Here is a 72,089-nt window from a genome sequence, read left to right as displayed (position 1 = left end):
ATGATGGGACTGTGATTGCTGTTAGCAATCACACTCCTATCATGCCAAGTCAGCCAGTACATGCTTAAACCTAGCTAGCTGCCCCCTTGTGTATTGATGCTGCCAGCAGTATGGGGTCTGCACATCACTTACAGCCACCCTGTACCAGCATGTACTGGTTGACTTGGCATGATAGGAGTGTGATTGCTAACAGTAATCACAGTCCCATCATGCCTAGGTACCAGCATTTACTGGTTGCCTGGGTATGATAGGAGTGTGATTGCTGTTAGCAATCACACTCCTATCATGCCAAGTCATAGGTGTTACCTACTTTTATAAAAAATGTGAGTTTTTATTATTATTTTTAAAGGTGGGGGGTTATTTTCGGTTTTGGCTAAGTGAACCGTGAATGTTTTGGTCCAGAATTTTCATTTTGGTGCATCCCTAGAATAAATTGAATTATTTCATTTTTAATTATCCTGAATTTGCAGTCACAAACCTTTCTAGGCCCAGAAATCAGTAAGAGGAAAAGTTAAGGTTTTGTGTCATTTACTTTATTTTAATCTGCATATTTTATTAAAGGCCATATAAAAATGAGTGCGGCCCTCGCACGTATACAATTCTGATGAAGTGGCCCACTGCAGAAAAAACTTGGACACCCCTGTGCTATACTATTCAGTAGAATAAATTTAAAATCACGAACATTAAGGAGAAGAGTGCCTCTGCTCTTGTGAGCTTACAATCTAGTTGGTTGAGGGGGAAGTGAAACAGTAGCAGAGGAATGCTTGGATGAGGATAAGTTGGCCGAGTCAGGATGCGCTGTAGAAGTTGTTTGTCGTTCAGATGGTTTAGACAGAATATTGGCTGAGAGGGTTACGAGGAAAGGTCTTGGGAAATAAGAATACCCAAAAAAGGAAATGTGTAACATTTAACCAATACAATGTCAGCAATAAAATAAACATCAATACAATAACTTAAAGTGTCCGTTTGTCATGAAGTCGTCGAGTGGGGAGAAGAACCAGTCCGTTAAATGTGAGTAAGTTCTTACAATGTAGTCTGTCATGTGTGTACATCCTGACCACAGTAAATAATTGTTTAGTCTATTACCCATCAGTAGTGTAGATTATGTCCATTGAATAAGATGTCGTTGCTGAAGCAACTGTGTCATGTACCATGAGATGTTTTGGAAAGTTGCTTTAACAGCTTTGTGTAGTCGGTGGAAGGGGATTAATGTATTCAAGCCATTGTGTTATAAAACTGTGTGTTTTTATGCGGTCAGCCAGTACATTCTAAACAGATAAAATAATTTGGTGTGGAAAAGTGACAGTGGTGATTTGGGTTCTATCCAATAGTGGAAGATTGTTTTCAGTGCAATCACCCCAAAGATGTGTTGTAACTGCCCCTGTCTTTTGTTGGTGAGATTTCCGAATGTAGCATATTCAAGGTTCAAATTTATTGTAAAGAAAGTCCATGGATAATATTAGCCTCCTGACTTTAATAAAGTCATGATTCATTCTGCACAACGAGATGGTGAAACTGCCAGCTAGCTTCTCAGTACTTTGCTAAAGTGCAGCTCTTGATGGAGACAGCTCCTCGTTATTGATTTGAATGTGCTTTGTTGTGTCTGTCAGCTGTACTGAACCATCAGGGGGATGTATGTATGTAAGTGTGAAAATGTGTGTGAATACGTATGTGAGCCAACCAAGGTGACTTTTACACTAATTTAATGGTCTCATCCGTCTACTTGTGAAGACAGGTGTGTGTGTGTTCCTTTGTAATTTTATGTTTTGTATGGGATGTTTTGTCTTGGATTATTTTTATTTCTCTCCACTAAATATGTGTACAAAAATAAGTTGGATCACAAATTTATAATGTATAATTGTCTCTAAAATAGTTAATGGCACCAGCACAAATGGTTTTACCTTTTCACTTTTCCTGGAATTGCATTTAGTTTTCATCTGGAAATGTTCTGCACGCAATGTCCCTGTGGATAAAATCAGGAGATTATATTGTACAAGTGAAATGTTATTCTGCATAATCATTTAATGGGAAATAGTTTGTGACATTAATAACTCAATATGGGATAGAGGGTTTTGCCCAAGATGCTAACACACTTCATTAGCCGTTTTGAAAAGAACTTTGCCACTATATTTGTAGCTGTTATAAGAGCACACTGGAAAATGACAGCCCTAACGAAACGCATGTACACACTGACGCTTGGAAACCACAAGAAGAATTCGAAGTATTCTACCATGCAGAAAACAGTCGAATATGTACTTAAAGGTCCTATCCAGCCAAAAATGCCAGACAAAGACCTACAATTCATAAATATGCATTCAGTGCCGGCCTCACCATAAGTGAGCTAAGCTGTAGAAGTCACTCATGCTAATGGGTACACTACCTGTGTCATATACCCCCAACATTTCAGGAGTCGAAAGTGGGCCACCTTTGTTGGGGAGGTGGTTAGAGGCAGGGTGGGACTAGAGGTCTAGTGGAGCAGAACACCACGATATGATGTCATATGCCACTGCACAACTTCACTATGTCCCAACGCATCCATGTGAAAACTGCAAAGGAGGTCTAAGCTGCAACAGCACAGTTGCAATCAATTTCACATTTAAGCTGGTCAGGAGAGATTCTGTGTTCTCCCCAACCGGTCCTAAATTGCCCCAAAAAAGCAGGGCACTGCGGTTCTACAGTGCTGCTTCAGAACCTCTACTGGTACAGACCTCTGTTATGTCCACTAATGGGTTAGCAATGAAAGGTATATTTTTTCTGCCTGGAGTTTACTCCCTATGGAAGTATAGATACATCCTCAAAAACAGGGCTCAGATTAACCTTCAGATATATGTACTGTACATCATCTCCCACAAGCTGCACATCATCACATGATGGGGCTTTCCCTTTCTGGTAGGTGTCAATTGTGACACTTGCTGGAAGGACTCAGGAGTGAAGATGACACCCAGAGCTATAATTACTCCCTCTGCATACTTATCTCAATGAAGTAAAGACCTTGATTGAAATATGATTTAACAATAACAGCTGAACTGGCAGTTATTTTTCATTCTTTAATATTAGCCCCTGCTGCCGATATATATATAAATATTAGCCCCTGCTGCCGATATACATATATATATATATATAAATATTAGTCCCTGCTGACAATATATATATATAAATTTTAGACCCTGTTGCCAATATATTTTATAGTGGAAAAATTGGACCATACCCAAGCATTTCCTTGGGCCCCGCTCCACACTCCCTAGCATGCAATCACTCCCTCCGCTACCACCCGAAAAAGAAAAAATATTTGCCACACTGACTGCAGATCAGGGGAAGACTGTGAGAGTCAGTACAGTCTTCCCTCCTTCTGACTGTACCGTGACATTGAGAGGTCCTCTCCCCCGTAATCATCCCCAGAGTCCCTTTGTCCTTTAAACCATACCTCTCTTTTACTTACTCCCTGTAGTTCAGGTATAGAGCAAATAAACAACACATGGAAACAGCACGTGCAACTAAATAAGACATAATAACACTTGATTACATTTAGTGCGCTACATAACATACAGAATATTTTTACATAACACTAATAATTATAATGTTTTATGTATTTGTATGATTTCAAAAGAAGGCCCTACTTGTCATAAAAAACAATACCTTATTTGTGTGGATACGTCACCTATGGAAAAGAGGGATAGTAGTTTAACAAACATGGAAAAAATATAATTGCTCAGGACTTTAAAGTAGGAAATGCCTTTACTCCTGAAGAGGTTTGAATAAGAAAAATGATTAATAAGCTGAGTCTGTAGTAGGGTGACCACATGTCCTGGAATCAGTGGCGCTGGCAGGGGGAGCCAAGGGAGCACTGATTGGCGCGGAGGCAGGACCTCTAGCGGTGCCGGCATTTTATGTTGAGTGCCGGAATATGATGTCATATGCTGGTGCTCAGCAGTGAAGCAGCATGCACCATGGGAGAGCAGCGAGACAGAGGTCTCACGCTCCCACCACAGGACCTCTATGTCACGAACCGAGGACACAGGTTGATAAGGAGCCCAGGTGCAGGGGATACGAGGGGCTCTGTCTGTACCCCACGATGATTTATGGTCTGGGGTTGTTACAGACAGGCGCAGGAATAAACCACAGACAACAGATCTGGATCAAGAGTTGTATGGAATGAGGTGGTACAACAATATATATATAAAGAGTCATGCGACTTGGCAGGAAGCCCACTTGCGGGGCACACGGCAGATAAGTCCTCTTACGGGGCACACGGCAGATAAGCCCACTTGCGGGGCACACGGCAGATAAGCCCACTTGCGGGGCACACGGCAGATAAGCCCACTTGCGGGGCACACGGCAGATAAGCCCACTTGCGGGGCACACGGCAGATAAGCCCACTTGCGGGGCACACGACTTGAAGCCCTCTTCCGGGGCACACGGCAGGTTGCCCACTTGCAGGGCACACGGCAGGTTGCCCACTTGCAGGGCACTCAACCAGGGTAGTCCGCTAGTGGGCAGTCATCCTGGGAGTCGCGATGCAGGGCACTCCTCTTGGGAGTCCACTTAGTGGGGCGCAGGCCGCAACTCAGGAACACGGCAGGTACTGGAACAAGGCAGGTACTGGAACAAGGCAGGTACTGGAACAAGGCAGGTACTGGAACAAGGCACATGGCAGATAAGCCCACTTGCGGGGCACACGGCTTGTAGCCCTCTTCCAGGGCACACGGCAGGTTGCCCACTTGCAGGGCACACGGCAGGTTGCCCACTTGCAGGGCACTCAACCAGGGTAGTCCGCTAGTGGGCAGTCATCCTGGGAGTCGCGATGCAGGGCACTCCTATTGGGAGTCCACTTAGTGGGGCGCAGGCCGCAACTCAGGAACACGGCAGGTACTGGAACACGGCAGGTACTGGAACAAGGCAGGTACTGGAACAAGGCAGGTACTGGAACAAGGCAGGTACTGGAACAAGGCAGGTACTGGAACAAGGCAGGTACTGACAGGTTCTGAAACAAGGCAGGTACAGGAACAAGGCAGGTACAGGAACAAGGCAGGTACTGGAACAAGGCAGGTACTGGAACAAGGCAGGTACTGGAACAAGGCAGGTACTGGAACAAGGCAGGTACAGGAACAAGGCAGGTACAGGAACAAGGCAGGTACAGGAACAAGGCAGGTACAGGAACAAGGCAGGTACTGGAACAAGGCAGGTACTGGAACAAGGCAGGAACCAAACAGGTAGTCCTCCAACTTCAATGTCAAGGCCCAGACTGCAGGGCTGGGCAGGTTTATCAAGGCTGACTTGATCAGGTAAGCCACTGCAGCTGGGCCTGATAATTGGTCTGAGAGGTCCTGAATGGCCAGGGCGGCCACTAGTGGTCGGCAAATGAAAATGGAAAAACAAAGTTTGAACAAGTCCAGCTAGCGCATGGTGAAACGTGACATACCCCCACTGCAAGGAGCAGCCTCCGGATGCTTGCGGACCTGTGGTCTCTTTGTGTCTGGGTCTTCGTGTTCACCACCGATTCCCGTACTGCAGGTATCCCCGCGAACTCCTTGTATTGGCCTTGACATTCTGTCACGAACCGAGGACACAGGTTGATAAGGAGCCCAGGTGCAGGGGATACGAGGGGCTCTGTCTGTACCCCACGATGATTTATGGTCTGGGGTTGTTACAGACAGGCGCAGGAATAAACCACAGACAACAGATCTGGATCAAGAGTTGTATGGAATGAGGTGGTACAACAATATATATATAAAGAGTCACGCGACTTGGCAGGAAGCCCACTTGCGGGGCACACGGCAGATAAGTCCTCTTACGGGGCACACGGCAGATAAGCCCACTTGCGGGGCACACGGCAGATAAGCCCACTTGCGGGGCACACGGCAGATAAGCCCACTTGCGGGGCACACGGCAGATAAGCCCACTTGCGGGGCACACGGCAGATAAGCCCACTTGCGGGGCACACGGCAGATAAGCCCACTTGCGGGGCACACGGCAGATAAGCCCACTTGCGGGGCACACGACTTGAAGCCCTCTTCCGGGGCACACGGCAGGTTGCCCACTTGCAGGGCACTCAACCAGGGTAGTCCGCTAGTGGGCAGTCATCCTGGGAGTCGCGATGCAGGGCACTCCTCTTGGGAGTCCACTTAGTGGGGCGCAGGCCGCAACTCAGGAACACGGCAGGTACTGGAACAAGGCAGGTACTGGAACAAGGCACATGGCAGATAAGCCCACTTGCGGGGCACACGGCTTGTAGCCCTCTTCCAGGGCACACGGCAGGTTGCCCACTTGCAGGGCACACGGCAGGTTGCCCACTTGCAGGGCACACGGCAGGTTGCCCACTTGCAGGGCACTCAACCAGGGTAGTCCGCTAGTGGGCAGTCATCCTGGGAGTCGCGATGCAGGGCACTCCTATTGGGAGTCCACTTAGTGGGGCGCAGGCCGCAACTCAGGAACACGGCAGGTACTGGAACACGGCAGGTACTGGAACAAGGCAGGTACTGGAACAAGGCAGGTACTGGAACAAGGCAGGTACTGGAACAAGGCAGGTACTGGAACAAGGCAGGTACTGGAACAAGGCAGGTACAGGAACAAGGCAGGTACAGGAACAAGGCAGGTACAGGAACAAGGCAGGTACAGGAACAAGGCAGGTACAGGAACAAGGCAGGTACAGGAACAAGGCAGGTACTGGAACAAGGCAGGTACTGGAACAAGGCAGGTACTGGAACAAGGCAGGTACTGGAACAAGGCAGGTACTGGAACAAGGCAGGTACAGGAACAAGGCAGGTACAGGAACAAGGCAGGAACCAAACAGGTAGTCCTCCAACTTCAATGTCAAGGCCCAGACTGCAGGGCTGGGCAGGTTTATCAAGGCTGACTTGATCAGGTAAGCCACTGCAGCTGGGCCTGATAATTGGTCTGAGAGGTCCTGAATGGCCAGGGCGGCCACTAGTGGTCGGCAAATGAAAATGGAAAAACAAAGTTTGAACAAGTCCAGCTAGCGCATGGTGAAACGTGACACTCTACAAGGTCAGTGAACTACAAAGGGGGGAGAGGGTGAGAAAGGGGGTAGTAAGAATATTCAAATAGAATGAGAATGAATGAGAGAATGAATGTGTGGATGAATTGTCTGAATGAATGAGAGTATGAAGTAATGTGTGGATGAATTGTGTGAATGAGTGAGAGAATTAATGAATTTGTGAGAATGCATTTATGAATATGAATATGTATAAATGATTTGTTCCTGAATAGCAGAAATAAAATGTGGTCACCCTAGTCTGTAGTAGTTAAAAGGGATAATAGAAAATAATCTTTTTTTTTTTACTAAAATGACAAGTGGTGTTAAAAAAGGCGAGTGAATGAAAGTGTTAAAACATATCTGGGAGATTTAGGATTTAAGAAAGATATGAAATAGCAAAATAAACATAGAATGTGGTGGTGTAGAAAAGGGGATTACCAAGATTGAGAAAAAGAGGAGAGAGGCTAAAACAAGTTGAGGCAGGTGAATGAAGGGGTTCTGTCACTGTTTATACTGTGTCTATTTGTATTGTGAGCTGATATCATATAACCACACAGTCTTAGGGATGGAAATACCACACAAGGTTGTATTGCTGTAGAAGTTATAGTCCTTTTTATTAAAAGGTCTGGCAAACAAAAGAAAAGCCTTGCTCTCTGAGCACTAACAATTGAAGCTGACCATAGTTGGACGGCTTACCCGCTGCCAATAAAACCAAAATGTAGCACAGACCTTTTCTTAAGAAATACGCCTGTAGAATCTTCTGGAGGGAAATGCAGTCTTACTTACTGCCTGGATTCCCCCCACTGAATCCCTCACAGGGAACTTTCTAGCTGCTCATTGCCAGCACCTGCTGGAAGTAAACTGTGGAGTGGAGCACTGGCCCTCCCTTCTCTCCAGAATGCTCCACCCCAGGGACCCAAACTAAACCACATAATGTCCCTCTATTCTGTCTGCCACAAAATATTCTCCTTGGGGTTATCAAACACCGCACTGCAATATGTTCCATGAAACATAGATGCCAGACACCACCATGCCCCATGCCAAGTTTGTGTTTGACAGAGACTTCTTCAGGTATAAAAATATATTTACATTGCAGCAGCAAACTCACTAGTATCTATAGACATGTAAAGACAGGGTGTCTCTATGAAGTGGCTAGAGTGTCTGAAGCCACGATTGTTTCAGTGGGCAGCCCAAAATCGAGTCTGGGTGTGAAGCAGGGCCGGTCTGGGTTCAAGATGAAATGCTGCCCCCCCACAACCACGCCAACCAAAACAGGACACACATTTATTATGTTATGATTAATAAATTCACTTTCTCATGCTTTCACACTCTGTCGGGTTTAGTAGTTGGTGGCCCAATATGCAAGGCTCGAGACGTGGATGAATCAAAAGCGAGGTACCGATAGGGATGAGACGTAAACGAAGTCAGGATAAGCAGAGGTCGGTTCAGGCAGCGAAGGTTCAGACACGATAAGGAAAGCGAAGGGTCAATATCCAATGAAACAATGATAAGGGAGCACTGACGTATATACGTAGAGAGCACAGTATATCTGAGCAATGAATGAACTAAACGGCACAGATTTATAGGAAGGAGGAAGGGATACTCCAGATGTCCAGATTAACCTGATTCTATACACCTGGGAATATTGTGACTGTGCCTTTAAGAAAAGGAGTTGTATGCGCGCGCGCCACTAGAGGGCGTGCGAGAGACGGAACATGTTCTCCGTTTCTGTTGGGACGGCCCTGCAGTTGTGTTCCGGCCGTCCTGAAGATCACCAGGCCGGGAAGAAGACCGCGGCATCGTCAACGGCGAGGAGTGAGCAGTTTTGCCACGTCGGACCCCTCTTCGTACGTCGCCATATCGGCGGTGTGGGTCAGAAGGAGGACGCGGCGTGGGACCAAGGTGAGTACTGCGGCGGGGACCTGACAGTGCCCCCATCCTAGGATGCCGCCTCCGGAGGCATGTGGTACCCGGTTTGTCCGGATGACGGAGATGAAAACGATGGATCAGTTTTGGAGCATGGACATCGGTGGCGGATTCCCACGTTCTTTCTTCTGGTCCGTATCCCTTCCATTGTATGAGATATCGTAAGGATCTTCGTCTGATACGTGAGTCCAGAATCTCCTGCACCTCATATTCGGGTTCCCCTGTTATGATGACCGGAGCCGGAGGCGTGGAGCCCCTAGAAGGATAGGGATCGGGAACAGCCGGTTTCAAGAGCGATACGTGGAAGGAAGGATGTATCTTGTACCAATCAGGAAGATCTAGTCGGACCACCACTGGAGAGACGAGTTTCTTTATTGTGAAAGGACCGATGTACTTGGGACCCAATTTTCTGGGTGGACAAGACAGTTTCAGATGCTTAGTGGATAACCACACCTGTTGGCCTATCTTGTACTCGGGTGGTGTTTGTCGTTTCCGATCGGCATATCGTTTATACGACAGTTGGCTTTCACGTAGTGTTTCGTGTGCCCGTTGCAGGTGGCGAGACAGTTGACGTAATCGCTCTGTTACGTCAGGAACAGAAGTGAGCGGTGGAAGGCCAGGGAGGCTATTGGGATGGTATCCATAGTTGAGAAAAAAGGGGGAGGCACGCGTGGAGTCATGTCGTCTGGTATTGTAGGCAAACTCCGCCGTGGTGAGCAGTTCTTTCCAATCGGATTGGAGGTACGTACAGTAGCAACGAAGGTATGTCTCCACGGTCTGGTTTGTTCGCTCTGTTTGACCGTTCGACTGGGGATGGAAAGCAGTGGAAAGGTCTACAGAGATGTTCAACGAGTGACAGAAACGGGAGGTGAATTGCGTGCATCGATCGGAGAGTATGGATTCGGGTATGCCATGGAGTCGGAATACGGAGTCAAGGAAGAGGGTGGCTGTTCTTTTGGCAGTAGGGAGCCCTTTGGTTGGGATGAAGTGGGCCATTTTTGTCAACCGATCGACCACAACCATGATTGTGTTGTATCCTTGTGAGTCTGAGAGGTCTACGATGAAATCAACCGTGAGATGGGTCCACGGTTGGGATGGAATAGGTAAGGGTTGTAACAGTCCCGCCATTCTGGAGGTAGCAGTCTTGGCACGGTTACAGATGGCGCAGGAAGTGACATATCTCCTTATATCGTGGGAAAGAGAGGGCCACCAGAAATGGCGTTGAATGTTATAGAGGGTTTTTCTTTGTCCGCCGTGCCCTGCTGTGAGGGCATCGTGACAATGTTGCAGCACAAGAGGACGTATGGGTTCAGGAACATAGATTTTCCCATGTGACAGGGGATATCCTTCTGGTGAGGTTGGGAGATCAAGGGAGGAAGCAGCTTTTTGGATATCCTGCAAGAAGTGGGTCGTGACACCCATGAAGTGATGTGTTTGCAGTATTGTCTCCTCTTGTTTGGGTTTTGCCTCTTCTGGGGCATGCATCCTGGAGAGGGCATCTGCTTTTTGATTCTTTGAACCAGGACGACACGTGACATGAAACGTGAAGCGGGAGAAAAACAGAGCCCAACGTGCTTGACGGGGATTGAGACGTTTGGCGGTTCTGAGGTACTCTAGATTCTTGTGGTCTGTATACACCGTGACGGGGTGGTTGGCACCTTCAAGAAGATGCCTCCATTCTTCGAAGGCTCTTTTGATGGCTAGTAGCTCCTTATCACCTACGTCGTAGTTGGATTCGGCATCGGTTAATCTTCGTGAATAAAAGGCCACGGGATGTAGGAGTCCTGTGTCGCAGTCCCTTTGTGATAGCACGGCCCCGGTTGCTATGTTGGATGCATCCACTTCGAGGAAGAAGGGTCTTTTGGGATCTGGCAAATGGAGTATGGGAGCCGAGGTGAAACGATGTTTCAGGGTGTTGAACGCCTTTTGGGCGGCTGATGACCAACACCATGTGACATCCTTTTTTGTGAGGTAAGTCAAGGGTTGGATTGTCTGTGAGAAGTTCCGGATGAATTTCCGGTAGAAATTAGCAAACCCCACAAAGCGCTGTACTTGCTTTTTATTTTGTGGTATCGGCCATGAGAGGATTGCCTCTACCTTGCGGGGATCCATTTCAACCTTGCCAGGTCTGATTATGAAACCCAAAAACTCCACACAATCCGTTTCAAAAATGCACTTTTCGATCTTTGCGTATAGGTTATGTTGTTGTAACCTTTTCAAGACCTCTGTCATATGGAGACGGTGGGTATGTAGGTCCGGGGAGAAGATGAGGATGTCGTCCAAATACACCACTACGTACTGATCGAGGAGATCTCTGAAGATGTCGTTAAGGAAATGCTGGAAGGAAGCAGGGGCATTACATAGTCCATAAGGCATGACCAAATATTCATAGTGCCCATATCGGGATCGGAACGCAGTCTTCCACTCATCGTCTTGGCGCATTCTAAGCAGATTATAGGCACCTCTGAGGTCTAGCTTGGTGTAGACGGTTGCGGTTTGGAGGCGTTCCAGGAGTTCAGGAATGAGTGGCAGGGGATATTTATTTTTTATGGTAATATGATTCATCTCTCTGTAATCCACACATGGACGTATGCTGCCATCCTTCTTCCCCACGAAAAAGATGCCGGCTCCTGCTGGGGACGTATAGGATCTGATGAACCCTTTCTTTAGATTTTCTTGAATGTATTCCTTTAAGATGTGTAATTCCTTTTCTGCCAATGGGTATATTTTGCCATATGGTATGGGTGCTCCAGGCAGGAGATCTATGGGACAATCGTATGGTCTATGAGGTGGCAGGGTCTCTACCCCTTTTTTGCCGAACACATCTTTATATTGTTCATACGCTTTGGGTAGCATGATCTCTTGTCCTTTTTTCATATTCATTTCCAATATGGAATCTATGAAACCATTCGGTGATTGTCCTCTATGATAGTTACAGACGGATGAGGAGAAGGTTAAGGTGCCTGTTGACCAGGTAATGGTAGGGTCATGGAGGCGCAACCAGGGTATCCCAAGGATAACAGGGAATAGCGGTGAGGGAACCAGATCAAATGAGAGCAGTTCGGTGTGCTTCCCTATGGAGACTTGGATAGGTGCGGTTTGTTTAGTGAGGGGACCCATTTGCAAAAATGACCCATCTACGACTTGTATGCGCAAAGGATTTATTTTATCATGCACAGGGATGGACAAGGCATTGGCTATGTGGACGTCGAGGAAACATCCGCTGGACCCGGAGTCGATCATAGCTTGACATTCATAGGCGTTCTTATTCCACTGCAAGGAAAGAGGAACAGATAAGGGAGGCGATATGGCGGTCAGAGTAGATGGCATGATAGCAAGGTCATCTGGCTTACCCCTGTTTCTTGCCTTTCTAGGGCAGGATTCAACTGTGTGTCGACAGTTACCGCAGTAGAGACAAAGATTCTCTTGCCTTCTGCGCTGTAATTCTGCTGGCGGCAGCTTGCCTTGAACCAGACCGATTTGCATTGGTTCTTCAGTCTGGACTGGAGAACGAGAAGCAGAAGGAGAGTAAGTAGCCGAGGAATATCTCGGTGGTGCAGCAGGTGTTGCGGCTTTTTCTTGGCGTCGTTCCCTAAGACGTCGGTCTAGCTGGATCGCTTGTTGGATAAAAGACTCCAATGATTGCGGAATTCCAAAATGAGCAAAGTCATCTTTCAAGGGTTCAGACAACCCTAAACAAAACTGGTTGATCAATCCATGTTCATTCCAGCGTGTGTCAACAGCATACCGTTTGAAGTCGGTGATATAGTCTTCTACGGGTCGACGACCCTGGCGTAAAGCCCTGATAGCAGACTGAGCGGTTTCTTATCGATGCGGGTCATCATACATGGAGGACATGACTGTAACAAAGGAATGCCAGGTCGAGACACATGGATCATTACTGCGTAGGAGGTCGTGGGCCCATTCTTGTGGAGGCCCAGATAGGAGGGCAATCACAGTGCGAACTTTTACAGCATCGGAATGATATGTGCGAGGTTTCAGTTCAAACAGGACTTCACATGCCATGATAAAAGTCCGATATTTGGTTCTGTCACCCGTGAAACGTTCTGGCAGGGGCACCTGTGGTTCTGGGTTGGTTGTCAGTTCCTCGAGTGGGTTTACAACCCGCACAACCGGGGATGGTTGTGGGAATCCAGGTGTAGGGGCCGCAGCTTGGGCCTGCAGATCATGGACGGCTTGGGTGAGGGTGGATACCAGTCGTGTCAGGTTATCCAGTACGTCAGCCAGCTCAGCGAGCTCCATGGTATGGCTCAGATATTCTGTCGGGTTTAGTAGTCGGGGCCCAATATGCAAGGCTGGAGACGTGGATGAATCAAAAGCGAGGTACCGATAGGGATGAGACGTAAACGAAGTCAGGATAAGCAGAGGTCGGTTCAGGCAGCGAAGGTTCAGACACGATAAGGAAACAATGATAAGGGAGCACTGACGTATATACGTAGAGAGCACAGTATATCTGAGCAATGAATGAACTAAACGGCACAGATTTATAGGAAGGAGGAAGGGATACTCCCTCTGATGTCCAGATTAACCTGATTCTATACACCTGGGAATATTGTGACTGTGCCTTTAAGAAAAGGAGTTGTATGCGCGCGCGCCACTAGAGGGCGTGCGAGAGACGGAACATGTTCTCCGTTTCTGTTGGGACGGCCCTGCAGTTGTGTTCCGGCCGTCCTGAAGATCACCAGGCCGGGAAGAAGACCGCGGCATCGTCAACGGCGAGGAGTGAGCAGTTCTGCCACGTCGGACCCCTCTTCGTACGTCGCCATATCGGCGGTGTGGGTCAGAAGGAGGACGCGGCGTGGGACCAAGGTGAGTACTGCGGCGGGGACCTGACACACTCATTCCCACTCTCTCAATGTCTTCCTTTCCCCCAGCTCCACTTTTCTTGCTTCCTATTCTGTCTTCTTTGTCTGCTTGCCAGCCCAGTAACTGCCATACATACTGTCACATATTTCTACACTTATTGTCACGCTCATGTCAACATAGGTACCATATACTTACCAACGCACACACTTACACCTCACATACATACACATCAATGCTCACACGCAAACCCTTACATACCCATGGTTACACACTTACATATTCATGTTCACATGCACTTACACATACACACTCTTGCTCACCTGCACTTACACATCCATGCTCACACACACACACACACACACACGCTCACAAACATACACTATCATGCTCTCATACAAACACTTACACATCCATGGTCACACTCAATTATTCAGACACATCCATACTCATGTACTGCATTTCCTGATTCTGAGCTTTTTCCTAAGACATTTAGTTCATCGTTAAAATTTCTCTAAGCGGGGGGTTATTAAAAACAGATTTAATCAGTTATTACTTTTCCTTTAAGTATCAACAGAACATTGACTTTTTACTACTATGATATATACATTGGTATGAAAAAAGGGGTTTAATCACATAAAATATTTATTAAAAGAAACTTTAAAACTGTGCAGCGTAGGAGGGTAACATATCAACACTGGTAAACGATGGTCAAATATCCATCCAAAGAAAATAAGTGGATAAAATGATCTCATCCTTTCTGAACAAGCTGTGCTCTGTTTGACCTAGAGAGAAACAGTTCTCTCTCTTTCATTCATATAAGTGTTATATTAACAGATTTAAGCTATGCTTTAAAGAAGTTCCCCTAACAGCCAAAAAAATGTGCAGCTCAATGGAAAAGGGTTTATAATGGTGCCCAGTGTACATGTTTTACAGCAAAACTGCCCAATGAATGTATATGACTTTAGTATAGCTTCTATCAAATTATTGAACCCTTTAAGTGAAAGAAGACCTTTTTTTATCATCGTGTTACCCTTACTGATTTTGATGGCTATAGCCATTTTTAGGAACCGCCAGGCATTTACTGTTTCTGCTCTAAGGAGGCTTGATGGTACACACTTGGTGCTTTGATATTATGCTGTTGTTGACCACCCATTACATTGCATTACATTTATTTATATAGCACCAGCAGATTCAGTAGCGCTTTACAATCAGAGTCGGTAGAATACATTTAAAATCCCAAACAATAACAAACTAGTACAAAAGGAGAAGAGGGCTCTGCTCGTCCAAGCTTACAATCTAGTTGGTGGTTCAGGGGAGGTAAAACACCAGGAGATGCCTTCTTGGATGAGAATGAGTTGGTCGAGTCAGGATAATCTGTTGAGGTTGTTGATTGTTCAGAAGGCTTAGACAGGATGCTGGCTCAGAGTGTCATGAGCACCGCTTCTCCGGTTCTCTGGGTCAAGACCCGAATCCTCCGGGTCGCAGGAGAGGGGTCTTGACATGCCCCACTCCCCGCCCATTTTCCCTGTAAATGGGGGTGTTTCCCGCTGCCATCAGTGGGACCGCCCCAAACATCAGCAGGACCGCCCCTCATAACAGCAGGACCGACTCTGACATCAGTGAGAACGCCCACCGATGCTAGGAGTTTGAATTTGCATACTTGAAACTATGAAGCCAGTGGAGTGATTGGTAAAGAGGGGCAGCAGATGAGGAATGGTGATAAAGAGAAATTAATCTAGCACCCCTAATTTGTTTCATTTATTACCTCTTTCTGCATGTCGAGTAGGCTTGATGTCTAAAACACCTGCTCTCCCAGTCACTAATATAGCGCTAGTACATACATTATACATACACACACTTATATACCTTTTTAAATAACACATACTCATGTGTGGATATCGCTGTAAGAAAGCTTGTTGAACTTTTTGTACGTCAAATTGTTTTATTATGCGTTACTTGTTACATCTTGTTTACCTGCTGTACACCGCTGGGGAATATGACAGCACTATATAAAATAATAAATAATAATGTCTATGTATGTTTATACTTGTATGTGCATTATACCTTTGTGTATCTCCGTATAATAGTGTAGCAACACAAGGAGAGAAGCTGCTTCCATGACACATGTAAAGATTTATTTGCCTGATGACTGCTTGCTTTTGTGTGGACATTCAGTTACCTGTCATGTAGGTTTGAAAAAACTTGGTTTGAATGACTGACCACCCGCACCGCACCGCCCCCCCCCCTCAAAGGATGAATTCTGCTATGATTTGCTATGGGTGAATACAAAGGAACTGTGAAAAAGCCAATGTAGTAATTGGTCCATATTGAGCGGTCAATGGCTTGCTAGCACATGGTGTATGTATATATAATGATACTAAAGCGAGCCCCACCTAACCTTCATCTGTTACTAAGCAGAGCTTCTACAGCACAAATGTTTTGGGAATCTATCCCTTTATCAATGATCCAATATTATTATAGCTCTCTTTAGACAGTAGCAGTCTAGCAATGGTAGATTGTACCAATAGCACCTAGTAGATGAGTTCCTTACAACCTGTTGTTAGTACTCTATTTATTTGGACTATGTACAAATTAGTTGTGTTAAAGTAAATGCTAAATTTTCAAATAAATATGTAAATTATATGAACCTTTTTATATAAATGAAATGAAAATTGTGTCATTACATAATGACATGAGCCCTAGGAATTGTGTTGACAGACACTAAAATGAACTTCTACACACCACTCTTTGGAAAAAGTTTAAAGTTTAACACCAAGCTAAGAGAAAAAAGTAGGAGGTTGGATTTGTGGTTTAAGGCAATGTAGCCAAACCTGAGTTCAATCCAAGAAAATAACTTCATCATAGGAATGAACAAAACTTTATAAACAGAAGGAAGCAGGAATTAAGCAGAAGCCTCAGAAGCCTCTGCAGCAGGAACATCACACCATGCTTTCATTAGTGCTTCTTCTCATTAGTTCCACTACCTTCTATGGATCATGCCAACTATTATCTGGGAGAGGTAGGTAGCAACTATGAATTAATTTAAATAGTGGTGTGAATGAAGTGGGTAAAATTGTATACCTTAAAATATAATATAAAAATCATAAATAAAAATGGATACACATATCCTTAGGATATGTTTTAATTAGGTAAAAGTTATGTTCCTTTTATGTAATTTTACATAGCATTTTAAACAATAACTGGGTTGTTTTTTTGTACGAAAGGGCATTTATGGGTACACAACTTAAAATTTCTATGTGCACCCCTAACTCTTGTTGTGTACTGTATAGTTTTTATTTTAGTAGACATCAATCAACCAAATGGTGATATTTTTTATTTTATTTAAAAAAACAAAAACATGCAAATATAATTTGTATTGTAATATTTTATTTATAGCACCGCAATATTAAATAGCAGTATTGAAAGGATGAGACTTAATATAAGTATAAATTAGAAGGTGCTAAGGTCATGTGAGATTACAGTGTAGAAACATCTTTAAAACTATTTGACAAAGCGCAATACCTGCATGTTTTACAATAACAAAAATGATTGTGTTCATATTGTGCTGTGTATTCATGTTTTTCAAAAACATGTGTTTACTGTTCCTTTGATTTAAGGCCATATTTCTCACAAAAAATGACTAATTCATATGAATAACTACTCAGACACAAAATATAAAGTTTAACTTATTCTAGACCTTGACAACACAGTATTTATTGAGAAAACTACGCATCCCCTCATTCACCATTGACTAATAGGACCAACTATGAGCAATTTCTCTATCCATGGTATTCCACAGCCTAAAGTCCAAATCATAAGCATGGACTCTCACAGTTTCTAAAAGTCTAGCCAGCCAGCCAGGCTCAGTTGTGTTTTCACGAAAGGGAATACTGTGCATACCAAACATTGGGGAACAGTAACATTTCAAAGTGCAAAAGTTCTGATCTGGTACAACATATGCTTTCTCTAACCCCTTAACTGATTTTCTCTTGCAACGCTTTACAGCTGTGGTGGCCTAACAATATGATTGTCAACTATCCAGATTTTACTTTCATAGTTACATATTTATTTGAATTTAAAAAAAGAAAAATACAAAAATCCATGTATCCAAAATATGACACATATGTTCTCACATCAAAATGTGCACTCTTTTCCCACAAAATATCAACAAACTATACGTGTCTCGTAACAATCATTAAACAACTATGTATAAAGAAGGACCAAGGAAACTCCTATTTAGGGAGAAGAAGTCACCGCAAGCACTGTCATTTGGCCCTCATGTGAACTGAAAGGAGAAAATAGGAGATAGATGATGCAGAAGAAGATGGGGAAGTGGAAGATAGGGAAATGTTAAGAGAGCATGAGAGAGAGAGTGAACGAGAATGAAAGTGTGCGTCTGTGTTAGTGAATGTGAACCTGTGAATTTTGGACAAAAATTGTGAGCTTTTTACTTAGTTTTCGTCCGATTTGTTGGGGGTCTGGCCTCATTTTTGGGGCTTTGCACAAATCCTTGAATTTAACAAAGTTTGGTAAATTTGCAATTTGTACGGTTCCGAATGTACAAGTCTATTACTGCTTAACCTTTCATACAAAAATATATTATAAAGCCGTGAGTATCACTCCCTTACTGCATAATTTCATAAAATATCAACACATAAATTAAAATATATAATAAAACACAGTTATCCTCTGACAGATAATAACGTTAAAAATGAAATATTTTAGCTGATGCATGTCCAGATACATCCATTCTGACAAATGTTCTATTTAGAAATATGTTTTTACATCTATTTCTGTTTTACACAGAAATTCTCCTTGTTTTAGATGCAGCCAATACTTTTAAAGAGAGAGTTTTGGCACCGCACATTTTTTCCATACACACCTTTAAAAAGTCCCAACTCTGTGCTTTTGATGTAACCCCCCCCAAAAACAGTGACACCCACAAAGATTCACAGTTCAGACATTTAACTTCTGCCAACTGCCTCAAACCCCAAATTACATACTGAAGTTGAAATCCAGTTTCCAGTTTGCTTTAAATGGTATTGTAAGAAAACCACCCACAGCTGAGCTATAATCATTTTGTCTAATAATGCAAATGTGCTAATGGCAGGTCTTTCAAACATCAAGCTAATAATTATTTCTATTAAACAATGAATTAAATTTAATCTGAATGTTCTCCAGAGACAAAGGAATGCTGCTGTTTCTGTTTTTGTGCTGCTGGGGCTTACCACCCATACCCAATATACAGGTTGAAAAGTGACCATCAGGCCCGGACTGGCCATCGGGCAAACCGGGTGTTTGCCCGGTGGGCCGTGCCACGGCAGGGCCGGATTGACTTAGGGGCTGATGGAGCTGCAGCTCCAGGCCCCTACCTTAAAATAGGCCCATTCAGGACTGAACTGACTGGGCCTATGCTGCCTCTACGGCCGCATTAACGCAGGGCATAAGGGGCACCTGCCCCTTAAGCCCACCGCAACTGCGACCGGGTCCGCCACTCTAAGGGTGTGCGGCCGCACAGGGTTTAAATTAAAACATCGGGGTTTCCTTGTTTTTTTTTAACTTTATTTAACATCCTCCATGTTAAATAAAGTTTTTGTTAACTTTATTTAACATGGAGGATGTTAAATAAAGTTAAAAAAAAACTACCAATGTTTTAATGTAAGCCCTGTGCGGCCGCAGACCCCGAAGAGGGGCTTCCCGGCCCCTTAGATTGGCGGACCCGGTCGCATTTGCGGCGGGCTTAAGGGGCAGGTGCCCCTTATGCCCTGCGTTAATGCGGCCGTAGAGGCCGCATAGGCCCAGTCAGTCCGGTCCTGCCGCGGGCCCGGCCGCAGTTGCTGCTTACTCCGGCAACAAGGTAAGTAGGGTGAGGGAGGGGGGTGCAGTGAGAAGGGGCAGAGGGGGGTTAGATAGTGAGAAATGGGGAGAGGGGATAGATAGTGAGAGGGGGTACATAGTGAGAAGGGGCAGATAAGATGGGGAGAGGGGGTAGTGTGAATGCGTATGAGAATGAATGAATTCATGTGTGGATGAATTGCTTGAATGATTTGTGAGACTGCATTAATGAATGTGTTAATGATTTGTGTGAATGAGTAAATGCAAAGATGATACATGATGGGTGACCATCTACACATTGTCACTTTTTAATGACTACGGCTGGCTGATAAAAAATTATTCAGGAGCACAGTGAGGTAACGCAATGTTATATAACCCTACAAAAAAAATGTGGCTGCTACTACAGAATGTGCCAGCCCTCCCCTGTCAATAACAGATGTACTTTAAATAAAACAAGCTTAGAGTGTTGAGGGGTAGTAAAGGTTTTTTTTTAATGTAGTGGTAGGAGATTGGAGCACTTTTTCAAAAATATGTTTTATTTTTTTTATCTTCTTTCCTTTAGGGATGTCTCTTATACCTCATAACTCTCCTTTTTCTTTTCTCTTTGTTTGCTTCTGTGCTGATTACATTCTGATCAAAACACACAGCTCCATAAATCTGCATTGCAGATCACAATGGGTGTGATCACCAGCATGGGGAGCAATCAGAGACCCCAGCAGTGTCTGGACAGATCCTCAGGGATCTTACCTCCTGAGACTTTCCGATGGGATTGGGCATTCATATGGTGACAGTGTACCAGGAATGCTTGCTTCTGCTAAGAGGGAAGGGTGTAGGCTGTCATAATTCATAATGCAGGATCAGCTCAACCCTTCCAGCAGGATCAGCTTACTTGGGTGGCTCTTTCATAATGCAATAAAGTCAGAAAGTTGAAATATTTATCTCACCTGTAAACTCCCTTTCTAGCACCTGATGAGTAGTGTACATGTGTCTAAATGCCATTATTGGTCTTATCCTTAAGATTAAATGATATCAACGAAAGTATATGTGTAAACTCTTCTCATGAATGTGTGGATGGGATGACCAAACACTGGTAATTGGTATGGATGGGCTGAATGGCAGACATGCACATTCAGTCTGGTCCATAAATATTTGAATAGTGACACAATTTTCATAATTTTGGCTTTGCACACCATCACAATGGATTTATGACCACATAAGAGAACTGTAGTGGATGATTGCAGAATTATTTAATTGGTGAAGGAAAACCCCTTCACAAAATCTTACCATGTCCACTACACTTTCCAAGAAGTAGGTGTATCATTGTCAAAATCTACAATCAAGAGACGACATCATGAAAGTAAATACAGAGGGTTTTCCACAAGGCACAAAGCACTTGTAAGCCTCAAGAATACAATGGGCAGAAAACATATAAAAATTCTAGTTCTAGAAGAATATTCTTTGGACAGATGAACTAAGATCAACTTATACCAGAATGAGAGGAGGAGATGGGAACTGCTCACAAGCTCAAGCATACCAAGTCCCGGTGGGTCCATGGGACCCAGGCGGCACTTCAGCAGGGGCCAAAACATGTTGTTTTCAAATAGATTCATGGAGCCTTCACCTCTTTTTCTCTGTGAATCTATCTACCTGGCCTCTCATGCACACAGAAAGGCAGAGCCACAATGACACCCTCTCCCTAAACAGAAGAGAGGGTGTGCTTGGAAGTGCTTTGTTTTGCAGAGGTGCATCAGGAGCAGTGACGTACCATGGGAAGGATCAGGGAGGCGGGAACGAAGCAGGGGACATGTAACATGAGGTTAAGTGCCCCTATGGTTAAATGCAAGGCTGCTCACAGCCAGAGGAAAAGCTGTGGTTGAGGTAAGGCAATGAGCAGTATGCAAGTATGCATGCATGGATGTGTATGTGAGCATGAATGCGTATGGGTAAAAGTGTTAGCGTGGATGTTTGTGTGTGAGCATGGATTCCACTTATGGGTGTTCTCACTTTTATTGCCAAGGTTTAGACATTAATGGCTGTGTGTTGAGTTATTTTGAAGGGACAGCAAATTTACACTATTATACAGGCTGTACACTCACTAATTTGCATTGTAGCAGAGTGTCATTTCTTTAGTGTTGTCACATGAAAATATATAATAAAATATTTACAAAAATGTGAGGGGGTGTACTCACTTTTGTGAGATACTGTATGTTAATATGAGTGTGAGGTATAAGTGAGTGTGTGCATGTGTGTTGATGTGAGTGTGTAAGTCTGTGCAAATGTGAGAGTGTATGTAAAAATGTGTGCCAGTGTGTACGAGAGTTACTGTGGTGCAAGAAAGGGTGCCAAAATATAGGATCTGGGAGTTCAGGTTCACATAGAAGACATGGGGAGAAGCCGACAAAGAAAGAAGAGGCAAGATAAGAAGCAGAGCTATGGGAAAGGAGACAGGGACACAGAAGCAGTAGGCAGAGAAGGTAGGAAGGCATTGATAAATGAGAGCTCAATTGAGAATGTGAGAGAGTATAAGAGAGCAAGTTTATTAATCATAATATAACATAATTAATGTAGGCATGGTTCTGTTGGGGGGGGGGCAACATTTCCTCGTTGGACCCAAGCAGCAGTACTGGCCCGGCCCTGAGCATGCCGCATTATCTGTGAAACGTGTTGGAGGCAGTGTTTTGGCATGGGCATGTATGCCTGCCAATAGAACTGGGTCACTAGTGTTTATTGATAATATACCGGTATATATATATATATATATATATATATAAAAACAAAAGTTGCAAAATGATTTCCAAAGTGTATAGAGCTATACTATTAGCTCAGCTTTAGCTAGATGCTACAAAACCAATAGGATGGCACTTCACAATACAGATGGACAATGACCCCAAAAATACTGAAACAGCAACCAAAGAGCTTTTGGAGGCAAAGAACACGCGTTTTACTTGCTAAAGACAAAACTGAAGGTAGAATGACCCACAAAAAACAACTTAAGACAGCAGTATTAAAGACATGGAAAGCATTACTATGGAGAAAACCCAGAAATTGATGTCCATGGGTTTCAGACATCAGGCAGTCATTAACTGCAAATTATTTTCAACCAACTATTCTTGAGCCCCTAGAAATGGTGCAACTGTGTATGCTGTAATTTTTAACAGTTTATACCTAAACCCCTTATATTAAAGCTGAAAGTCTTTACTTCAATCACATCTTGATTGATTCATTTCAAATCCATTGTGGTTGCTAGGGTGATCCAGTAGTGTATCGAGGGAGGGCAGAGGGCGTGGTCAGCCCCGAGTGCTACTCATCAGGGCGTGCCACCAGGCCAGCATCGGGTGTTCACCCCTCCAGAGACAGACTACAATCTAACCGGCTTAAAATCAATCAAAGGAGCGGGAGACCTCCAATGCTGCTCCCTTCTGATGCGTACCGGCAACACTGACACAACGCCCACCGCACCGGAGGGAGACAGAATATGAAGAGCCAAGAGGAAGAACAAATGGGACAAAGTGAAGGAGGAAAAGTGAATTGAGGACAGGAGAGTGAGAAAGCATTAGTAAATCCGTGAGAGTGATGGGAGTGATTCAAAGCTTCCCAGTGCCAACTGTCCCCAGTTTGCCAGCTTACCTTGCTGAGCATCGCACGGTTCCTCCACACAGCCTGTCATTTTGTTGGTTTTGCGCCAGCGCCGCCCATGAAGATTATTGAATGTGTGGGCTCAATTGTTTTTCAGATGGTTGTAAACTGAAATTGATGTCCATCTTAGAACGAATTGTCCCCATCCACTCAATAATTTTCAACGTAAAGCACCACCCGAGAGCTCTCATTTCGGGACAATGCGTTTTCCCATTGCAGGACTGTCCCAGGCAATTTATGGACAATCAGGTCAATAAATATTGGGACATTTTTGTCACTGTCCAAATATTTTTGGACCTGATTGTACATTATACAGTATATCGATGCTCTTCTCAAATCACCACAGGGCATGTTTCCTGAAATTTTTCATACATTCACATTGTTTTAGGGGTTAATTATAATACCCTGACATAAAATCAAACTATTTTTAATAGGATGTGACTTAAAATTTACAGTTTTTATTTTAAAACTCTAATTGAATTGAAAAGTGGTTCTTCTTGAATAATGATGCACAAAAAGATGTATAATGGATGGAAAAGTTCAGAGCAAACCATGCTCTAGAGGAAATTCTTAAATAACCACAGTAACAGCAGAAAAGAGAACTGTAGGAGCAATGCCAGAGTGGCAATTATCTTGATAACTAAATTACAGGTTACATTTGCTGTATAGCGTGAAATTGCTGCCTATTTGAAAGCACTCTCAGTAGATTACCAGCAATATGACATTATGTATTATAACAGTCTGACAAGTGTAGCAAATAGCAGGTGCTGACCTTAGAGTTGATATAAATACTTCTTGTCCATGGTTATACCAGTGGTCCTACAAAAATCTAACACAAAGGTTTGTCTATACCAGGTAGAACCATCAATTATAAAATATTATAACATAAAGACTATAACATTGGCTATATCATTACAGACTTATATGTATATTTAAAAAGACAGGTATTGGTGTTGCAACCCACCAACAGTGAGCGGAGCGACAGAAGTAAATATAAACGTAACTCACCCTCACCCCAATGGGTTATATAGAATAAATGACATGAAAAAAAAATTATAATAATAATAATAATAGTGCACTCTGTATGATAAAATATAGCAAAAATGTTTTTAAAAATGTATAAAAAAACTCACATTCTGATGAGTCAGACAAAGACTGACTCAAATCATCAATGCCTGGTGTGATTAGGGATCACACACCCAACTGTATTTGAATGGAGATATCTACAAATGGATAAAATCACATAGAGCAGTATTGCAACACATCCAAAATGGACCAGAAACAGGTGGCTACAGTTAGCCTCTCACCTTGCCTAGAGCCTGTAACCTGGCTCCAGGGATAAAGAACACTGTACTGACTTAGGGCAGTACTCCCTCTTTAAGGTGATGGACAGCAGAGTGTATGGAGTATATGTATATAAATATAATATAAAAAGTGATGTAAAATGTAGAATAAATACTTTATTACATAAATAACAACACTATCATAAAATATACTCTATTTAAGTGTCTCTGTGAATCCTCCAATCAGGGGAGGGCTGGCAGCCTAAGGCCTGGGGGGCAAGTCTAGTCAAGTGGCCTGTTGCGCCACTGAATTTTCTAACGCATATTGATGTAATGTGATGGGACTGGGAGTAAAAAAGATTATGTTTAATACATTAAAAAACAGCTAATCTTTGTAACAAAATAAAATTTAAATATGGAAAAATTGGGCCCTAGGCATTTCCTTGGGAGTCCCTTTGTCCCTCATTCACTAAGCCACACCTCTGTTTTACTTACTCCCGGTAGTTCAGGTATAGATCAAATAAACAACACATGTAAACAGCACGTGCATGTATAGATCAACTGAATAAGAAATATTTGCAGGTATACATAAATAATGTATGGAAACATAGCATAGCAGAATAATACACAAACCCAGCTTTGCAGGTACAGATCAACTGGAAATCACATAACAACTAAGCATTAAAGGTATAGCTAAAACCCCCTAAATTACAGGCATAGATCACAGGATGCACACCCCCAAAGCCAGCCCTGGTGTCCACACTGCCCACATAGAACCCGACCAGCACCAAGATAACATTAACAAATAACAGTCCAGAGTGAGCCAACTTTGTTCCCAAACAGCCCAGAGTGAGCCCATTTTGTCCCCAAACAGCCTGCCCTGACACCAGTACAAGCTCTGCAACACCGATACCCAAACACACACACCAGTACAAGCTCTGCAACACTGACACCCAAACACACACACACCAGGACAGGCTCTGCTACACCGACACCCAAACACACACACACCAGGGCAGGCTCTGCCACACCGACACCCAGACACACACACCAGGACAGGCTCTGCCACGCTGACACCCAAACACACACACACCATGACAGGCCCTGCCACACAGACAGCCAAACACACAGACACCAGGACAGGCTCTGCCACATCAACATCCAAACACACACCAGGACAAGCTCTGCCACACCGACACCCAAACACACACACACACACACACACACACACACCAGGACAGGCTCTGCCACACAGACAGCCAATCACACAGACACCAGGACAGGTTCTGCCACACCGATATCCAAACACACACACACCAGGACAGGCTCTGCGACACTGACACCCACATCCAAAATGCTTTCCACACTGGTTTGTTGTTTGTTTGTTTTTCCCCCTTGTGTATTGATGCCCCAGTCAGCCCCCCCCTTTGGTTTTAATGTATTTCCCCCCACACCCTTGTGTATTGCCCCATGTGGATTTGTTTCCCCAGCCAGACCCCTTTGTACATTATGTCCCTTGTGTATTGCCCCATGTGGATTTGTGCCTACAGCCAGCCCCCTTTGTACATTATGCCCCAACACCCTTGTGTATGGATTTATGTGATGTCCCCAGCCAGCCCCCTCCCTTGTGTATTGATGCTCCCCTTTGCATTGTTAATGACTGACCCATGTATATTGAACCCAGCCCCCACCCCCACCTTTGTGTATTGATTTATGTGGTGCCCCAACCACCCTGTTGTGTACTTATACACCCTAGCCACCCCCATTTTGCATTTAATTGTTGTCACAATGCAGCCCCCCCTTTGAATATGGCTCCCTTTCCGCCTCTTACCCCAACTATTTTTTAAATATTTTTAATACTTACGTTTTTGCTGCCATCCTTCACTGCTGCTGTGCTCCAACGTACTTTTCTACCTGTCACGAGGAGCTGTTCCGTGTGACTCCGCCCCCTTGAGCGGGCCCATCACATTGACGATGTGACGTGCCGCTCAAGGGGGCGGAGTCACACAGGACACTGGGCGGCACTGTGCAGGCACGCTGGCCGCTTAATGATTTTAAAGCGGCCAGCGTGTTTTACGGCCGCTTAATGATTTTAAAGCGGCTAGCGTGTCTTACGGCCGCTTTAAGAGTCACAGCCACATCGGCTGCAATGGCATTTCGGTGTGCCGGCCAGTTCGGCCGGCCTACTGCGGATGCTGCGGGTGTTAAAGATGGCCCTGGCGTGGCCGAATCGGCCACTTAAATGGGCGGCCGCGCGGCCGTTTAATCTAGATTCAGGGCGGCCTGGGGGGCAATTGCCCGCCCCTGCCTCCAATACGCGTTTCGCCCGTGGACTTCCTCAAGTTGGTTTGCTATATAAAAACATTTTTGCTATATTTTATCATACAGAGTGCACTATTATTATAATTATTTTTTTTTTCATGTCATTTATTCTATATTATTCTATATAACCCATTGGGGTGAGGGTGAGTTACGTTTATATTTACTTCGCTCCACTCACTGTTGGTGGGTTGCACCACCAATACCTGTCTTTTTATCTTGTTGAAGTGTGGGAGAGTGGGATTCCCACAGAGTGTTGTAGCGCATGTACACTTTTACCTATTGTTTTTTCAATTATATGTATATTTGTTGGGGCGAAGAGGGGACAGGCAGGGTCAGAGGCATGAGTGTCCATGGCATTCATCTCCCTACCTAAGAGATTTGTTGATATGTCCACTTTCCATATATTTCACCAAAAGCTTTCTATAAAAGTATTTATAGTGTAGGATGTGAAGAAAGCCCTTAATTATGACTTGAAATGAAAAAAAGAATGTGGATGCTGATGATTAAATATATATTTACATATTTAATCATTTTTCTTTCAGGAGGAGATGTGGGTCCACAAATTCTATCGGAGATTAAAGAAACCAATCTTGTGTTGAAGGAGGTCCGGAATCTCCTGAGGCAACAGGTAAAACTCATAACTTGCTTTCAATGGAAGTATGTTTCTGTAGGAAATATAATACTAAACTCCAAAATTCTAAAGAGTTTCTAAATCATAATTATTTTTAGGACAAGTGCTTGGTAAAGATAATCACCAAAACCTGCAAGTGCTTCAAGTTTGTCCTAGAGGCTCCAGTGTAACAACTGATCATCAGGCCTCCAGAGCAATACTTGACCCCAGGAAAGGCTTGTTTGTGTGGTACATACTCTAAATCCACACACTCCTTGCTCCTGTTTCACCTGTTTTCTATAATTGTCTGCACATTCAAAGGTAGGTAAGCCTCTGAATGAAACTGGTCCTATACCACCTTCAGTTTGGTTCTGCAACCTCCTCACTCCCGTATCCTGATCACACTTCCTGGAAAAGGCAGGCAATTAGTATTTTGACTGTTACTGGTGCACTATAGTATATAATTGGAGTTGCTTATAAACAGATTCTAATATAGTATATAGATTATATATAATATAAAAGGTAATTAACCCCAGCTATTGTGTAATCAACTGTCAGTTACGCTGGTAAAGCAAATTCTAATCCCTGTTACCACACAGTGATCTGGTATTGTAACATCATATTTGCCCCCCCCAAACACACAATAAAAAAAACCCAACCCCCAGCACTCAAAAGGTTAACAGCAGCTCTGCATCCAACTACTCCATAAACTAGTTGTAGACTGCCATTTATTATGAATTGTACAAATTATCTCCGGTAAGGAACTAGAAACAAAACAAACAATACGATCAATTTCAAATGTCTCCCAGCAAAGAGCACATTATACACATATAGTTTGCTTATTTGCAATAGAAGAAAGCTAGCTGAAAAACAACAAAATAAATGTGTGACTAGCCATGATAGGCAAAACCTTAAAGATTTCAATATATTATATATTATTTATATATACTGAATAAATTTATGTCTATATATATATATATATAATAAAGCTGTCTGCATACTGCATGGTTATTCATGTCCAGCACTCCAAACATAACGGCCAAAGAGGAACTTAAGATCAGGAGTGGACAAACAGCATCTTCTTTCCCCCCCCCATTACACTTAAGCCTTTAAGCCAGGGGTCCTCAAACTTTTTAAACAGGGGGCCAGTTCACGGTCCCTCAGACTGTTGGAGGGCCGGACTATAGTTAAAAAAAAAAAAACTATGAACAAATACCCATGCACACTGCATATATCTTATTTTGAAGTGAAGAAACAAAACGGGAATAAATACAATATTTAAAATGAAGAACAAGTAAAGTTAAATCAACAAATATACCCTCTCCCCCCTAGCCACTATATGTCCTCTCCCCCCTTATCCACTATATATCCTCTCCCCCCTTACCCACTATATATCCTCTCCCCCCTCGCCTTGAAGTCCAGCGACGGGAGCACGATGCTTCTTTCTTCCTGCACCGCTCGCTGGTGCCCGTTGCTTCACTGCTGAGCGCCGTAATATGACATCATATTTCGGCGCCTAGCAGTGAAGCAGCAGGCACCAGCGAGCGGCTTTTAAAGGCTGTCTTCTTTTTTTGGATGAGGGGGAGAACGAGGGGCGCCGAACGGTTGCTAGGCGCCCATCTCTCTCCTCCGCATCAGTGTTTAAAAGCCGCTTGCTGGTGCCGGCTGTTTCACTGCTGAGCGCCGCAATGTGCCGGCATATTGCGGCGCTCGGTTGCCATGGGTGCACGCATGGGACGTCAGTGACGTCGCTGCGTACGCCTGCTCCCGGCGGTCCCCGCGTTTTTAAAGTAAACGCGTGCCGCAGGGACTTCACAGAGGCATCCTTGTGTTTCGAAAGCATCTTTCGGAACACATGGATGTCCTGAGGCAAAAACACCCGGCGGGCCGTAGTTTGAGGACCCCTGCTTTAAGCAATAGCCCAACACCAGAAATCCCACACAAACCCAGACATGTATGCTGAGAGGTAGATGATGTGGTTCCCTATGAAGTGCAAGACCTCAGGGCAACTTTATCCACTTTGCACTGTACCCTGCTTTAAAAACTGCCCTATATAGCTAGTATGCACAAAAACCACGCCTGTATGGAACATGCTTGTATGCATGAAGTTTCAATTGTGAATGCCACTAGATACAGTATTTGTTATAAAATGCACCCATGAGTGTGATCTGTCTTTATATTGGAATGGGAATATTGTCCTTACTGCCAACAGTAGTCTCTTTCATTCATTTTGGCTGAAATTGATGTTTCTTCACTTAGTTAAGAAGAATTCAGGGAAAGTTTGCTCAACTCAGAGTAGAGTTGGCAAACACAATTCGGCACAGTTTGTGAACGTACAATGTTATTCACAATTAACAGATCCTGTAAAGTTCAATATCCAAATCTGGTAATATGCAGTCACCTGGTGGCAGTCAGCTTCAATCATTGTAATGAACTAGTATCATAACAAGTTAATCTATCGACTGAATACATGTTCATTACCTATGCATACTGTTGAGACCTTCCTTCATGCTCTTCCATAGCAGAAACCTGTTGTCTTTGGTGAGCAGTCGTATTAGTAAATCAAGCAAATATTCAAGATACTCTTGATATAGTTTAAGTTGGCGTTGAAACAATATTTTCTTATCATTAATAAAGCATCCTGCTTCTGTGTCTACCTATTGAATGTATTCCTCCTGGCAATCACATAACTAAGCCCATTTTACATCCTTGAAATCCAGAGATCCAGTACTTTTCTTTCTAGTGGTCATAATTTATAAAAGTTACAATTTGATTTTGATAACCATTAGTGACCATTCTAATTTGGTCAGAATTGTGCCCACAGTATGGTTTTCTCCAGCATCCAGACCAAATGTCCTGCTACTTTATGTTGGCTGCTACCTGCTACTGGCAGGCAGAATTTGTAGGTACTCATCCTGCTTACTCCCGTACCAGCAGGTTTTAGGACTGAACCACATCTGTCTGGTGTGATGAGACTCTGAAGAAGCTGTGTGTTTTATACAGAAACACTTTCATCAGCTTTATGGTCAGGTCTTAACATAATTACAGAAGGAAAGTTTAGTTGAAGATAAAATTAATTGACTATTATTAAAGATTAGTTGACAACAATAGCTTACTTAGTTACTTAGCATAAAATTTTTTGTTTACTAAAATTATCCGCCACGTATATTTTTGTTCTTCAATAACATAAAGACACAGCATCTTTATAAAAGCAAAAAAAGCAATTAGCTTGGCACAGTAGAAGAAATTGATGAGGAAGAGAAACATTGATTCCTGAGAATAGAAATTGAGGCATTACTGAAAGAAAAGAAATACACTTTATTTACATGTATACATACAGGATAGGGCATTTGGACATTAAACCCGTGCAACTGGGTTCACTGAAGAATTTAGTCAGACAGAAACTGCCACATGGCACTTCAATACCTGGAGCTGACGCCACTTTGGAAATTGGAATCCACACAGAGTAGGGTATGAAACGTCAGCTTGCAAGACTGATCTTTTTAAAACAAGCCCCCAGTCCATTGTTTCAAAAAAGGAGCTTCTGAGAGGAACAAATACCCACATCTAAGACGCAGGTATAAACAAAAATCCTTGGCAGAAACCCACTATAGGCAAATGTGTCCTTGCCACATATCCTGAGCAAATATTTATTAGATGATATGCCAGTTAATAAATATTAAGTTAAACCAATCATTTTAACAACTGTGCTGGAAATTTCAGACACAAAAAAGTCAACATAGTTACGCTTCCAGGAATGTATGAAAGGAGAATATGAGGTAAATGTGACTCATCATTACATTTCCATATTTTCTGGAGAACGTTGTTCACTCCAGAAGATTAGTGGCCAGAGTGGGGGTCTTTGGCATCTGGAACCATTCATTATGTATTACCGTAATTTATTAGAAATCTTCTGGTCCAAATGCCACTGTCCATGAATACGTAATTGTTTCCCATGTGCCAACAGCAGCATCCAGCGTGATATAGAGAATACTCATCTACTCCTAATACTCCTTATAGGTTGTAAGCTTACAAGATCAGGGCCCTCTCTAGTTCCAGGATATTTTCTTATGTTTTCTCATCATTGTTTTTTGTTTCATGTAATTGTTAATGTTACCATTAACAGCTATAGTGCTGCCCCCCCCCAAAGAGAATAATAATTCTGGCAGACAGAAATAAAGAATGTATTACCACTGTAAGAGGCACAAGAACTTAAATGGGTTCTGAGCTCTAGAGGGAGCTTTAAAAAAACCAAAAACTCAAATATTAACCATTCAAGCATTTGTGGTAACCATGTATGCCATAGGTGGTTGGCAAAGCAGACCCCAGGAACCAACCACATATCTCACATGTCGTGGCACTAGTCCCCTTTGGGTTGTCCAAGGGTTGACATACTTGTGGACGTTTATATTTTTTTTTACCTTTTTTTTAGCATGTTTCGGAATTTGTTATGTGTGCCTATTTTGTGTAGTGTCATCTACATAGGCTGCATGTGCAATCTGCATCAATGCATATATGTATCTGTCAGGAACCACAAAAAAACAAAACAAAAACGTAAGCAAGAAGCGTGGTCTAATAGAATGCAAGCCAAAACGGGTAGTCAGACGAGCCAGGATCAGGATAAAAGATGTCAATGTAGCCAGGAACATAATCAGGAACTGGAGAAAGGAAGCCAGGCCAGGAAGCCAGGCCAGGATCATACACAGAGAAACCAAAGTCTAATAGAGAGGCCACAAAGTACTCAGAGACCAAGCAAGGGCAGAGAGATACTGAGCCTTAGCAGCTAAATAGCAAGAGCACAGCAAGGAAGGTGCAATGATTAACAGGTATCCGTGGAGACAGAGAAGGAAAGGCTGTTAATTAGTCATTAGCTGAGGTGTTCCTGTACTGAGCAGAGATGCAAGTAGTTGAGCATGGGAAGGGTGAACCCTGAGAGTATCCAACAGATACATATACACACGTATGCCTAGATGTATTTATCAGTTGACTAAATTTACCAGGGATGGTGAAAGCTTTAATGGAAAATATTTTGCTTCCATTACTTAATTATTTGGTTTGTAATATATAAGGAAGAAATATAGGAAAGTTACATTTTTTATAATGTGATCAGATGCATGGTTTCCCTTAAACTAGGTATATTTAAATACTTTAACTTGTCCTGAAAAGTTTCCGTATGTGTGAGCAGTTTATATGGTTGTCAGCTGAATCTACCTATAGGAGAACTACAAAACATGCCTTGGTCTCCCACAAAGTAAAATGTACCCTGACCACTAGCAATTAAAGGTTAACAGTCCATCACAAAGACAATATTTTTTTGCTAATGGTAGTAACCAAATAGTTCTAATAATGGTTCATATGAAAACAATTCAGTCTTTACCTTCCAACCAATAATGAAGTCACCTGTATTTATACTGGTATTTCCACACTGATATACAAGTGAGAAAAGCAGCAACTGGGTGCTACGGTATCATTAAATGTATGCAAAATCGCAAGAAGTTATCTTTACATATGTGACCAAGAGAATCTGCCTTTTCACCCTGAGATTGATTCTGTATAGAAACATTGATTCCTACGTAGAAACCTTGAAAATTCCCGGATTTTATTTTATATTTTGTGTTCACATACACCACCATTGTTGAAGGTGGTCAAGAGATACATTTATAACCATACTGCTGGTTAAATATTGGCGAGGCTGTAGCTCTGCACTCACATTTAATGTTTTCTTTGAATTTTCAGGTTAAAGAAATAACATTTTTGAAAAATACCGTCATGGAATGTGATGCTTGTGGTAAGTGGTGTCATTCACTGAGTGTATCAGTGTTACTGTTTAACTTTAATCCCTGAAATTCTGTGAGGAATATGCATTCCCCCCATAAATTCCATGAACCACACATGACCTCTCAATCTATATGGGAACATAGTTGGTTAGGGTAGATACCTTATCTATAACCGATGTTTCAGTGGTATTGTAGCAGTGATGAACAGTTTTCACCAGAATTTATTTGGCATATTTTTTTATTCTGAAGTCATTTTTTATTGAGTTTTCAAATAAGTGATTTTTAAATTGACATAATTCAATAATTCTTCTATAATGACATATGATCAATGAAAGACTATATATATTTATAATTCCGAGCCAGAATGATATAAAGTAATCTCTTTTCATATAGCATGTAATGTCTTGGTACTTCTGTGTTGTCTCAATATCATGAAACAGATAGACTGACATGTGTGACATCACATTATGTTGACATAAGCTTCCAAATTATATTTTTCTAGTCTGGGCCCCATTCAGTTTATCTGGCCATTGTGTATGTATGTTTTTCATAATAATATAATGTATCTAGAAAATGTGCAAAAGTGCAGTAGGAAGTGAAAGCAAAAAGGAAACTGAACAGGAAATGTAATGGTGTGCCCAGAGCTGATGCATGTCTGGAATTTAGGTCTCCTTTGGGCATGCAACCAATCCATAATGACAAGTTATATTTATCCTTTTCCTCCGCTGCACAGCCATAGCTTCTCTTCCACTGCAAGAGATGCCAAGACAAAGTAGTATATACCAATCAGCCAAAATGTACCTGCCAAATAAAAAGACAGAAAACAAGTTCCATTCTTTTTACACCCATACAAACAGTGCGAAAAGAGACATACGATGAATGGCTTAAAGAAAAAAAGTAAATAAAAAGAACAAGTCTTGGTACAAAAATTGACTCAAGGGAAATAATGAAATGATTTACAGGAAAAAGTTCAATGTTAACAAGAACAAGTACTTTCACAAGGTCTTGCAAAAATGATACCTTATTAAATGAATACAAGGAATGTTATGTTTATATCCTAATGCACTACCCACTCACAGCCTCACCAGAGAAGAATGTGTATTAAAGTACTTTGTGAGTACTTTAACATGCTTTCTTTAACAATGTAAAAAAATCACTTAGATTAGGGAGAGTCAATGGTGCACTAAGGTGGGTACCTTGGTTGTATGGAAGCCAGGTGCCTTGTTACGTTATGTGACCCTGCAGTAGTAGGGTGACAGCTGCTCACATGGTGAGTGCTGGCTGCAGTGAAGACAGGCATCCATGGTCAAAGAGAGAGAGGACAAAAGTAAAAGGGAGGGTGTGTATGTGTAAGTAGTGGTAGATGAGTGTGTGCTAGTGTATTTTGTTTTATGATGTTACCATGTGTGCAAGCATGTGTGTTAGCATGAGTGTGTGTTACTGTATGGCAGTAGTGTATATCTGTTAATGTATGTTGTTAGAATGCATGTAAGCCTGTGGGAGTGTATGCTGTTAGCATTTGGTGTCAGAGTGTTAGATTGAGTGGGTGTTAAATGTGCGCATGTTTTACTTCACAGGGGAACTGCAAAGAAATACTGTACACGCACCACTAACCCCTGGCTCACCCCTGATAAGTGTAATGTGAAAAAGAAAAGTGAAATGTATGAAAAAAAGTACACCCTCTTTGAATTCTATGGTTTTACATATCAGGAAAACCTATTCATAAAAATTAGGTAAATAGAACCTTTAGCTGAACATTTGTTGACATGACATAATTGACAATTGTTTCTGCCCACCAAGGGTCATAAGGCCATTTTCAAACAATTTAAAGTCCATCATTTTACAATGAGAATATTTAAAAGTGGAAAACATTCAAGACAGTTGCCAATCTTCCCAGGAGTGGAAATCCCAGCAAATTCACCCAAAGGTCAAACCATGCAATGCTCAGAGAAATTGAAAAACAAACAACTCAGGCTCTACAGGCCTCAGTTAGCGTTTTAAAAGTCAAAGTTCATGAGAGTACAATTGGAAAAGGACTGAACAAATATGGTTTGTTTGGAATGGTTACAAGGAGAAAGCCTTTTCTCACTAAAAAGAACATGGCAGCACAGCTTAGGTTTGCAAAGTTACAATTAAAGTGGAGATGTTTGGCCATAATGCACAACGCCACATTTGTTGAAAACTAAACACAGCGTATCAGTACAAACACCTCATACTAACTGTCAAGCACGGTGTTGGATGGGTGATGATTTGGGCTTGTTTTGCAGTGATAGGACCTGGGAACCTTGCAGTCATTTAGTCGTCTGAACTCCTCTGTATAACAAAGTATTCTAGAGTCAAATTTGAGGCCATCTGTCCGACAGCTGAATCTTGACCAAAATTAGGTCATACAACAGGACAATGATCCCATGCACACCAACAAGTGTACAACAGAATGGCTGGGAAAAAAGAATCAAGCTTTAATGGCCCAATCAAAGTCAAAACCTCAACCTGATTGAAATGCTGTAGCAGGACCTTAAGAGAGCGTTGCATAAACAAATGCCTGCAAACCTCAAAGAAGAGTAGGCCAAAAGTCTTCCACAACAATATTGGAGACTGATAAAGTCATACAGAAAACGATTACTTCAAGTAATTGCTCCTAAAGGTGATTCTACAAGCTTTTGAATCATAAGGTGTACTTAATTTTTCACATATGGCTTCTGTCATGTGTTGTTGTTGTTCATCTGAGGTTGTATTTACATACATTTTAGACCTGCTAAGCAACAGATAGTTGTTATTATGTCCTGATAAGTAAAACCATAGAATTCAAACATTCAAAGTGCTTTTACTTTCTTTTTCACAAGACTGTTATATATATGTATATATATATATATATATATATATATACACATGTATATATTTATTACATTTTTGCTGTTTGTGTGTCCCATATACACATTTTGTTTTCCATGTCTTCACTTTAAGGCATACACCCCAGTGCCACCGGCCAAGGAATCACAGTTACAGCTTATCAAAACCGGTGTATCCCAAATCCCTGTTTCAGTGGGGTCACTTGCACAGAGACAGCCACTGCTTTCCGCTGTGGCCCTTGTCCACCTGGCTATACAGGAAATGGATCACATTGCACTGACATCAATGAAGTAAGTTATACACTGTATACTGTATTTTCTCCACTAGCCAGCATTTTGTAAATATTGTAAATATTATGGATGTGAAGAACAAAAAAGGGAAAAATTAATATTAAAAGAAAGTCTAACATATTTTCAATGTTAAAGGGGGTAATAAAAATTGAAAAGAACCAATTACTGGCCCTGTAGTTGTTGGACTACATTGTCCATCGTTCTCAGCAGAAGGGGAGTTGTGATTCAATGAGATCATCAACCTGCCTGAGCTAAAGGATTTTCACAATCCCTTTAATTGGGAATAAAGGAGCCAAATAATAAAGAGGTGAATGATCAATAAGAGTCTTGTTTTTTATAGTGGGAAAGAGCTCTAATTGAATTATGTACTTAATTGTTACCCGTATTCATATTTTGTATGTATGTGTTTTGAACAATTGTTTCAATTAATAAGACCAGAAATGCTATTAAGATTATGAAGCTTAATAAAACTAACATCTCTTCACAGTGCACGGTAAATCCCTGTTTTCCTCGGGTTCGGTGCATCAACACCTCTCCTGGCTTCCATTGTGACCCTTGCCCTATTGGTTATATTGGAAAGAGGGTTGAAGGCATTGGGCTGAATTTTGCCAGAGCTAATAAGCAGGTAATAACTCACATGGTCAGGTGAAATGTAGGGTTAGAAAGGACCTGTGGGAATATGGGCAACATCTTAATTTGTACCAAGACATATGATAAAGACCATTAATATGTTGATGTTACCATGATGAAGGTGTAGAGATAAACAGAAATACAAAAAACCCCTAACATTTGGTCCTGTATCACATCCAATAATTTAATTATAAATTGTGGTTTTCATTCCATCAGTTGGCCAAAAAAATCAAATCACACTATTACGTTAACAAAAAAAAACACATGTATGTTTTACTGCCATGCCACAAAATTGTTGTATACATATTGTTTAATTTATGGTCTGACAAAATTAACATGAATCTAAAGAAAACACTAATAAGCAATAGATTTATCCAGTAGATGTCAGTATGCAGAATTCGGTATCTTGCTTCCTAATTGTAAAGGCTATCTTACCTTGTAGCTATATGCTCTAAAGAGCAGCACAGTATTTTGCATAGTTAGTTTTAATACATGTATCGGCTGATTAGCACATGTGTTAAAGCAATCTGTCATTCAAAGATGTAACTGTAAATAGAACAAGTATAATGAGGATAAAACATTAATTATAAATGAGTAACAAGGGTTTAAACATAAAAATGATGCATATTTCAAAAACAATACATATCATATCTTGTAGCAGTTATTTTGCCAATCAGGCCATTTTTGCTGTCAGACTACTGATAATTCATAACTTAATACACGTATGAACTACATAACATATTTTAAAAGGGAAGCTCCAGTCATTGTAAGTATTTTAAAAGGGAAGCTCCAGTCATTGTAAGTCCCACATGGCCAGACAGTGGCTGCATTCTACTTGAGTTTAGCAACTAAATGTGTGGCCATGTGTATCCATCCAGAGGTACTTTAAGACCAGTGGTCTTAAAGTACTAGGACTGTCTAATGATTCATAGGCCAGCCATGTCCCCAATATGCATTTGCCAATCATAGACCTGCTGGAGATGTGTTTGGCCAAAACGCATGCGTGCTATACTCATCTCCAGACAGTGCCTCCTCTGTCTCATGGAAGAATTCCAGCAGATCTAACAAGACCTCCTGCGGTCATGTGTAAAAATGACTCTCTTTAATGATGTTTAATGATAACATTTTCCTACGATTGATTGGCTCATTCTGTTACGTCGGGACCTAGACAACTCAGGTAATGGACCCACAATGCAGAGACGTATGTACGTCACGGGGCGTACAGGCAGAAAGTCCAAGGCGGAAGAACGATACAGGGCCAGAGGCAGAAACCGTGGTCAGGAGATATCGAGGTCGGGTCAGGCAGCACGGAAGCAAAATCCAGAGACAATCCGAGGTCGGGGCAGGCAGCACGGGAGCGGTAACCAAAAACAATCCAAGGTCAGGGCAGGCAGCACGAAAGCGAAGTCAAGAAGCAATCCGAGGTCTGGTACACAATTATGGCGAATGAGATACAAGGCAGATAGTATAAACACCCGGAGTACATACAGTGACTCATTGAACGGGCACTGAGAGAACCAAGGAGTGGGTTTAAATAGGAACAAGGGCGGGAAAACGGACTGGGGACCATTGGGAGAGGCAGTGACGTCATTGCGACCGGCGCCAAAGAATGGCGCCTGTGCAATAAACAAAACAAATGTAAACGAGTGCTAAACCCGCGAGTATCGCGGGTCTAGCATCCATCTGTAGTGGTAGAGCGCTGGGAGCGTGCCGCAGCACCTCGCTTATGACTCTGCAAGTGCTGCCGGCACTCTCAAAACAGAATTTTGCCGTCGTGGCCGACTCACGGCGGTTCGCATTGACGAATGCGACCGCCGTGAGCGCGCCACGTCTACACAGACGCCCCTCCGTGTGCGTGCAGTATCCATGATCCTCCTATGTCTTATATTCTGTTCTCAACACTTCAAACTTTGATGACTCGCACCACCTCCTGTTCGTCTCTACTTTTCCCCACAGTGTTGTTGTGAACTACTGTGCTGGGCTCATGGATCCCCCATTACTGGCCACTGGGGTATCTGAAATTTTCTTTTTTTCTTTCATCCACGCTTCTGGTGGCACAACATGTCCTCCGATGTTTATGCTTTTGTATAAGCCTGTGACATCTGTGGAAGGAGCAAGATACTGCAACAAAGACCACCTGACCATACTTGGTCGCATTTGGCCATGGACTTTGTCACAGACCTTCTTTTGTCGCTTGGGAAGACCATAATACTAGTCATTGTCGATTTGTTTTCCAAACAAGGTCACTTTGTACCTCTTTCTAAGTTACCTAGAACCAAGGAACTCGTAGAAATAAGAGAAGTAGTCTGGTTACATGGGGTTCCCCAGAGTTTTACTGCAATTTATGTCCAGGTTCTAAAACAACATCTACACATGTATGTGTCAGGGTCCACCCTGCCAGCCTGGACTATGCAATAATTATTTGAAATCTTGTCTACCTGCAGCCACTAGTGGCCACCCTTCCCTCTCAGGAGCACCCTTATCCAATTAATTGGGACAGCTGAGCCTCGTTACCTGAGTTTAGCCCTGCCCTTTTATACCTGCTCTGCCCTTCAGTCTGGGCCTTTGCCTTTGTTTGGCTTGGGTCCCTGTTAGTCTGCTTGCAGCTAAAGATCTGTTTACTTGTTCTGATTTCCTGTGTATGACCTTGGCTACGTTCTTGATCCTGATTTGTGTCCCAGACTTACCTACCTTCCAAGTCGTGTGCCCTGCCTGAGGGCTTCCAAGCCATGTGCCCTACCTGAGGGCTTCCAAGCCGTGTGCCCTGCCTGAGGGCTTCCAAGCCGTGTGCCCTGCCTGAGGGCTACCAAGCCGTGTGCCCTGCCTGAGGGCTTCCAAGCCGTGTGCCCTGCCAGAGGGCATCCAAGCCGTGTGCCCAGCCAGAAGGGCTTCCAAGCCATGTGCCCAGCCAGAGGGCTTCCAGGCCGTGTGCCCTGCCAGAGGGCTTACAAGCTGTGTGCCCTGTCCTTGCGACAGTTCCCCTGCCCTCGCTATAGTTCCCCTGTCCTCGCTACAGTTCCCCTGCCAGTGGGCTTCCTGCCATGTGCCCTGACAGTGGGCTTCCTGCCATGTGCCCTGCCAGTGGGTCTCCAGTTCCAGGCTTGTGTCAGGAACTGGGTCCATACAGACAACTGTAATGACCCAGAGCACCCAAAGATGGAGTTCAGGAGTCCAGGATGCAGTAGCAGAGCGGGACAGGGCCTGGTGCAGGGCGACTGCACTCAACCGGGTGATTGAGCACCTAGGGTTGTGCAGTCACATACCAGCGCCCTGGCATAGCAGCGGATGTTTTCCAGAACAAAACAAAGGGATATCGTGCAGGCACCCTGGAGCAGGCATGAGACATAGCACTAGAATCATGTACAGGATGCTGCAGGCTGGGAGTATGGAAGCTAAGCAGACTAGCAGCTGAAACATAGCAGCAAGGGGAAAAGAGCGAGCAAGGGGAATAGAGCGAGCAAGAAACATAACCATACAATACATACATGGTACAGGACACCCCAAAGGACAGGGAACAAGGCAAAGAACACAGGGGATGGAGTAAGGAGCCGAGATCCTCAGATGCTTCTCCTTTAAGCAAGGATAGGAACTCTTAACTGGGACATGGGGAGAGGAGAGAGGAACCAAGATCCTCAGATGATTCAGGGAATAGAGGGCAAAGGCACATAAGAGACAGACAAACAAGAATACAGGAACTAGCCTAGGACTATGCAATAGCAATTGGAGATTCTGTCACATCATATGGCCATAGTATGCTTAGCCCACCACTACGCCAAAGTACTCCAATATTCGGTGGGTCCTAACGCTAAACCCTGCCTACTGAATAACTAAAGCTGAAACTGAACATTGAATCTATACACAGAACAGAGTAGGACATACCTTTAGACTGCAGACTGAGACAAACATAATCAGAGGAATCAGAGGTTCAGGACAGAACATACGTAAATCCAGAAATGGACCACAGTAAGACAGGGAAACAAAAGAGACGCAGCTCAGCAGCCTGGATGGGGCCTGACAATCCATGAATGTCAGGGGCCTGAATGTTCCAGAGAAACGGAGCTACCTTTTAAGAGACCTTAAATTCTACAAAGCCTCAGTGACTTTCCTACAAGAAACCCACTTCCGTGGAGCCTCAACTTCAGAGATTTCCAATTGCAACTACCCCAAAGGCTTCTTCGGCAATAGTCAAGAATCCAAGACAAGAATACAGCACAACTTATTATGATGATGTTTAAGTGTTTTTAGATGTGTAGTAATAGTACTGTGTCACTCCCATGTAAATAAATAAGGAAGTTTATTAAATTGTACGTCCTCAAACACAAATAAAACAATTGAAGCGTTTTTAAAATGTTTCTCAGAGACCATCATACCTAATGTATGGTTTTCAATATATTTCAGGTGTGTGATGACATAAATGAATGTGAAAGCAGAAACAGCCCATGTCCTGCTAACACTGTTTGTATCAACACCAAGGTAAATATAGCACTTTAATTTCATATTTATAAAACTGTTTTGACTGTGAAAGCTCTGTCTCATTGGGGAGCAATGTAGCTATTTCATTTATCTACGCACAAAGTTTTTAGGTTTGACAATTCCAGGGACAAAATACATTTAGCTGGATCACTATGAAATTTCAAGATAGTTTTAGGAACAGTATTTCAAATGAGTGGCTCCAGTGGAGTGCTGGCACCCTCTATCCTGGGAACTGGTATAGCTGACTGCCTCCCAGTAACATACATACTTACATACACACACATATATATACACACTCCCATTAACATACAAATACTAACTCTTAACACTCTTAGGCTAGGTTTCCACTTGTTTTTTTTTTGCTAAAAACGGCCATAAAAACGCCAATAGCGCCACCTGGCGTTTTTTGTGTGAAAAAACGCTGCAGCCAGATGTTAGCTGTTCTTCAATAGGAAATCGCACAATGCCATATCCACTTGGCGTTTTTCTGTTTGGCGTTTTTTCAGTCCTCTTTGGCGTTTTTCTGCTTTTTGGGGCTCTGTGGCAGTTTTTCAAAATCGCAGCATGTTGACACTCTGGCGTTTTTTGCAAGGAAATCTTGGCGTTTTTCTCCCAATAGAAGTCTATGGGAGAGAAAAAACGCCATGAAAAAGCCATGTGGGTTTATTGCCTTGGCGTTTTTATGGCGTTTTTTCCATAGTTACAATGCAGAGGATTTACCCAGTATCTGTGTGTCCTACGAGAAATAGGCTGGAAACAAACAGTTTCACACAAAACAAAGTTCATAATGAATTCTACACCATTTGGAACAAACATGCCATTACAAACAAACATACGCGATGCATCAACTGGATCCTGCGTGCCAAAAGCAACAGCAAACAATTTGCACCATCATTTGGGGCCAATCTTCCTAGAGGAGCAGACATTCGGAATAAAGCATGCCTTACAAACCACAGAAAAGTGACAAAAGGGTCCGCCAGGGCGTTTAAGTAGAACTCTACCAAGTAAATGACATCAGGGGGCAGATACTTGCCATTTATCCTAATCCCTTTTTTAGCTGGGTGAAACTTCTAACTTGTAAAGGCTGGAAAAACTGCCTAAGGTCAAAAAAAGCAATTTCCACAGAAAGGCTAAAACGCCAGAAAAAACTCCAGAAAAAAACGCCAAAACGCAGGAAAATGCAGTGGCAGTTTTCTTGGCGTTTTTCATCAAGAAAAAAAACGCAGGACAAAAACCCAAGTGGAAACCTAGCCTTACACTAAAACATACTCATTCCATCACATCTCACACAGCCTCTTCTTTCACACCAGTGCTCAAAAAAACCCCAAAGCCCTCCTCCTTGCATCCAGGCTTTAACCAGGCTTTAAGCTGATGAATTTCAGACAACAATTTGAAACGTCTTGCTTTGTTTGTTTTTCTTTGGGGGGGGGTCTGGCCTCATTTTCAGGGCTTCATACAAATTGACCAATTTAACAAAATTCAGTAAATGTGATATTTGTAAGAATCCAAATGCACAAGTCTAATGCGAGTCCTTTTTAAACAAGGAATTTATGAACTTACTTTTGTTTGCCTAACTCTTGTTTTGCACTAACAAATTGGCCTCTTACAAAAAAGCTTGGAGAGAAGCAAACCCTTACTGTGAGCATATTCTGTGAGTTTTGCTACTTGCTTTATACAGACTACACAGCTAATTGATTACAAACGCCACCCTTAAATAATTGCACACACTAAAAAAAACAGAGAAACAAAACATATTTTTTCCACAAGCAAGTAAGCTCCAAACCCATTTCAGTATTTATGACCGCCCTTTGCTTTCAAAATAGCATCAATTCTTCTAGTAACACTTTCACAAAGTCAGGGCTTTTGTAGCCATATAGTTAGGTGTATGATTAAACAATTATACCAAACAGTTGCTAATGATCAATTTAGCAATCAATTTAATATGTAGGTCGAAATACAATTGTTAACTGAAACTGTAAGAGGAATTAAACCGAAAGAGAAGACAGCCAAACTCTCTAACTATCCCCTATCCCCCCAGATATACCTTATACCCATACCTGGAAACTTCTCGGCTCTGGCTACCCGGAGCCTTCCCTTGCGGGACGCGGCCAGGACTGCACACTGATGGTGGGCGATCCTGCGGACGTCGGTGAGCGGTCCCACTGACGTCAGGGGAGTTCCCGCTGACCTCAGTGGGCGGTCCCGCTGACGTCGGGGGAAACACCCCCATGTAAGTCAAGACCCCGCTACCGCGGCGCGGAGGATTCGGGTCTTGACCCGGAGAACCGGAGAAGCAGCGCTCACCCGGCAATCTCCGGGTCAAACTCGGAAAGTTCTCAGGTATGCTTATACCCCCAAGATATGCCTTATACCCCCAGATATGCCACTCTGCCCCTCAGATATGCCTTATGCCCCCTATATGCCACTCTGCCCCCCTGATTTGCCTTATACCTCCTGATATGCCTTCTACCCCCAGATATGCCCCCCTGCCCCCCCAAGATATGCCAATCTGCCCCCCCAGGTATGCCACTCTGTCCCCCCAGACTTACCAATGCATCCTCAGACTTGCCCCTGTGTTCCAGACTCCTCTGTGTCTAGTGGAGGCAGCTGGTGGACCTCTGCATCATGCAGCCGCCCACCAGCTGCCAGAGAGGAGGATTCAGGTCCCCTGCAGCGCTGCGGGAGATCTGGATCTTGGTCTCAAATAGAGGTCAGACTATAAGACAAGGGATATTTTTCAGATCATTTGCTCTGAAAAAACCTCATCTTATATTTGAACAAATTGATTCAACTAATCGATAATGAAAACCGTCGATAATGATTTTCCTTATCAATTATTATTGGTTTTATCAATTAGTTGTTGCAGCCCTGCAAAAGTCATACACCATGTCAAGACTGAGCACAGCGATGCAAGGTATCTGTAATGTATCAGCAAGGTCTTTCCCAGGCAGGAATTTCAAGGCAGACAGGGGCTTCCAGATGTCAGAATTTGTATCTGACCAATGAGGCATCTGAATGGCTCCAACTTTACTCTTCAGCATGACAATGACCGAAACATACACCCAAAGTCATTAAGAACTACCTTCAGCATAACGAAGAACAAAGATTCCTGGAAGCGATGGTATGGCCCCCACAGAGCCCTGATTCAAACATTATTGAGTCTCTCTGGGGGTTTACATGAAGAGAGAAAAAAAATTGAGGCTTCCCAAATCCACAGAAGAATGTTTGGAAAAACCTACCTGCTGAGTTCATTAAAAAAAACTATGTGCAAGTGTTCCTACAAGAATTAAAGCTGTTTTGAAGGAAAATGGTGGTCACACTAAATATTTATTTAGATTTTTCTTCTGTTCACTCAGTTTGCATTTTGTTAAATGCTAAAAATAAATAATTAACATGTCTTTTTTTAAGCATTCTTACTTTACAGCATTTTTCATACTGTATGTTTCTTCTTAAGCGTAAAATACAGTCCTGTATACAGTAATGTAGGTAAGCACTGGGGAAAAAAGAAAACAAAACATACTTTTAACTAATTATTTTCCAGTGAACTTATTTTCGCAGCCAACCTGTAGACTGCCATTGTCAGTTATTTTGGGTGACTTACCACCCTTAGATTTTTCCTGACATTGCATTATGGCAATGCTAATAAATAATTTTTTTCCATAGACTTTTTTTTATCATTTAGAGTGTCCAGCTGGGCCATTGTATTGTTTGCCAAAAGCAGTATGATTAGGAGTCAGGGTATTTGTCTAGTAGCCTATATAACATGGCTAGAATAGATACATATGACTATAGCTGCCTCAAAAAACATGATATTATGTACAAAGTAGAATACTTAAGTCATATAACAAATAAATTGCATACAGACAAATTTTGGTTGTATGTGTTATAAACGTAAAATGAGTAAATAGTAATTCAATAACTTATAACTGTAATAAGTAATTTCTGTATGTAGTTACAGCATTTAAGAAAATGCATGAACAAGATGATGGCCAGTTGTCCCCAAAATGTTCTGTACATTGCAGTAACAGTTAATGGCACAGAAATACGTTTTGGCATAACCATCTCAGTATATATTTCTTACACCTCTTTTTGTGTTTACCTTCAATCACTCTGTTGTGATTAGTACAATAAAAACAACAAGAAATACCAATAATGACACATTTTATATATATTTGTTAGATTAGTTGGATGTCTTAGTGCCACGAAAAGCAGTCCACTTCATGGGGCACCATAACTGAGAATCTATCGCCGCTTTGTGAAAGTAGTGCTGGTTCCATCCAGGGGCACAAACAAAGCAACAGGTGGAGGTGCACACCAAAAAAATCTATGCCTACACTGGTATTCTGAACAGACCCAAACTGGCAAATGCCACTAGTTACAAACCTTTACTACCACTCGTGCAGCAGATTCAGACCTTTAAAGTGTGGCTGTCAGTTGTATATATGTGTCTGTAAGATAGAAAAGTATGTGTATAGGGTAATTAGATTAGATTAGAGTAAGTACACAATGCAACAAAGCAACGGAAAAATCAAGCAGGGTACTGGGTTGTATAGCAAAAGGCATTAGTGGCAGCAAGAGGAAGATGGTTCTGCCACTTTTCAGATCTCTGGTTAGGCCTCACGTAGAGTATTGTGTACAGTTCTGGAGACCCCATCTCCAGGAGGATATAGACACATTCGAGATCATTCAAGGGAGGTCTACAAAAATGGTAAGTGGTTTGCAGGACAGAAATTATCAGGAAAGACTAAGGGATCTAAGTACATATAGCGTATAGAGTCAGAGTTAATGTTAAAGTGGTAGATGTAAGGGAATTTATACAGACATGGGCTAGACATAAAGCTATCCTCATTATGGGACCAGACCAAGGGGTTTGAAACCCTTACATAATGAACAATGGGGAGACTAGAGATGCTGAATGGTTTCTTACTTGCCCTCAAATTCTATGTACCTGGAAGTCCAATTGGCAGTAGAAGTAAATGGATGCTGCAGCAGTGAATAATTTGCACTAGTTAATCATAAGAAATCACTAAAGAGGGAAAAACAGAAAAATGAAATATATAATATATATCAAATTCAAAGATCTTTAAAAGCCAATGGGTCAATCAATGAAGTTTGATCTGATATTTTCATGCATTTCTTTTCCAAATTTTCTACAATCTTACATTTCCTTGCTTTGTATTAAGAATAGTTTAAAACTTGTTGAAAAAAAATATATTTGTAGATGATTTTCCACTTAAGAGAGAGATGATGTAGACTAACAAGGCTAAAATACTTACAGAAAACTAAAATGTTTTCTCTTTAATTGCTTTACTTTCCATCTTTGTGTAGGAAAGTCTCTTGTATATATTTGTTATAAAATAATGAATGTTTTTACATTAATTAGGCTAATGCCTAAGGCTTCAGTATAGATATGAGTGAGCCAGCCGGTGTGATCACTTTAATCCCGAGCAAGAGATGGAGTTTGAGTTAAATTGAGCTTGGATGCAGCTTGTACTCTTCTTTTCATCAAAACCCAGGGTCCAGCCAGCAATACTCCGATAGGGAGCCATCAAAAGAGTGGCTTATGACTGTTTATTTGTTATTGCTGTTCAGGGGTCATATAAATGCAGCCCTTGCAAAGCAGGGGGGAAAGATCACGAAGCATGCAAAACAGAAAGAAGGTGTCCTAATGGGGAGATAAGCAAGTGCCATGAGAAAGCAGACTGTATCATGGAACGGGATGGGACCGTCGCATGTGTGGTAAGAATGCATGACATATAAAAGGGTATAAACGTATGCCCATGCATTTGTAGGGGGGAAATCACAAAAATATGATATGATGGTTGAAGTGCACCATTTATTTATTAGGCCAAAATCCTTATTGCAAATCACTGTGAATTTCTTGCTTTTAGCATTGACACTGAAGTGGTATTTGACCTAATTCCCATAAAGGAGTAATGTAGAACATGATACAGAAGAAAACTTTTCAACCCAGTCCTCAAGGTGTAGGTGTGTGTGTATAAAATGAGAAAGAGTTGCAATAGTCAAACTGGTACTGAGAGACATACTTTATATATGATGTACTTTGCAACAATTAGAATGGATGAATGAAGTAACACTGTCAAATTAGACATCCAAGCAGGCTGCAATTTCGTCTTATTTATTTTCCATCTTTTGACAGTGTATGGTAGGATGGGCAGGGAATGGATTCTTCTGTGCAAAGGACACAGACATTGATGGATTTCCTGATGAAAAGCTTAGATGTTCCGACTTACAGTGTAAAAAGGTAAGATGGCAAAGCCTACGATTACAACATGATAAATTATATGGCTTGTACACAAAAGAAATACCTACTCAAGGGAACAAGCTTTACTTTTGTTACCTCTAAACACAGCTCTTTAGTGAATACATTTTCTTCTCAATAAAACTAAACTTTAAGTATATGGCTTCTTCATCTGAAAATAGCTATTTCTCTAGTATATTTCATTCTTTTGACATTTTATCTGTAGAATGTACTGGCATTGTAACTCAAAACATAAATAATAATGATTTGTTTAAGTAGAATTAAAAATGAGGTAAGCCATAGAAAAGTTTTACAAAGTACACAAAAAAGGGAAAAATATAACATTTGACTTTTAATCCAAAGGAAACTTGAAGGTGTCAAGAGAAACGTGTTATCTCTTATTAAGTGATAGGGTGAAGGGCATAAAAGGTTTCAAAACTTTAGAAGTCCTGTCTTCACATCTGAGCCTAGATTTCTGGAGTGTGACTTCCAGCAGTTTACCCAGGGTTGTACTTTGGGTTTGTGGAGGTGGGGCAAGCTGCCCATGGAGGCAGGGCTACCCATGTGTGGAGCTTTACTCAAGATGTGACAGTATATAGAGATTTGTAAAATGTAACAATATGTCAAAATATCAACAAATATAGTGATAGTGGAATACTTCTTCTTAAATGTCCCCCTGGAGAGTAATTAATTCAACCTCAAATATAGGTTCAAAAGGTCTCAAACCAAAATACCACATTATAGGCAGAGATATTGAAAAAAACCCGGTTTAAAACACCCTAGGTTTCTATTGATAACACCATACTGGTGTTTGATTTTTCTTTTTTCAGCAGGGTGTACTAGATAAAAAGACTTTGTTGTGCCAGCTGAATAGACCTAGGGTAGTAGGTCTGTGAGGACAGCAGTCCCTCTTCTGCGGACCAATCACCCCGTGAATGATCAGGTTAATGGTGCACTGCTTATGTAATTTGCTGGTTGGAGAAATCAGAAATCTCTATTGTAACTGACCTATTTATACTATGGAGACTTTGACTAACTGGTACAGCCTCCATAGTATGCAATATAGGCTTTGTGCATTCTCATGAGGTGGAGCACAAGACTATGATCTGATCGGCAGAGAGGATGGTGATGTGAAGATAAGCAATGGCTGGGGCACTGCCTTGTGTCAGGCAGGGCCGGACTGGGAATGAAAAGTAGCCCTGGAAACATTTGGACACCAGCCCCATATATTTTATTTCGTGGTTGAGCTCTTGTACCCACACGCACCCATCATACATACCTGAGTCACACTATTTGCCATCCAAATAACTATAAATCATTAATTTTTATCACATTATTTATCCCAGAAACCAAAAGTGTTAAAAGGCCCAAATTAGTTACAGAGATTAGACATAATGGAATCAAAACATTTGCTACTGCAAAAACTGTCAAATGAAAAGTTCCAGTTCTGCCAGTGTGTGTGTGTAAAAGGTTCTCCCTTAATGGGGAAGGACAGGGAATTGTCCCCTGTAGAGCAGAATGAAATCAGGCCTTACAATTAAATTGGGTTTCACAGACTCTGAAGATCCCAACCACAATCCAAGTTTCTGCGACTATACCTTTGTGATAAGATCTGCTTATTGAAATAGAATTAATATCACAAAACCTTTACTTTTCCTCTCACTGATTTCTGGCCCTAGAAAGTTTTGTCCTACAAATTTGTGACTACAAATTCAGGAGGGTGTTTTATCTCTGGATAAGTAAAAATTAAATAGTTCAATTTATTCCTACAGTGAGTGACACCCAAACACACACCAGGACAGGCTCTGCCACACTGACACCCAAACACACACACACACACACACACACCAGGACAGGCTCTGCTACACCAACACCCAAACAGACACACCAGGAAAGGCTCTGCCACACCGACACCCAGACACACATACCAGGACGGGCTCTGCTAGACACGCACACACCAGGACAGGCTCTGCCAAACTGACACCCAAACACACACACACCAGGACAGGCTGTCCCACACCCACACACACACCAGGACAGGCTCTGCCACACCGACATCCAAAACACACACCAGGACAGCCTCTGCCACACCGACACCCAAACACACACACCAGGACAGGCTCTGCCATACCGACACCCAAACACACATACCAGGACAGCCTCTGCAAAACCGAAACCCAAACACACACACACACCAAGACAGGCTCTGCCACACAGACACCCAAACACACACACACCAGGAGAGGCTCTGCCACACCGACACCCAAACACACACACCAGGACAGGCTCTGCCAAACACACACACCAGGACAGGCTCTGCCAAACACACACACCAGGACAGGTGCTGCCACACTGACACACACACCCAGACACACACACCAGGACAGGCTCTGCCACACCGACACCCAGACACACACGCCAGGACAGGGTCTGCCATACTGACACCCAAACACACACCAGGACAGGCTCTGCCACACTGACACCAAGACAGACACACCAGGACAGGCTCTGCCACACCGACACCCAGACACACACGCCAGGACAGGCTCTGCCATACTGACACCCAAACACACACACCAGGACAGGCTCAGCCACACCAACACCCACACACACAACAGGACAGGCTAAGCCACAACGTTTATCATTAACCCCCCTTTTATATTTTGCCCCTTGTGTATTAATGCCCAGCCAGCCCCCCTTTAGTATTGATTAATGTGTTCCCCCCACAACCTTGTGTATTGCCCCCACCCCTTTTGTGTAGTGATGCCCCCACCCATTTTGTAGTGGTTAATGTGATGTCCCCAGCCATAAAATATTCATTTATGTGATGCCCAACCACCCTCTTGTCTATTGATGCCCCCGCTGCCATGTGTATTACCCCCAGCCACCCACCCCCCTGTTTATTTTGATTTTGTAATGACAAAACCCAGCCACCCCCCTCTCCCCACTCCCTTAAATATGGGTCCACCTTCCTCTAACCCCTATTTTTTTTTAAAAAGCCAGCCGCTTTCATTTTATTAGGCACGCCGGCCGCTTTCATTTTATTAGGCCGCAGCTTTGAATGTTGGTCTGCCAGCCCACCGGTTTCCCGGCTTTAATATATCACTGATTATATCTGATCATATAAGATGAGTTTGAAGTTGAACAGAATATTACAAATCTGTTTTGAAACCATTTTTTAAATCCTTTACATACATGGTCGGCCATGTAGAACCAGGGGGCAACCAAGTATTATTATATATGTATCACATACATGCAATCTGAAGCCACCACTTTAAAATAAACACCTTTTCAGCAATCAGGTGCTGAGCCAATCTGCAGCACTAACTCTCACCTGTGGAGAAAGTCATGTTCACTTCAGTGTCCATCCTCCTTACTACTAAGCACTAGGATATGATAGAATCATAGGGTTCTGAGGCGGCAAGAAAGGGCACCTTGGAGATGCAAAGTGGCAGCTTTTGTTAGTAGTTCAGGTATCACAATGAATAGACATTACAATGACTTTCAAATCTCTTAATACCTGGATTTAAAAACCATGCACAACATGCTGTGAGATGCGATCAGGGATCTGTAAACTGACATCTCTATCTTTCTTCTACTAATGCATCTAGCTACACAACCCAGCGCTCTGCTTGCTTTTTCCAACACTTTATTCCATTGCCTGCTTACCTCCCAAGTCCTCAAAAATAATTACTCCCAAGTTTTTCTTTTCTATTGAAAAAAATATGTTGGCCCTCAAAAAACTATATAAAATATGTCACACTATTATAAATGATTATGATGATTAAAAAAATAACATGTAATTAACATAAACACGAACTTACAACTTTACAGTTTAATAAAGGTGAGATACAATATGTGAAATTGTGTAGTAGTGCAACAGTCAGACACTTTGATAAGGCTACAATAGGTATGACTACATTAGGAAAGGAGTTCTCGGTCCTGTAGCGATTACAGTCTAAGTAGTTCTAGGGCGCAAACAAACAGGGCCTTTGTCAAGCTCCTGTTTGGCCGAAACGTTGCTTTTGTTTGCTCTCGCTTAATAAAGTATCCTAAAAATTGGAAGCTGTTTGGAGTGCTGGGATTCCTTTTCTTTGTTTGTGTGCTTCAAGAGGGTTTATGCTGTCCCTTTTTTGTAAATGTCTGGTGGTTGATTGGGCAAAACTTGGCAGTAAAATAAAGATGGATATAGAGTAGTAAAATTCAACCTTTCGTGAATGCCTAGACCATTGCAGGCTGTCACTGGTAATGAGTGAATGTGCTTCAAAGTAAATACAGTATATAGATTCAACAGATTAATTTAAGCTTCAAAATGTTTGTGTGTTTATTTCTGCTTGTTTTAGGACAACTGTGTCACAGTTCCTAATTCTGGTCAGGAAGATGCAGACAGAGATGGCATTGGAGATGCATGTGATGACGATGCTGATGGAGATGGTATCACAAATATGCAGGTTTGAAACATCTATGGTTCATGTTATTTACTGTGGTGACAAATCACAAACTGTAACCCACCAGACAGGTTAATTACTGGTGTTTTTTGGTGTTATAGGAGGTCTTACCATGTGATGCAGCATACCTTCATTTCTCCCTGTCAAGTAATGTCAGCCATTCTTTGTGACCCATGTTTTTTTGCCCTTCTTTCATCCCCTTATTCCTGTCTTTTCAATGAGCCCTACCCATTCCTCCTCATTAGTCTTCCATGCAGAAATGGTAGAGACTATAACAGTGAGGGAATTTAAAAATGCCTGCATTTAAATAGGCATGAAGCTGTTCCGAATCTAAGACAACACCAAGTACTGATTATGGCCTGAGTCTTTATATTGGGAAAAATGGGCTGACTAGATGAGCCGAATAGTGACTTCAAATTCTGTTTCCTAACCACACTCTACATCCTTATGGCCATTTAAAATGAAATAAGGCACACACATTAGAGTAAACAGGACAGACAGGAGCACAAAACACTTGGCAATGTCTGTGCAGTCATGCTTATACAACAATATGCTGCAACAAGAGGATCACTATGAGGTTCGGGCCTATAAAATCATCTCCCCAGCTATAGTTTGCCCGACCCCTCATCGGCTATACATTAGCCTACAACTATTAAGTATTGATAATATTTTATTTCAGAAAATATTTTTTTTTTGTGGCTGCTTTTGAACCAATGAGCCTGTTAAAGAGAGATGGGCATACTTGGGAATTCTCCAGGTTTCGCCCGTAGACTCCATGTAAAGCTCCGGGTCACTAAGAGAAAACTTTGGGCCGCGAGAGCAGAGTTGAGGCATGCCCCACCTGTTTGTAATTTAATATTTTAATTGTGGATCTCTGCTTGTCTCCTCTAATTGTCTTACGTACTACCAAAACTGTGAATTACAATAATCATTATTGTTCATGGATTTTCTAGAATTTCTTGTAGCATATTGGTTAAAGGTTACATCTACTTATTGATTCAGGACAACTGTGTATATATCCCTAACGTGGACCAGAAAAATACTGACCAGGACAACTTTGGAGATGCCTGTGATAACTGCCGCAATGTGAGGAATGATGACCAGAGGGACACTGATCAAGATGGCAAAGGAGATGTTTGTGATGATGACATGGATGGCGACAGTACGTTTTGATATAATATATAATGTGTGTGTGTTTCATATGAAAAAATGAATAAATGATTATTTAATGTTTATAGCAGGCTGGTCACTTTGGTCAGAATAGTATACAAATTTTCAGCAGTTCCTATGCAGCTGTAATGGTATTAGAATACTATTGTAAATATACTGTATATTTTTATGTATTCCATGTAACTTGTTTTTCTCTTTTCCAAATTTCCAATGTGGTTTCTTCCACAACCGACCCTTTGCAAAATTAAGACCCTTGGATCTATGACTACTGTTCATCTGGTGGCTTTTGGCAGTTTAAGAACTCTCAGTTTGTTAGATTGTGGGTAGTTGCTTGTTTATTCAGCAGGCAAATAGTGCAGTTAGGTAAGCCAGAACAAAAAAGACAAATTTATGGCAACTACCCTAGGTCATGGGTAAATACCTTGACAAAAGAAGCCCTATAATGTTATTTAAGCTCACTAGAATATAGCCCACAATCTTCTACTGCATCATGAACAGAAGGCAGAAATATTAGTTCTTCTCATGGCACACACAACAGAAAACTGATAATATGTAATTGTTGAAGGAATTAAAAATACTGTGGACAACTGCAAGAAAGCCCCCAATCCTGATCAGAAGGATAGCGACGGTGATGGTGTAGGAGATGTTTGTGACAGCTGTCCCAACATTAGGAATCCAGACCAGGTAGGTTTGGAAAGAAGTAATATGTATCAGAATATGAACAGACAATATACTACAACTACATTGATTACAGCTCTTTTATACTACAACTACATCGATTACTTTTTCTCTCTTTTTTAGTCAGATGCTGACAGTGATTTAGTTGGGGATCAGTGTGATACCAACCAAGATAGGTATTGAAATTTGTTCTAATTATGTTTGTAATAATATAAATAAAATATATTACCCCCAGATTTGCTAATTGTAGACTAGGCAATTGCTCAGAGCCCAATTTCTACAGCTGTGGTGGCAAAGGTGTGTGGGACATAAATTTGGCTCTCCTATGCACAACATATATTTGAAATGCAAATAATTGTAAAAGAAGAAAATTGTATTAGAGGAAAAACTATGCAGTCATAATAAAAAATATTATTAATAATTAATGCAATATGAATAAAATGTTAAAATAACTAAGTACAAATTTAATTTAAATGTTAATCATGTAATCATTTGATGGTCGGTTCACAAATGGCAGTATGTCTTAAGTTACAAGATAATTAAGTGTTCATTAGTCATTATTGTCAAATCTATATTCATTGGCATATCATACCACTGCAATTCTTCAGGGAGAACTGATCAATCTAATGCATGAATATCATTTGAGACTTTTCCCCCCACTACTTTCACTACTTTTTATCATTAGAGATGGAGATGGTCACCAAGACAGTAGAGATAACTGCCCATCAGACATTAATAGTTCCCAGCTGGACACTGACAAGGATGGCCAAGGAGATGAGTGTGACGATGATGACGACAATGATGGAATTCCTGATATTTCTCCTCCTGGGCCCGATAACTGCCGACTGGTTCCTAATCCAGATCAGGCAGATTCGGATGGTGAGCAAGCACCTTGTTTGAAGTGAAATTGTGGGTCTGGGTATATTTAGATTTTATTATTCTTTTGTATATTTTTTGCTTCTCGTGAATTAATTTTAGATATCAGGGTTTTGAAATATAAAATTAATTAATTTAACTTTATTTAAAATCCAGATTTCATAAAATTAGGTTTATCGTGTATAATAAAAAACCTTTAGGCCATGCTAAATAAAAAAAAATCTTCATCTAAGTCAGGGGTGTCCAAGTTTTTTCTGCAGTGGGCCACTTCATCAGAAATGTATGTGCGTGTGGGCCGCATTAATTTTTCACTGAGAGAAAATATGGCCTTTTAGCTTTTTAACGCATATTAATACAGGGTTAATTTGGCGATAATGAAAAAAGCAGTGGAAAAGTTTTTTTGATGAACCTTTATATGTTATTCTATCAACACTAAATTACTTAAACAGTAAAACAAAGTCAGTCCACAAACCATTTAAAACAAGTTGAGCCAAATAAAACTGCACAAGACTGGAGCACACTGTGGGTACAAGCTGGATTTAAGCTGGCTGACGCACACTGGAGGCAGGGCTGGATTAAGACACCCAAACACACGCACAACAGGACAGGCTCTGACACACCGACCCCCAAACACACACACACATCAGGACAGGCTCTGCCACACCGACAGCCAAACACACACACTAGGACTTGCTCTGTCACACCTACACCCAAACATACACACCAGGACAGGCTTTGACACCCAAACACACACCAGGACAGTCTCTGCCACACCAACACCCAAACACACACACAGGTTCTGCCACACTGAAGCATAATTTTCTACACTGCTTTGTCATTAACTGCCCCTTGTGTATTGATGCCCCAGCCAGGCCCCCTTTAGTATTGATTAATGTGTCCCCCCACAACCTTGTGTATTGCCCCCCTTTGTGCATTTATGCCCCCACACCCTTGTATATTGATTTACGTGATGCCCCAGCCAATCTCCCCCCCCTGTGTATTGATGCCCCCACCCTTTTTGTATTGGCTAATGTGATGCCCAACCAACCTCTTGTCTATTGATGCCCCCACTGACATGTGTATTACCCCCAGCCACCCTCTATTGAGTTTGTAATGCCACAACCCAGCCACCCCCCTTTTGTACTATTTAATTTTTGTCCCAAGGGAATCCCCCCCCCTTGAATATGGGTCCACTTTCCTATAACCCCTATTTTTTTCCCTGCTGTCCTCCAACATGACGATCCTCTCCCTGTCAGGAGGAACTCGTCTGTGAGCCCGCCCCCTTGAACGTCACATCGTAAAAGGGACGGGACGAAGAGCTGAGGTACCACTGGGCAGCACGGTGTGTGGTCTTACAGCCGCATGATGGCTGCTTTAAAAGCGGCCGCCGGACGTGAAGTTCACAGCAGCCGTCATGTGGCTGTTTTGAATGATGGTCTGCCGGCCCTCGGACTGGCTAGCCCACTGGGAAATCACCTCGAAGTTTGGCGTGCCGCATTTGGCCCGCAGGCTGCACATTGAACTGATCTAAGTGGTAGAAACAGTTCCATTTTGTTGTAGTCCTATCTGCTTCAGATATAATGCCAGTAGTTTAATACAACCTTGCTTTATTGTTGAACATTAATGAATAATCAGGATATTTAATTCTGACACAAATATAAGAGTATCATACCATGCTGCATCACTGTTTAACACTCACTAGCTTACAAAATGGCCACCGTGCTCTCTGACCTGTGAGGCAATACAGAGGCGGAGCCACTAGTTAAAGTGAGAGGGACAGTGAGATGCAGTATCCTACATTCCAAGTATAACACATTTATTACTCTCTGTTTACGTACCAAATGGGCACACAGGCTATGTAGATGGATGTTCACAGCCTAATCACAGTGTGTCCATTTTATCATCTCTGCATCAGGTTTGTATAAATAACATTTTTTCTATAATGTAATATATCTTGCAGGCAATGGCATTGGAAATGCTTGTGAAGGTGACTTTGATAGAGACTTGGTGATCGACACAGTTGATGCTTGCCCAGAAAATGCCGAAGTCACTCTCACAGACTTCAGAGCTTACCAAACAGTTGTTTTAGATCCAGAGGGTGATGCTCAAATTGATCCAAATTGGATTGTTTTGAATGAGGTATGGCCATAAACATTATATTAATGTATTTAATATACAGAATACAGAATTTCTAATAAGTAATTCACAATATGTTTTCCAAACAATGTCCTTTTGTATTTTTTAAGGGGATGGAAATTGTCCAAACGATGAACAGTGACCCAGGACTTGCTGTTGGTAATACGCATTATGCTGTGAACACAGGGAAATTGTCATTTAAATGAATTATACTTTACCAAATAATGATTAACAGTAATCAGTCCTTTAACTCTGCAGTGGGAGGCTGCAGCCTGAGCCCCACATCCCTTAGAACACCTTACTTGCACTGAATGGATCAAATCGTTAATTGGGATGTAGTAGGTTAAGCAAGGAATCCCCCCCTGCCCACACATTTTTTTAGTTGTTTGATATAGTGTGAATTAAGAGGCCATACATGATATCTGACTCCAACTTTGTTCACTACAGTAGTACTGGCTCAGGGTCCAGTGAAATCTCCTCTCATGCTGGAAATTGCCTTTTGAGCTGTTGATTCAGTGCATCGGTGGTGACTGTTTTCAAATATTTAGTGAAATCTGACCCGTGATAGCTCTGTAAAAAATTGCATGTCCATCAGTATAATGACAGCCTTTTCATGCAGGTGCCGTGCTCCATTGGAGCCCCCAGTTGGCCAGAAAGATATAATATTGTACAATATGCAGTATGGATGTTGGCTACTAAACAGATATAAAACCTGTAAAATAAACTAAACACAGACTTGTAATAGCCATTCCCATTGCTAATTTATCAGTACTAATTTAACAATGATTATCTCACTCATTCTATTCCAACATGGTTTCTTATATTAAGGATACATTGCATTCAATGGAGTGGACTTTGAGGGGACCTTCCACGTTAACACAGAAACAGATGATGATTATGCTGGGTTCATATTTGGTTACCAGGATAGTTCTAGTTTCTACGTTGTCATGTGGAAACAAATGGAGCAAACATATTGGCAGGCAAACCCATTCAGAGCTGTGGCTGAACCTGGAATCCAACTTAAGGTATAACAGATGATCAGTGCATATTATTATAAATAATTGAATTACCAAACTGTAAAAAGTAAACTGTTTACTTTTGAAAAAATAGGTTAATGCATTAAGACTTATGGTTGCTGTCTTCTTTTCCCTTCAATCAGTCATTTAGCTCTTACCACAGTCCATAGACATCTGTCAAAATTCTATTAGCAGCTTAAATATAAACATTGTCTTTTCATTACAAAACAATTGAGGAAATACTTGTATGATATACCTTATCAAGTGAAAGTAGAAACAAGAGTGGCCTACTATATATTTACTATCTGTTTCAGATTTATGGTGACAGGTGCTGTAAGTGGAACAAATTTCTCGTTTGTGGACCAGCTCCCCCCCTCGATTGCTGTGATTCATTTGTTATATTTGAGAAATAAGGACTTTTACACCCTGAACAAATCTTTTCTATGGTCTCTGAAGAGATTTCCATTAAGTGTTTTAAGTGAATGTGTGTTGTACAGTGCCTATTGTTTTTTTTTTGAGTCAATGTTATTGGGCTACTTCGCTTGACTTCCTACCAAGGCTGAATCTTGTTTCTACTCTCTTGCCCACAGTGTCTTAGAAAGTGCATGAGGTTTCCTGAAACTTCTGAAGGCCCTATATTTTCCTATTGTTTTGAAAACATTAACAAACTTCATGAAGAACAAAAGTAGCCATTATACCATTCATATCATCAAACTCATTGCATCTTTATATCCCAGGCTTTAATGATATTTATGGCCCATACTTATGGTACCTTTTATTATTCGTATTACTCATGTAATTATTCACACACATATAGGGAACATGCTAAAAGATCCCAAACAAAGTATTGCAGAGCAGGGACTATCGACTTCTAACAAACTACTGCATATATTATCAATGTATGCATTTAAACTAAGGTTACTCTTGCACTGAAGGCCCTGAATATAGGGTAACACATTGGCTGATAAATCAAGGGACCTTCTACTGTGGAGATCGGACCAATTTCAGCACTTTGTAACTTAGTCTTACACTTAAGTGCAAAATAATTGTAACTACATTTGTGCATTTGGTCATAGGCAGTAAAATCGAGAAGTGGGCCAGGAGAGCAGCTTAGGAATTCTCTGTGGCATACAGGGGACTCAGTCAACCAAGTCAGACTGCTGTGGAAGGATCCCAGGAATGCAGGCTGGAAAGATAAGACGTCTTACAGATGGTTTTTACAACACAGACCTTCAGTGGGATACATCAGGTATGATCAATTAATTTATCTATTAGGTGTCTATAAAGGTTACTTGGTGTTGATTACCCGGGTATATGTCTGGTGACATGATATCTCCCATTGGGTACTAATATAGGCCCATATATAATATATATAATATAATATAATATATAATATATATAATATAGGCCCAGGTGGAGAAATGGATATGTCAACTACATGATGGTGTAAACAAAATGAAAAAGTAAAAAAAAAAAACCAGAAACATGTTTAACCTTAACATATTTGCATTAATAGGAACTCCCAAACCACATGCATTGCTGTTAAATGTGTGTTGATAGCAATAAGTAAAAAATGATACCATCTGGATGGGGTATGCATGAGAGAAACTGATATGAAGAGAGGAGTGGGCTAAATCTTTTATTTATGAATTTAACTTCCTGATCATTGTCACCAAGGAACCTGTAATATACAGTTGGTCAAAGTAAAAGTAAGAAAGGTTTACATTCCAACTGCTATAGCTTGTCTGGAATTCATCCCCACTCAACCCATCTTATCCGTGTCACAAGAAGAGAGTGTGCAGAGGGAGTACATATATAAATTAAAACAGTTCAGATCTGGTGCAAGATAAATTATAATGAGTTATTCTTTTCTTTAAACATTTTTTTAAGAAAATTAAATTATTTCCATTTAAAAAAGCAACTTTATAATAAAATGGAAATAAGACTCTGCTAAGGAATCTGAGGAGCATTGAAATAATACTACTACTAATAATAAATAAATCCACAGCTTCGTATACCTATGACTATTGATACCTTTCCACTTAATTCCAAAGGTAGAAAGTAATTCCAATTCCTTGATTCATAGTTTTGCAATAATTGCTAATTAATTTGCCTCTGACAGCCCTCTCTACGGTTTATTTTTAAAATATGTTTTAAATATAATTGTATCATTTTATTATATCATCATCATCACTGTATCATTTTATTCACCCTGTACAGCTTTTTCATATATTGTTAACTTATGAGTCATAATTTAAAAATACATTTAAGGTGTTCTTTAATTTCGCAGGGTGAAGTTTTTTGAGGGTTCAGAACTGGTGGCAGATTCTGGAGTCATCCTGGATACCACAATGAGGGGAGGACGTCTTGGAGTGTTCTGTTTCTCTCAAGAGAACATTATCTGGTCTAACCTAAGATACCGCTGTAATGGTGAGAAGCACGTTCGCGGTCAAATCTATTTTTTATTAGGTGTTTTTATGTTTCTCTTTTACGACGTATTTGGAAGAAAGGGTTAGGCGGCACAAGATATAGTACAATTACAAACAAAAATATAGAATACAATTACTAGTAGATTTTCAGACAGCAAAAAAAGGTTATATTTGTTCAAGAACAATTTGGATAGGGTGCCTTTGACCAGACAATTCAATCTGATATACAACTGAGATACAACAATGTTGTTCTATTAGGAGATTCTAGGCCGGATATGACATTCAACAGCTGATGTGTAGCTGCTGTGCTGTCTAAAAATCTGTTTGTCTTACCTCAATAACTACATATTGCCCGGCCATCAAATATACATTTTGGACAGGTGTTTTCAACACCAAGATATACAAAAATGGTCATTTTAGACCTTCTGCTGGTTTGTAGAGGCCATGGCTTAGAGGTGAAAAGTACTGAAGAGCACTGAAATGCTTGATTTAGGCTTCACAATAGTCCATGTTTTTATGTAGAATACTTTTTTGTTCATTACTTTATTCTGACTATGACTTTCCTTAATGTCCCCTAGATACAATTCCTAATGATTATGAAACATTTAGAGAACAGAAGATCAAAGCCTGAAGCTTCAATATGGTGTAAACCACTTACTGTTTTGCTGAGTTGTCTTTTTTATGTAAATATGGGCGAACTCTTATAGCTTCTCTGTAGACTCTGCATGTCAACACATGACAAATAAATGAAAATATGTCAATTGGAATATCAACTATCCCCTTTGATGGCTTCCTTTTATTATATTATACAGAAATATAGAATGTTTCTGTGTTTTAAAATCACTGGTCATCAGAGGAACTTTAAAAAATATTATGTCTTGATTAATGTTAGAACTTAAACAGAACAGCGTACAGCATTTTTCATTTCAATGTTTCCGAAAAACCCAAATAAAGGGTGGAAACATTACATAGCCTCAACCGAGAATCTTCTTAAATTATCCCACTGACGAAGATTACAGCTCCAATAACTAATTGTGCATAGTGTCTCATGTCTCTTCCTTTCTTTATACATCAGCAGGATATAATCATTAATCACTGTGATTCCTGTTTTTTAACTGTTGGCCTAATGAAACCTACAACCATATCCTCTGCGCAGATATAGTAGATGCGATAGGCCTGTTTTGTCTTTTTACAATAGAGATATATGAAATATGGATATAGAGGAAGATATGACAAGCTTTGTATTAATAAAATGCATGTATATTTGAATGCTGGTATTTGCTGGTGTCCTTTTTAAGCAACTTCACATAACTACAATCCAAAATGTGTAATTTCAAGGTATATATGAATACTTTCACTGATAATATATCAGGGAGAACCTAACTTACCTTTAGAGTCTGAAATCTTGTCTGATTTTTCTAAAAAATGTCTTCAAAGAAAATCAGATAGTTGAGTGAATTGTCTCTTAAAATGTTATCTTATTCATGGACCTTGAAATCCCTAAAGCTTACTGCCAAGTATTTTAAGGATGGTGACACACAGGCACAGAGAGTTTCCAAGTATCTGTGAAATTCCTTAATATCTCCTTATGTTCTCCGCCAACTGTTTCCATGTCCCTGTCTCATCCCCGTTCTTGTAATCGGGGAAGTGCCCAAAGCAAATGTGGGATCCATCCTGGGTGCCAAATACTCTAGATACACCTTTGCAAAGAAGATAGAAAAGAGTGAAGAAAAGATGTCAGCGGGTGAGGTGGAAAAAAGATACAGCACAAGAAAAAAAGAACAGAAAAAGGGAAAGAATAGAACTAAAGGGAAAAGACCACAGTAGGCAAAAAGCTGAGAAACAAGAGGTGAGAAACAGTTTGCTTAAGACCGAAATTCCAGAGAAGAGGTCCTTCCTGTTAATTGTTCCAGGGCACATAGCTCCTTAATCTGACCTTGGGTGTTGGCCATAGCTTTATTAAACATTAATAACAGGTAAGCCAGCAACTGAATTCCGATAATATGTCATCTTATAGGGCTGACACACGACAGGTGAGGCTCACATAGATTTACCATGAACTCCAGTCTCAAGGATCTCTGTCTTGGCTTCCCATTACTGCATTCCAACATGGCCTTTCAAGTAACCAGTTCTAGTTCTGTGTGATATAATCAAGAGTATAAGAATTACCCTTGGTGCCAGCTATCCCCAAGTGGAGCTCCAAAGCAATGCACTACTGTACCAAGGTAATATTACAGCCTTTAAAGATGTACTTTATCCTTCAAAAATAACAAAATCTGGTGAACGGGAATAACATTACAAGCATCATCTTTATTAGGGAAACACGTACTTTTGATCTGATTGAAGTAATGCGCAGTATTTTTCACTAATGTGGTAGTTTAGAAAAAATTCATTACATATTCATTACATATTCACTATACCCTTAACTCTTTTTCTTTAACACGCTTATTTTTCTCCACTGAGAGTATCAGTGCACATTGGTGTTTGGTATTTAGATATAAATATGGCCCAAATGGAGAGAGGAAAGAGAAAAAAACTTGATAACATCTTTACACAAGAACCATCAAGTTATGAGCCCACTTCGTCTTTTTATTCAATTAGACTTATGGAAAAGGAAATAAAAAGATGGTGGGAAATAACATTTATTGAACAAAACATAAAGACAAAAACCATACCCAGAGGACTACATATTTATAAAACTCCAGCTTTCGGCACGGATGATCCGGCTTTTATGCAGGAGTGGCACAATACAATGGACAAATGTTAAATTAATGAGATTAATAATAGGACAACAAAAAGATTAACTAAAAAATATAGAAAAAGAAATACATAATATAGAAAAGGACATAAAAGTGAAAGTAGCTATTACAATTATGGCCACAAAAAGAAATCTGGAAGGAAAAATGAATTAAATAGAGGAACAAATTATTGAAAACAAAAAAAGGAAATTTTTTAGAGATAAAAATGAGACACAGAGAGGAATACATACAACATGGGTTGCACAGGAAAAACGCCCAACTATCCCAATGAATTTCCCAGGCAGACCTAAATTTACATTACATTGCATTTATTTATAAAGCGCCGGCCGATTCCGCAGTGCTGTTACATTCATAGAACATTTTATAAACACATAACACATACAATAACAAACTGGTGCAAAGGAGAAGAGGACCCTGCTCTTGCGAGCTTACAACCTAGTCGGTGGTTGAGGGGAGTGAGACAATAGGAGAGGACAGCTTGGATGAGGATGAGTTGATCTGCTTCTGATGTGTGGAAGGCGTTTGTTCCGATGGCTGTGATTAGGATGATGGTTGGGAGTACTGGGAAGGAATGTTGTACGCTTCCCTGAACAAGTGAGTTTTCAGAGAGGTTTTGAAAGTCGTGTACGAGGCAGAAAGTCTGACTGAACTGGGAAGAGGATTCCACAGGAGGGGAGCGGCGCAGGTGAAATCCTGAATATGGGAGTGGGAAGAGGTAACAACAGTAGAAGAAAGCCGCAGGTCGTGAGAGGAGCGAAGAGGGTGGGTAGGGGTGTATTTGGATAGGAGGCAGAGGCGTATCTAGGGTATGGCAGCTATGGCTCGTGCCATAGGCGCCATTTGAAAGAGGGCGCCAGTGAGCGGCTTTTAAACGCAGATCCCCCCCAGTAACTCATGCGGGGGGGACCGATAATGAAGAAATCCCCTCCCCAGGGCCGTAGGAACCCCCCCAATAGAAAAGACCTCGAGGTGCGGCCAGGGCATCCGATCTTACGCGGTCCGCACCTCGAGCCCTGCTACAACAAGAGCCCTGCTACTTATCTGTGGGAGGGTCTTCTGTACTGCACAGAGGAGGCGGAACCCAGCAGCGTGACATCACATCACATCCTGCTTCCTCTGTGCAGTACCAGAGAACGCAGAGGGAGGCCGTGCTCCCTGCTGAAGTCTGTGAGCGGCATCGAGGAGCTGCAGTGCAGGTAAGGGGGTGGGGAGGGTGTTTTAATCAGTATGCGTGATTGAGGGAATGAATCTGTGAATGAATGAGTATATGAATGAATGAGTGTGTGTGTTATAGCATGGATGTGTAAGTGCGGGAACCTAGGCATGATGGGACTGTGATTGCTGTTAGCAATCACACTCCTTTCATGCCAAGTCAGCCAGTACATGCTGAAACCTAGCTAGCTGCCCCCCTTGTGTATTGATGCTGCCAGCAGTATGGGGTCTGCACATCACTTACAGCCACCCTGTACCAGCATGTACTGGCTGACTTGGCATGATAGGAGTGTGATTGCTGTTAGCAGTCACACTCCTATCATGCCAAGTCATATTGCTATTTTTTTTTTGTCCAATTGTGGTGTGTTGTTTTTATTAAAAATGTGAGTTTTTATTATTATTTTTAAAGGTGGGGGGTTATTTTTGGTTTTCGCTAAGTGAACCGTAAATGTTTTGGTCCAGAATTTTCATTTTGGTGCATCCCTAGAATAAATAGAACTATTTCATTTTTAATGTAGTCACAAAACTTTCTAGGCCCAGAAATCAGTGAGAGGAAAAGTAAAGGTTTTGTGTCATTTACTTTATTTTAATCTGCATATTTTATTAAAGGCCATATTTTCTCACAGTGAAAAATAAGCGTGCCCAGCGCACGTATACAATTCTGATTAAGTGGCCCACTGCAGAAAAAACTTGGACACCCCTGGGGTAGACAGTGAGAAGGGGCGGTAGGGAGAGGGTAGCTAGTGAGAAGGGGGTAGGGAGAGGGTAGCTAGTGAGAAGGGGGGGTAGGGAGAGGGTAGCTAGTGAGAAGGGGGGGTAGGGAGAGGGTAGCTAGTGAGAAGGGGGGTAGGGAGAGGGTAGCTGGTGAGAAGGGGGGTAGGGAGAGTGTAGCTAGTGTGAAGGGGGCGGTAGGGAGAGGGTAGCTAGTGAGAAGGGGGCGATAGGGAGAGGGTAGCTAGTGAGAAGGGAGGGTAGGGAGAGGGTAGCTAGTGAGAAGGGAGGGTAGGGAGAGGGTAGATAGTGTGAGAAGGGAGGGTAGGGAGAGGGTAGATAGTAAGAAAGTGTGAGAGGGGGGAGAGGGGGTAGATAGTGTGAGAAGGTGGAGAGGGGGTAGATAGTGTGAGAAGGTGGAGAGAAAGTGGGGATCTCATGGGGGAAAATGCTGTCCCCCCCAGATTTTTAGGGGTTCCTACACCCATGCTCATTCTCCTCCATGAGCCCTCCATCCTGGTGCCGGCATTTCATGCTGAGCGCCGTAATATGACGTTATATTTCGGCGCTCAGCAGTGAAGCAGCGGGCACCAGCGAGCTGCTTATAAACACTGTCTTTTTTTTTTTTTGATGCGGGGGAGAACAAGGGGCGTCCCTCTCCTCCGCATTAGAAAAAAAAAAAGACAGTGTTTAAAACGCCGAAGTATGACGTCATATTACGGCGCTCAGCAGTGAAGCAGCGGGCACCGCAGCAGTGCAGGAAGACAGAACACTCCCGTCGCTGGACCTCAAGGTGAGAGAACTACAAAGGGGGAGAGGAAGAGGGTAGTAGGGAAAGGGGAGGGAAAGGGGTTAGAAAGTGACAAGGGAGGGAGAGGGGGTAGTAAAGAGTGTGAATTAATGTGTGGAAGTTTGGACAGGGGCGCAATTTCAGTGCTTGCCATGGGCGCTATTTTCACTAGATACGCCTCTGATAGGAGGGTAGAGATGTAAGGGGGTGCTGAGTTGTTGAGGACTCTATAGGTCAGGGTTAGAAGTTTAAATTTGATTCTGAAGGGTATGGGGAGCCAGTGAAGTAATTGGCATAGTGGAGCAGCAGATGAGGAGCGTCTGGAGAGAAAGATTAATCTAGCTGCAGTGTTGAGGATAGATTGAAGCGGTGAAAGGCGGGAGAGGGGGAGGGGGAGACCGGTTAGTAGGGAGTTGCAATAATCGAGACGGGATATCACAAGGGAGTGGATTAGTAACTTGGTGGTATTTTGTGTGAGGAAAGGGCGGATTCGGGAGATGTTTTTCAGGTGGAGGCAGCAGGATTTGGTGAGGGACTGGATGTGAGGGATGAAGGAGAGATCAGAGTCGAGGGTGACACCAAGGCAGCGAACCTGGTCTGTTGAATGGATAGTGGAGTTATCAACAGTAATAGAGATGTCAGGAAAAGTGGACATAGCAGATGGCGGGTTTACCATGAGTTCAGTCTTAGAGATGTTGAGCTTTAGGTAACGGGACGCCATCCATGATGCAATTTCTGATAGACAGTCAGTGAGGTGAGTTAGAAGAGAGGGGGAAAGGTCAGGAGCAGAGTAGGGTGTCATCTGCATATAGGTGGTACTGGAAACCAAAGGAAGAAATAAGTTTTCCGAGTGAAGAAGTGTAGATGGAGAATAGCAGAGGCCCCAGAACTGAGCCTTGAGAAACACCAGTAGATAGCGGTAGGGGAGAGGAGCAACTTCCAGTAAATGAGACACTAAAAGTACGGTTAGAAAGGTAGGATTTAAGCCATGAAAGAGCCATGTCACGGATGCCATGAGCATGGAGGGTTTGTAGTAGAAGAGAGTGGTCGACTGTGTCAAAGGCGGCTGAGAGGTCCAAGAGAACAAAATTTAGAAATAAACCTACTAATTTTAAATTTAACTATACTAAGAATACGTACAGAAAATATCAGGACAACTACACTCCATACAGATGTCACTCCCCCCCTTTAAAAATCGGGATGAAAGTAGAGTAATAGATTTAGAACAAGATAAGGAGGTTTTTTAGACAGGGGGCCATCCCAAAAGGGTGGAACAAACAGAAAGGAAACACCCCCACGCAGAGAAGTATTAGAACTGAGAAACAGGCATTGTTAACATATCAATTGGAACAAAATTAGATAAAATTTACTAAGTAAGGCACTTAAATTCGCACCAGCGAGAGGACCTAATTCTTTCGACCTGTTTATGGACACTCAAACATATTTGAGGAAATTAACTGTTAAAAGGTTCTTTTGTAAATCCGATAAAAAAGATCAAAAAGAGAATAAAGTAAATGTCAGGACTCGGGTGATCAGGTCAGGTAGGAGCCCATGCGCAGGGGATACTTGGGGTTCAGTATGTAACCCACGGTGCATGATTATGCAAACAAAGACTCCACAAACAGAAATCCAGGTAATGCAGTGTATTTCATGTATATAACAGGACCAGCAAATAAGGGTAATACAGTCAAAGCAAGTAACCGGACGTATGGCAAAATAAAATACAGGTAATAAGTCTTTTGGCAGGGAGCCCACTTGGAAGGGCGCGACAGACAGAGAGCCCGCTTGGAAGGGCACGACAGACAGAGAGCCCGCTTGGAAGGGCACGACAGACAGAGAGCCCGCTTGGAAGGGCACGACAGACAGAGAGCCCGCTTGGAAGGGCACGACAGACAGAGAGCCCGCTTGGAAGGGCACGACAGACAGAGAGCCCGCTTGGAAGGGCACGACAGATAGAGAGCCCCCTTGGAAGGGCACGACAGACAGAGAGCCCGCTTGGAAGGGCATGAAAGGCACACAGCCCGCTTGGAAGGGCACGAAAGGCACACAGCCCGCTTGGAAGGGCACGAAAGGCACACAGCCCGCTTGGAAGGGCACGAAAGGCACACAGCCCGCTTGGAAGGGCACGAAAGGCACACAGCCCGCTTGGAAGGGTACGAAAGGCACACAGCCCACTTGGAAGGGTACGAAAGGCACACAGCCCACTTGGAAGGGTACGAAAGGCACACAGCCCGTTTGGAAGGACACAAAGCAGGGAGTCCACTTGGAAGGACACAAAGCAGGGAGTCCACTTGGAAGGATACAAAGCAGGGAGTCCACTTGGAAGGACACAAAGCAGGGAGTCCACTTGGAAGGACACAAAGCAGGGAGTCCACTTGGAAGGACACAAAGCAGGGAGTCCACTTGGAAGGACACAATGGCAGGGAGTCCACTTGGAAGGACACAATGGCAGGGAGTCCACTTGGAAGGACACAATAGCAGGGAGTCCACTTGGAAGGACACAATAGCAGGGAGTCCACATGGAAGGACACAATAGCAGGGAGTCCACATGGAAGGACACAATAGCAGGGAGTCCACTTGGAAGGACACAAAGCAGGGAGTCCACTTGGAAGGACACAAAGCAGGGAGTCCACTTGGAAGGACACAAAGCAGGGAGTCCACTTGATCAGGACACAAAGCAGGGAACCAGGAACAGTACAGGTGCAGAGCCACCGCAGGAAGGTCCATAGACTTCAATACAAAGGCCCTGACTGAAGGGCAGGGCAGGTTCATAAAGGCAGGGTAATCCAGATAACAAGGCCCAGCTGGATGTAGACTAGGGCTCAACCCAGGTAACAAGGCCCAGCTGGTCCTAGTAATAGAGTTCTGAGTGCTCCAGAGGGCAGAGGGTGGCCACTAGTGGTAGCAGATTTAAATGCCACAGGTATGAAAAAGCCATGGTTCAGGCAGCAAAAAAGTGGTTCCTGACAGTAAAAGAGGAATTCTTAGACACATAATTGAGACCAAAATCGAGATTTTTTCCACTTAACGAAAAAAGTGAACACATAGAGGTGTTTACTGACCTTGTACTCAAAGATTTTGAAAAACTAGAATCTAAGAATAAGTTTTTTAACCAGAAGCAGAAGTCAACAAGAACAAAGATCATTAAAAGAATTGAAAATTAAACATAACCTGGTAGTCAAACCTGCAGACAAAGGAGGAGCGATAGTAATTTGGAACAGCACGCATTATACTAAAGAAGCATATAAAAGTTTGGAAGATACAGGTACGTATCCTGAGGAAGCCAATATAGACGAATGGGTCTAGGCGAAATGCGTTGAGGATTTCCACATTTTGAGAGGACTGGGACTTTTTAGTATTTATTACTTATTTTTTATTTCAGAAGGAGGATTTATTGTGTTTATAAAGTCCTGCAAACTCTCTCTCTCTCTTTCTGAGTCTGCGTGGAGATGATCACAAGGGAGTGGTAATTGTATCACATGTTTACAGGCTTATCCTGCTGTTTCTTTGTTATTTCTGTTCAATCAATGAATAGATAGTTTGGTAACAGCATATACTAATTTATAGCAATTTGTATTTGTATTGTTAGTTTGTTTAGCCTCTCATAATAAATATTGTTAATTGCAGAAAACAAGGAGTGTGGACTCTGACTTTACACTCAATAGTTAGTGGTATTGATAGCATAGCAGTATATATATATATATATATATATATATATATATATATATATATATATATATATATATACACACAGTGGGGCAAAAAAGTATTTAGTCAGCCACCAATTGTGCAAGTTCTCCCACTTAAAAAGATGAGAGAGGCCTGTACTTTTCACCATAGGTACACTTCAACTATGAGAGACAGAATGGGGGGAAAGAATACAGGAAATCACATTGTAGGATTTCTAATGAATTCATTGGTAAATTCCTCGGTAAAATAAGTATTTGGTCACCTACAAACAAGCAAGATATCTGGCTCTCACAGACCTGTAACATCTTATTTAAGAGTCTCCTCTGTCCTCCACTCGTTACCTGTATTAATGGCACCTGTTTGAACTTGTTATCAGTATAAAAGACACCTGTCCACAACCTCAAACAGTCACACTCCAAACCCCACTATGGCCAAGACCAAAGTGCTGTCAAAGGACGTCAGAAACAAAATTGTAGACCTGCACCAGACTGGGAAGACTGAATCTGCAATAGGCAAGCAGCTTGGTGTGAAGAAATCAACTGTGGGAGCAATTATTCGAAACTGGAAGACATACAGGACCACTGATAATCTCCCTCGATCTGGGGCTCCACGCAAGATCTCACCCCGTGGTGTCAAAATGATCACAAGAACGGTGAGGAAAAATCCCAGAACCACACGGGGGGACCTATTGAATGACCAGCAGAGAGCTGGGACCAAAGTAACAAAGGCTACCATCAGTAACACACTACGCCGCCAGGGACTCAAATCATGCAGTGCCAGGTGTGTCCCCCTGCTTAAGCCAGTACATGTCCAGGCCTGTCTGAAGTTTGCTAGAGAGCATTTGGATGATCCAGAAGAGGATTGGGCGAATGTCATATGGTCAGATGAACCATATGGTAGAACTTTTTGGTAGAAACTCAACTCGTCGTGTTTGGAGGAGAAAGAATGCTGAGTTGCATCCAAAGAACACCATACCTACGGTGAAGCATGGGGGTGGAAACATTATGCTTTGGGGATGTTTTTCTGCAAAGGGACCAGGACGACTGATCCATGTAAAGGAAAGAATGAATGGGGCCATGTATCGTGAGATTTTGAGTGAAAACCTCCTTCCATCAGCAAGGGCATTGAAGATGAAACGTGGCTGGGTCGTTCAGCATGACAATGATCCCAAACACACCGCCCGGGCAATGAAGGAGTGGCTTCGTAAGAAGCATTTCAAGGTCCTGGAGTGTCCTAGCCAGTCTCCATATCTCAACCCCATAGAAAACCTTTGGAGGGAGTTGAAAGTCCGTGTTGCCCAGCGACAGCCCCAAAACATCACTGCTCTAAAGGAGATCTGCATGGAGAATTGGTCCAAAATACCAGCAACAGTGTGTGAAAACCTTGTGAAGACTTACAGAAAACGTTTGACCTCTGTCATTGCCAACAAAGAGTATATAACAAAGTATTGATATGAACTTTTGTTATTGACCAAATAATTATTTTCCACCATAATTTGCAAATAAATTCTTTAAAAATCAGACAATGTGGACTTTGTTGTCTCATTCTGTCTCTCATAGTTGAAGTGTACCTATGGTGAAAATTACAGGCCTCTCTCATCTTTGTAAGTGGGAGAACTTGCACAATTGGTGGCTGACTAAATACTTTTTTGCCACCACTGTGTGTGTGTGTGTATATATATATATATATATATATATATATATATATTCATACAGTAAATGTTATTCAATAATTACAGTAAGATTCATAAAATACAGACCCGTTTATAACAATGATCAACTCTGGATTTCTGTTTTAATATGTATGGAATTTGCACTTTGGTGAGGATTTTTCTTCTGATATATATATGGCACCTGCACTTGCACTTTTATAAGAATTTTGGCATCAGCAGTCTATTGGACAGTACTGAAAAGGAGTTTTTTATACTTCCTGTTTTTTTTGTAGAATATACCACCGAAACGTCTGACGATTTCTTATCCATTCTGGACCACACAGAAGTTGTGGAGGTCGTCTGATTTAAAGTCTGATTCACAGCTCACTAGCACACAGTCAAGTTTGCTCACCATCCCCTAAGTGGATATGTCTTTGGCTATCAACATCCGGAGAATGTTGTTCTAGGGCGGCAGCTGTGAACAAGAATAAGAATAAATAAATAAATTTGATTCCAAGGCTGTCTAGCGGGGCAGTCGTTGGACGTCTGTGCGATGCGCGTTGACAACCTCTGCTGCTTCTCGCCACTTCTGCCGGGCTTCTATGCCAACGCTCAGTCAAAGAAACCCCGTCGGAAGTGCCGGCAGCAGCAGAGGTTATCTGCACGTATTGTGCAGGCTGCATGTCCCGGGCATCGGGCGATACAAATTGCGCATCCCTGCAATAAACCCTGATTATAGGCCGCACCCCCACTTTAAAGACTTAAAGTGTGTGTGTGGGGGGGTGCGGCCTATAATTGGGCCAGTACG

General features: G+C 42.2%; 1 protein-coding gene across 1 annotated transcript; it reads left to right on the top strand.

Annotated features, from left to right (window-relative positions):
• Positions 1-13,563: 13,563 nt before the first annotated feature.
• LOC149280873 (cartilage oligomeric matrix protein-like) lies at positions 13,564-61,099 on the top strand. The gene is made up of 19 exons (XM_089500041.1): positions 13,564-13,750; positions 27,366-27,451; positions 33,170-33,221; positions 36,175-36,350; positions 36,838-36,975; positions 41,379-41,453; positions 47,046-47,192; positions 47,614-47,718; positions 52,059-52,166; positions 53,166-53,325; positions 53,899-54,017; positions 54,135-54,187; positions 54,697-54,890; positions 56,848-57,026; positions 57,134-57,182; positions 57,852-58,048; positions 59,116-59,288; positions 60,330-60,469; positions 61,047-61,099. Exons 1-19 carry the CDS (start codon positions 13,564-13,566, stop codon positions 61,097-61,099), a joined length of 2,391 nt encoding a protein of 796 aa, XP_089356167.1.
• The last annotated feature ends 10,990 nt before the right edge of the window (positions 61,100-72,089 follow it).

This window comes from Sceloporus occidentalis, unplaced genomic scaffold, assembly GCF_023333645.1.
Source record: "Sceloporus occidentalis isolate IW3139 unplaced genomic scaffold, rSceOcc1.0.p SCAF_145, whole genome shotgun sequence".
NCBI classification, from domain to species: domain Eukaryota; kingdom Metazoa; phylum Chordata; class Lepidosauria; order Squamata; family Phrynosomatidae; genus Sceloporus; species Sceloporus occidentalis.
This window is presented reverse-complemented; position numbering and strand designations above follow the sequence as displayed.

Excerpts from the sequence above, each read along its gene's own strand:
- LOC149280873 (XM_089500041.1), top strand. The coding sequence starts at position 13,564 with ATGTTCTCCGTTTCTGTTGGGACGGCCCTGCAGTTGTGTTCCGGCCGT. Across the intron at positions 13,751-27,365 it reads GGACGCGGCGTGGGACCAAG|GAGGAGATGTGGGTCCACAA; the intron begins GTGAGTACTGCG and ends TTTTTCTTTCAG. Across the intron at positions 54,188-54,696 it reads TGTGATACCAACCAAGATAG|AGATGGAGATGGTCACCAAG; the intron begins GTATTGAAATTT and ends TTTTATCATTAG.